General features: G+C 31.4%; 4 protein-coding genes and 1 pseudogene across 5 annotated transcripts; 3 read left to right on the top strand and 2 right to left on the bottom strand.

Moving 5' to 3' along the window:
- LOC114371280 overlaps window positions 1-360 on the bottom strand; it is a 3184-nt pseudogene extending 2824 nt beyond the window's left edge.
- Window positions 361-15350: 14990 nt separating this feature from the next.
- Window positions 15351-31835, top strand: LOC114372059. Its single transcript, XM_028329449.1, has 15 exons — window positions 15351-15758; window positions 16521-16653; window positions 16780-16829; window positions 17006-17096; window positions 17494-18968; window positions 21360-21485; window positions 21878-21950; window positions 22232-22277; window positions 22397-22469; window positions 23233-23298; window positions 29118-29195; window positions 29287-29459; window positions 29719-29765; window positions 30855-31107; window positions 31201-31835. Exons 1-15 carry the CDS (start codon window positions 15436-15438, stop codon window positions 31557-31559), a joined length of 3366 nt encoding a protein of 1121 aa, XP_028185250.1. The 5' UTR covers window positions 15351-15435; the 3' UTR covers window positions 31560-31835.
- Window positions 31836-35085: 3250 nt separating this feature from the next.
- On the top strand, window positions 35086-41888 carry LOC114370506 (subtilisin-like protease SBT4.15). The gene is made up of 10 exons (XM_028327867.1): window positions 35086-35162; window positions 35312-35409; window positions 36050-36193; window positions 36299-36404; window positions 37513-38017; window positions 38859-38959; window positions 39096-39320; window positions 39694-39802; window positions 40294-40507; window positions 41139-41888. Exons 1-10 carry the CDS (start codon window positions 35086-35088, stop codon window positions 41678-41680), a joined length of 2121 nt encoding a protein of 706 aa, XP_028183668.1. The 3' UTR covers window positions 41681-41888.
- Window positions 41889-45769: 3881 nt separating this feature from the next.
- On the bottom strand, window positions 45770-49452 carry LOC114371906 (IQ domain-containing protein IQM3-like). Its single transcript, XM_028329225.1, has 9 exons — window positions 48992-49452; window positions 48719-48827; window positions 48469-48534; window positions 48123-48211; window positions 47538-47625; window positions 47222-47368; window positions 47020-47112; window positions 46687-46788; window positions 45770-46507 (listed from the first exon to the last, which is right to left on the bottom strand). The coding sequence occupies exons 1-9, from the start codon at window positions 49249-49251 to the stop codon at window positions 46010-46012; spliced, it is 1452 nt and encodes a 483-aa protein (XP_028185026.1). The 5' UTR covers window positions 49252-49452; the 3' UTR covers window positions 45770-46009.
- Window positions 49453-68446: 18994 nt separating this feature from the next.
- Window positions 68447-70005, top strand: LOC114369916 (60S acidic ribosomal protein P2-1-like). Of its 2 annotated transcripts, none has more exons than XM_028327195.1 (4): window positions 68447-68585; window positions 68673-68764; window positions 69029-69258; window positions 69784-70005. In XM_028327195.1, the coding sequence occupies exons 2-4, from the start codon at window positions 68677-68679 to the stop codon at window positions 69808-69810; spliced, it is 345 nt and encodes a 114-aa protein (XP_028182996.1). In that variant the 5' UTR covers window positions 68447-68585; window positions 68673-68676; the 3' UTR covers window positions 69811-70005. The 2 variants fall into 2 exon arrangements, with proteins under 2 accessions (XP_028182996.1, XP_028182997.1); XM_028327196.1 differs by having other exon boundaries at window positions 68481-68585; window positions 68660-68764.
- Window positions 70006-72089: the final 2084 nt, after the last annotated feature.

The following is a 72089-nucleotide window of genomic DNA, read 5'->3' as shown; positions in this document are numbered from 1 at the left end:
AGTCCAATCTCAACTCTCAAATTCAAACACAGTAATAAATAATAATAAATTAAATTCAAGGTGCATTACAAATCACAGTAAAATTAAATAATTAGTACTGGTAACATTTTTAATGGTTAGCATTTTGCTATAAAAATGCAGAGATTAAATTCCAAATAGATCCATAAATAGTACTAGTGAAAATGAAATGAGTGTCATGAGTGTGTGGAAGCAAGTAAAACCTTGGAACCAGCGGAGGTGTTTGATGATTTTGGAAGCGCAACCGTCGTAGTGCATTTCAACCTTCAAGACGACGGTGATGGTGGTGTCTTTGTTCTCCTTGTTGTTGTCATTTCTGCCACTATTCTTCTTCTGCAACATCGTCAACACAACACACACTTCAACAAATTAAGTACTAACATGTGAAGAACAAAATCAAAGCATTGAGTGAGTGAGAGAGAGAGAGTTATCGTGCCCATTGTTATTGTGTTGTGCGAGTGAGAGAGAGAGAGTTATCGGCATGGGCATGGCAACCCTCCTACTTGTTGACGGAGGACAACCACGAAAGTTCGAGAGATCGAGCTCAAAAGTTTGAGAGATCGCAGAAGTTTTGTTGGCTGCGCGTGGACTCATATATTGGGTTTTTAAATTCAATTGAGATAACAATGAGTTTTTAATAAAATCCATCATAATTTTTATGACCAACACACATTCTAAGGCGGTTTTCAATAACCGTCTTAGAATGTGTGTCGTAAAAGGCTTTTTTTAGTAAGATAATTACAAAAATGTCTCCGCCTTGTTTTCTAAGGCAGTTCCAAAAGAACCGTTGTAGAATGACTGTCGTAAAAACACACATTCCTAATAGTGACATATATGATAATATTATTTTTAATATTTTTTGACAATCCAAAACTATCTAAATCCTATTTTGTTCCTCCAAATCAATCTCAAATTTGGCTAAAATCTCTCAGCATAGTTAGATTTTCGATCAAACCATCAATTTTATCTTCCAAATATTACTTTTATCTCTTAAATAAATTTTAAAGTAATATTTTTTTAAGCTGATCATTTTATCTCTTAAAAAAATTGATTTGTTTTACTAAGGATTATTTTTTTTAATATTTATAAATTACTTAGCATGAGTCACTCACTAATTGGGGATTACTAAATAAGTCTTGTGTATTCAATGGATTTTTAAATCATATTAATAAGTCTTGTGATATTCAATTAAGACTTTTAGAATTTTTTAAGGAGTGCAACACAAATGAGATCTATTGAATTGAAAGTGATACCAAACAATTGCCAAAAAATAATATTCTTATATGTATCATATATGTTTCCCCTATTCTTTTAGAATAAAAAAATTTCAAATATACTCTTCTCCTTTGCATTTTTATGTTTGTTATTTAAATTTAATTAATATTTATCTTATGTGTCAAGACTAACCTTGCTTTCCTTAGATTGACTATGTTCATCATCACTCAACTTAATGTTTTCGCTACTGGTAACCTTAATTTTGTCTTTCCTATAACTCATTAATCCTCCTACAAATTGTTCACCCTAATCACTTATTTTTAGTAAATGCTTATTATTGCACCTCATTTAAACATGTCTTTGGATTTATCATGAAATAATTATAGTAATTGAAAATAGAAAGAAAAAATCAATCTATAATTTTAAATCTATTATTTAAATCCAAAAGTGAGAATCAGAAAATGTTATTGTAAGATGGGTTGGTATAAGAGGGCCTAAAACTAGAATTAATTTAGCTATTATGAAATTTAAAAAATTATATTGGTTTTACTTTTTTTTATTCCAAACCTCATCATTTCTTACTACTTTTCTCATTAACTCTTGTAATTTTGAATGTTCTTTAAATATTTAAAGAGTTTTTTTAAATCTTATAAATTTATAAAGTATTTTCAAATCTTTTAGGGGTGTATTGGATTAGGATTTTAAAAGACTATTTTAACATATAAAAATCTTGTGAATTTTAAAGATTATGTAAAAATATTATGACTTATCATATTTCTTTACACGAATTTTATGATAGTCTGGATTTTAATTAATTTATATCATTAGAATTTAAAGGATTTGAAAATACTTTATAGATTTATAAGATTTGAAAAGATTTTGTGAAATTTTAAAAATACATTCAAAATTACAGGAGTTAGTGAAAAAAATAATAAGAAATAACGAGGTTTGGATAAAAAAAAGAAGTAAAACCAATATAATTTTTTCAATCTTTTAATAACTATATTGATTCTAGTTTTATGTCCTCCAACACTAACTTTTTTTTTTGCAATATTATTCTCTCATTCTCACTTTTGGATATGAACAATAGATTTAAAATTATTCGTTGGTTTTCTGATTTTTTTAATTAATAAATTATTTCATGATAAATATAATGACATGTTTAAATGAGATGTAATAATAAGCATATACTAAAGGGGAGGTGAAAAATTGGTTAATAGGGTTACTGAGTTATGTGAATGATGAAATTAAGGGTAACATCACGAAAACATTGCGTCGAGCAGGTGATGTGCATTGTTAGCATAAGGAAAACATGGTTAGTCTTAATACATAAGACAAATATTAATTAATTTAGAAAACAAAGAAAAGAGTGTAGAGAAAAGTAATATATTTGACGTTTTTTTATTCAAAAAAAATAAGACAAATATATATGGTACGCGCATCTCAAATGAAGAGTATTAAAGAGAAAAGAAGATATTTGTGATGACAAAAAAAATAGTATGATAACCAGTAGACAAAAATCTAACAAAATCTCAAGGATTTTGGTGATATTGTTTTATACTAAAAAGTATGATGAAATTCATTGAAATCCTTCTTAAAAAACAATCCATCAAAATTTGTATATTTTTAAATACCAAAAGACTTTTTATAAATTATAAAAAATCCTAATTGAATACTATCAAATTTTGTTGTTTTTCTTAAAAAATCTTAAAAGTCTTAATTGAATACTACAAACTTATTTATACTATTTAAAAATTCTGATTGAATACAAAACTTTTTTATAAAAAAAAAACTTTAAAATCTTAATCCAATACACCTTAATTTCTTATGATAAAAGTCTAAACTATTGTAAAAGTCTTACAAATAAATCTAATAAATCATAATATTTTTATTTAATATTTAAAATTTATAAGACTTTTTATATTAAAATAATCTTTTAAAATCTTAATCCCATACATCATTATACTTTATTATAGACTACAAGTGTTTTTGAATAATTGGGGATTACTTATGAGTTATAATTATTGCATGACTGAAATTGAGGGTTTATTATTGTTTAGTTTTGATTTTTCAAATTTTTACGCGCTCTAATCTAATCTCCCGTGGAGCTTCCGTAGCGGGCTTGTTGTTGTCGAGCTCGAGCATTTTCTTTGAAGAATCCACACTGTTTGGTTTATTCCATTGCCTCTGCTTATCAAATTCCAGTTCAGTTTCTAACCGCTTCCAAAAAAACTACTAACCGAACCGAACCAGATTAAAAAAATGCACGAGACACAACACGTGACTTCTTTGTTCCCAAAAAATCCCCAAATCTCCAATCGACGCCACGCTGCTCACTCACTCCATCGTCCATCGATTCTTTCAAATCAGGTGAGTGTTCAACACTGTTTTTTTTTTAATTCTTCAGAGTGTTCTTTGCGCATGATTAGTTTCCAATTTTCCATTATCTTTGAAGTAGTATCATCTCTTTTCCGATGTTAATTAGGGTAATAGAAAAACTTTTTTTTTTGTGTCGCTGGTGATGTGGTAGTATCACCTATTGAATGAGAACAAGAATTACAAAGGGGGAAGAAGTTAATCTCCAGGGTGTTTTGGTAGAAGAAATTATCAAGGAGAGTGTATTAGGAATATGAGGGACTGCAAATAGCAACTCTCTTCATATTTTTTAGCACAATAGTTGGGTTGAGGTTTTTTTACCATAATGCACCTTCTCTCTCCAATATTTGCTTGAAATACACCAATTTGGGAATTAATTCCCAAACTACACCACTTTCACGCTTTCACGGAAGTCGGGTTCTGGCACCCCGACTTCCCTTCTTCCTTTTTTTTATAAAAAAGTTTATATATTATTAAAATTAAATATTATATTATATAAAATTATTTTTAATTGATTTGAAAATTATTTATTTATTAAATTAATTTGTGTAATATTATTTTATAATTTAATTTTGTTATTAAGAAAATGATATTATTAAATTTAAGTATTTTTGTTATATTATTTAAATTATTTAAGATATTTTTTGGGTGAATATATGTTTTAAAATCTGAATTTTGTATAATAATATATTTATTTTAGTAAATATTTATTTTGTATAATAATCTGAATTTTAAAATTTTTAATTTAACTATTTTACTAAATATAATTAGTTTGTTTATGTTATTAAATTTAATTAAAAATGATAAAACTAAAGCTTTTAACAATTTATTTATATAAGAACATTATACTACGTCATCAATAAAATATTTAAACAATGACATTTGTCCAAGGAAAAACTAAGATGAGGATACATTAGGATAATTATTTCTGTTATGACCATGTTGTCGGCAAAGTCCACATTTTTTTCTACTTGCTCGTTCATTTTCGTCTTCGTCCATCTCAGTAGGAATGCGAGTTGAAACGGGACAATCCTTTGCAGTTCTCTTTCTCCTTGGATCAGGACCCCACTGATCTCCTTCATATTCTTGCCACGTTGATTCGTGTGGCAATAAACCAAAAGAGTTGTCGTAGATGTGCAAAATGTGTTGTAAAGTGAATATCATCGACACATAGGTCATGGGATCAACGTTGACAGATTTACAGGCAGTCATGACGTGAGAACACGTTAAATGTTTAGCCTGAAATTCACCACAATCACACTTTTGGGATTGTAACATTACTCTAAACCTTCCAGGTGGTCTGGGTGTTTCAAGTGGGGATTGAGTCTCTGTTATAATAAAAGTGTGATTGTGTCTGTCGAATTCATTTACAATGTGTGTATTAGATTCTTGTTGACCACTATTGATTGCATCGAAGACGACTTCAGAATACTGTGAGTCGGAGTTGATCATTGCCTGAGTTTGTGGACCTCTATTAGCAAAGAGTTGTGCGGTCTTGAAATAGGTCTCCTCAACCAACGATGACGCCGGCAAATGTCTTGTGTTTTTGAACATGAAATTAACAGACTCCGACAAATTGGTAGTCATATGTCCCCAACATTTCCCCTCATCAAAGCATTGTACCCATTTTTGTTTGGGTAATTGATCAAGTCATTCAGCTGCACTTGGCTTATTCGCACGAATATCCTCAAGATGTCGCCAGTGCATCTTCTCCGTGCATGCGTACCCTATAAATATTTAATCAATGTATTATGTTATAAAATTTGATTGAAAGAAAATTATAACGAATAAATAAAATAGATTCTCACCAGCCAACATAAGTGGTTTCTTTAAATGTTTGCAGTTTGAGTTACCACGAAGAAAGTTTTGTGCAGTGTGGCACAGGCAAAAGAAATGGGATGTGTCCTGGACCCATAAGTTACTTGGGTTGTTGTAGGCACTTATAATTGAGGGGTGTCGGTCTGAAATAAGAGAATTGTTAATTTGTGGAGTAACATGTCTTCTCAAATTCTTTAGAAAAAACCCCCAAGCTGAAGTTGTCTCCCCTTCTACAATGGCATAGGCAATCGAGAAGATATGGTTAGCTCCATCTTGTGCGGTAGCTATCAACAGTGTGCCAGTATACTTTCCGTAAAGCCATGTACCATCTACTTGTACAATGAGTTTGCAATATGCAAAACCATTAATGCATGGACCAAATGACCAAAAGACACATTTAAACAATCTTTTGCCCGGTACTATTTCTCCCCCTTCATACAAGGATTCTGTTTGAGCAGCGACCACAGTCCCGGGAACACAAGATTCTAAAGCTCCGAAAAGTTTTGGCAGTTTGGCATATGATTCTTCCCAGTTTCCATGAATCATCTCCAATGCTTTTTGCTTTGCTAACCATGTCTTCTTGTAGGATGGGGTATAATTCATGAATGTTTTGATCTCTGCAATCAACGTCTTGATGGAGACAGTTGGGTTTGTTTTGACAATTGGTTGGATGATCTATGCTATGACGTGTTTGTCGAGTTGGCGATGATCTTGTTTGAGCATCGGCACGAGACAAGTGTGATGACCTCTGATACTCTTGATAATCCATTTGTTATGCCTCTTTGAATTGCATGCGCCCAAGCTCCATGTACAACCATTTTCATGTAACTTGCAGACGAAGTTTAGCCTTCTTTGGTCAGAGTAAATTGTTCTGCAATCAAAATGATTTCTGATGTTGTATTCTTTGATTGCTCGAATACATTGTGCTTTGTCATCGAAGGTCATGCCAACCTCGAGTACACCGATTGGTGGTTGTACATTGTGTTGTTGATGAACAAAATAGTGTCGATCAATATAGTGTGGTAGGTGGTCAAAGTTCAAGTCTACTGGACACCTAGGTTGCTGATATTGCAACGGAGGTGATGGAGGTGTCGTTGGTCTGCCAACACCCTCGTCATCGGTTTGGTCATCACTTTGGTCATCGCTTTGCTGATTGATGTGATCAAAGAACTGTTGATCCTCATCCTCAGTAAAATCATCCATGTTTTCATGATGAAATCGTATAATGGGATCTTCGTTAGCAATGGGATGTTCATCTCGATTTGATGTTTGCGTTTGTAGTAGTTGTGAAGGTGGCGTAAAGGGGGATGAAGGATGGTTTTGTTGGTCAAAGGAGGTTTGTTGGCCATGAAAAAAAGAATCATTCTCGGATAATATTTGTGTGTATGAAGTATAAATGTCAAAGGGGTCTTGTGATTCAAGGTTGTTGTATGAAGATACTGGATTATTGAGGTCTATGTTGTTGTACGGTAACTATTGTGCATGCGATAGTTGTAGTTGTGGACATGAGGATTGTGGAGACGATGGTTGTGGTTGAGGAATAAGCTCAGTAATAGCATAGAATTCGGTAGAATTCAATTGTGGATTCTGGATAATTGTTTCCATCACGCCTCTAAGATCATCATTGTCGAATAGTTGAGCTGAAATAAAACGTGTCTGACCGAGATGAATTGAAATAGGGACACGAAATAACAATTGAGCAACTTGTTCAGTTGCTCGAGTAGGAAGACGATTGTTAATTTTTTGAATGAATTGTGTAAACGTAATAGAACGAATGGCGTAAAAAAACATTGGGGTCGTACATTGGTACGTCGATCCTTGAACTGGATCGTCTACAATGTGACCACTGTGGTAAATGAGGGTCGGAATTTCTTTAGGTGGAGCCATGGTGGTGCTTATGGGATATGAGTGGAAATGGTGTGAGAGTTACAAATCGAGTTTTGTTTTGTGAGAAAATTGTTGTGTGTGATATGTTGTTGTCAAATGGTGATATTATATATAGGCTGAGAAAGTTTAGTACCAGAGTTAGATTGGAATGTTAGGTGAGAGAGTTAGATTGGAAGGTTAGGTTGGGAGAGTTAGTTACGAGGGTTAGGTGGGAGTGTTATATTGGAAGGTTAGATGGGAGAGTTAGATTGAAAGGTTAGGTGGGAGAGTTAGTTACGAGGGTTAGATGGGAGGGTTAGGTGAGAGTGTTAGATTGGAAGGTTAGATGGGAGAGTTAGATTGGAAGGTTAGGTGGGAAAGTTAGTTACGAGGGTTAGATGGGAGGGTTAGATTGGAAGGTTAGGTAAGATAGTTAGATCGGAAGGTTAGGTGGGAGAGTTAGGTAGGACATTAAGTGCATGTGAGTAAATTAGTGTACACATGTGAGTGAACAGTATGCAACCTCACATATTAATATACATGACAGACTGTTCGTTTAATCATGATTGTTGACCCCAGTGTTCCGTATCGCATGCCAAGGTCACATGGATTGTTCAGAAACATGTTAATGGGATAAACATACGCATGTGAGTGAACAGTGTGCAACACCACACTTTAATGGGGTGTCAGTGCATGTGAGGGTTAGGTCTGACATTGCTCCACATATCTGAAATGATGCATATGTAGACTATTATTACTGAAGTAAATTAAAAATAACAACTTCAAAGCATGCAACAACTACAACTAGATAATAAAGACGAAGAAAAACTTCAATGCAATACAACAACAAAATATGTTAAATTATTCATTCTAATTTCATGGTATTCTCCAGCTTCTGCTCCATGTCGGCCCAACTTAGGTCATTAACTTGAGTAGGTGATAATGAATTATGAACATCAACTTTAAGTTCCATACATATTACACTTCTCATATTGAGAAATGTATGAAACATGCATGAGACACCTTCTTTGTCAATAATTTGAATTGCCCTATATTGAACTTCACCATTTAATTGATATACAGGACAACGATACCAAAGGGTATTAATTATAGGCGTAACACCATTATCTGTAATTGATGACTGTATTGCAGTGATTATATTTGACAGCGTCATTGTTGGATTCAAGAGTAATGACTTTGTGTTGTCACCTCTGAAAATTGCATTTGCACTTGAACTTTGAATGATTTCACCATTGATATAAACGTACACACAAATAGGCTCTGACCTCATTGTTAGCCCTCTCTGTTTTCTCTCACAATTTGATTAGACGCAACAGTGCAAAGTATTAGGTGACATGGTAGGTTTATATATGCAATCAATCACGGGTCCATGGTTCACATGAATTAGAATCTCGATGCATCACAGTACCACAGTCGTGTTAATGTTCTTTGGAATCTCGAGGCCTTACAACAAGACAAAATATAAATGTGGTTTGGAATCTCGAGGCATTACAATTACATTAAGTGTAATGTTGAGGCCATGCGAAATGTTGAGAACAAAGCTAATGCGGTTATCATACGCATGTGGGTGAATAGTGTGCACGAAAATGTCATTGGTTCACGTGCATTAGAATCTCGATGCGTCACAGTACCACAATTGATGTTAACGTGCTTTGGAATCTCGAGGCCTTGCAACAAGACAATTTATAAATGTGCTTTGGATTCTCGAGACATTACAATTACCTTAAGTGTAATGTTAAAGACATGCGAATTATTGAGAACCAAGTTAATGTGGTTAACGTACGCATGCGGGTGAACAGTGTGCACGAAATTTTAGTGATTCACGTGAATTAGAATCTCGATACACCACAGTACCATAGTCATGTTAACGTGCTTTGGAATCTCGAGACCTTAGAACGAGACAAATTATAAATGTGCTTTGGAATCTCGAGGCATTACAGTTATCTTAAGTGTATTTGTGCTTGCAAAACCGAACATAGTGTAAATGATAAATAGATGAGAGGTGCATGTCAATACCACATTTGCATCACCCAACTTCAAATTTTATATCATTTGTATTCGGTTTACCATTTGACATCATTCTCATGGATGATAAACCTCTATTGCGTCATCAACATGTTCATCATTCACGTACTACGATTAATGAGTTAATCACTTCCTATTACCATACAATACCTGAATCAAATAGTGTAAAATTGATCCTGCATTGATCACCGCATTGGTCGAACGATGGAGGCCTGAAACACATACCTTTCACCTGCCATGGAGAGAGTGCACCATCACACTCGAAGATGTTGCACTTCATCTAGGCATTAGAGTCGATGGTCGTGTTGTGGCTGGACCTAGCTTCTTACATTGGGATGAGTTATGCCTCGAGTTACTAGGGGAAGTCCCTCCCGAAAATGCACGTAAAGGAGCCGCACTGAAGCTGACATGGTTGCTAAACATGTTGCGCGCACCATTGCCTGAAGAACCAATAACGCACCAACTACAATGCAGGTGTAGAGCTTACATAATGTACATGATTGGTGGTGCTTTAATTCCTGATAAATCTGGAAATAGAGTTCATTTAATGTATTTGAACCTATTACGTGATTTGAACAACACAAAAAAATATAGTTGGGGTTCGGCTTGCTTAGCAAACCTGTATAGAGAACTATGTCGAGCATCATCGGAGGTTGGTAAATCTATGGGTGGTTGTGTCATACTATTGCAGTCATGAGCTTGGTACCGCATGTCTTTTATTGCACCAAGAGTCCCACGACCCGAAACAACTTTTCCACTGGCTAAAAGGTTATTTACATATAGCGAAATGTAAATTTTTTTATTTCAATGACGTGTATTATAACATTACAATGAATACTGATTTTGTATGTTTTACATTTTAGATGGAGTGGTGGTAGATTAGAATATAGGGCCACACCGCATGGTGACTTAGTCGGATATAGGTATCGTATAGATCATATGGAGAGCCATGAGGTATAATACTATCATGATTTGCACCTTAAATATAAACATAGATACTAACATGTTGCCTTGTTAGCATATATTTCAGTTTTCTTGGGTCTCATATAGAGGATTTGAAGAACACCTACCCAGACGTGCATATAGAGACATGGAGATTTGGTCTGCATGTATTGCAATTATTTGTTTCTCGATTGTCGAATGACATCAAACAAATCAGGTGAAGCTACAGTTTGGACTACAACAAGATATCCCTGTTGATCCCATGAATCTTGATCTATTTCACCAAATTGACATGCGAGACAATCATTACACTGATTGGATGGAATATCATGCGGAGTGGATTAATATCTGGAAAAACAAACACAACAATATTTTAGTTGGGCAATGGGTTGAAGGAATAGTGACACATAGACCAGCGTACATGGAATGGTATAGAAAAAACACTACTTTGTTCTTGTCTGTTGAACAACAACTACATGATCCACGCACAACAATTACACAAAATGTTGTAGGGTCAGGTGTTGAACAAACACATTTTGAAATTCCACATCCTCAGTCAATGTATTTTACTCCTTCACCTGTTCATCAAACTTTTAGCCACACTGGCGAGTCAGTCACCGCAACCACCCATGAATGGATGACCAATTTATTTGGCGTCGATTTCAATACACCAAATTCAGCGGCATCATATTTAGCTACTTTACAATAGTTCGATGCACCGCATTCGTTTGGAGAACAAGGTCAAAGTTCTTCAGCTGCAACAACCAACATTGAAAATACTAACATAGAACAACAACATGATTATGACGTGGAAGAACCAGTCATACTGGAAAGAAGAAATCCGCGACGTAATCAGCGTCCACCACCTTGTGGGACTGGTCATCGTCTTGGTCATTGAAGTATAAAATGTTGTGATAATGGGATCAAATATGTTTAAGTACCCCTATAACGGCATCATCAAATATGATTTGGACCCTTGCAACTATGGTTAAGTACCCATGTTCTGCATTTCTTTAAAATTATGTCGAACACATTAATGATGTTTGTGACTCATTTTTTCTATAGTTTGAACGTTAAAGAATCCAAAAAAAATTTATTTCGTGCACCAGTTCCATGGACTTACACCTCAAAATACAAGTACAAAATAAAAATAAAAACTATGATTTGGACCCTTGCAACTATGCTTAAGTACCCATGTTCTGCATTTCTTTAAAATTATGTCGAACACATTAATGATGTTTGTGACTCATTTTTTCTATAGTTTGAACGTCAAAGAATCCAAAAAAAATTATTTCGTGCACCAGTTCCATAGAATAACACCTCAAAATACAAGTACAAAATCAAAAAAATTATGATTTGGACACTTTTTCCATGGTAATAACGTCAAAAACTTCAAAAAAAAAAAATATTCGTGACACACTGCAATTTTCAAAAATCATTTTTTTTTTACTCTGAAATTATAATGGACTTCTGCTGCATCAATTATCAGGGATAAATCACAGTCAAAATTGACAACACTCGGCAATTTCCATAGGTCTCTAAAAAAATAAATGTCTCACCAGTAAAACTGACATGACATGCACTACTCAATTTTTTTTTCACTCTGATAATTATAATGGACTTATACTCCATCAATTTCCAGAGATAAATCACAGTTAAAATTGACAACACTCAACAATTTACACATATCTCTAAAAAAATAAATGTCGCACTAGTAAAACAGACATGACATGGATAACTCAATTTTTTTCACTTTGATAATTATAACGGACTTCTGCTCCATCAATTATCAGGGATAAATCATAGTTGAAATTGACAACACTCGGAAATTTCCACACATCTCTAAAAAAATTAATGTCGCACCAGTAAAACTGACATGACGTGGACAACTCAATTTTTTTTCATTCAGTTGTTTTTTTCACTCAGCAATTTGCACATTATGGACCCTTGTAAATATGCTTAAGTGTTCATTTACCCGTTCATCTAAATGCACAGTTAACTAGTGACTCACTCAATTATAATCAAATTCTATAAATACCACTATAACTAAAGACATTCGTAACAATTTCAAATTTTCATCTCAATCCCTACCACAATGTGTCACTTAACTGCATATGTTTGTGTTTACTACGACGGCCAAATTTGCAATACTAATGAGGGCACCACCTTCGTTAGTAACAACACAAAAACTTTCATGGTCGACAAGATCATAACCTTTACATAATTGCTTGAACTTGTTCACCAAAAACTAAACATTGACCCAGAACAACATATCCAACATCTCCATTTTCGGTGCCCTATATTGGAGTCAGGACAACGTTATATGTACGCATCTTTTATTCTACGAGATGATGCTGATGTTCAACAAATGTTCAACATTTTTTACAACAACCCATCATTACCATTTGTGGAGTTATTTGCCATAATCTGTCACAATAATAACCCACCAGGCAATCAACATGGCTCAACCTCTCTTGAGGACTTATCAGGTGAATACGAGACTTGTTGGCTCAAAAACCATGATAGTGATACAGACTCCTCTTCCGGGCCCGAAGGAAGTAACATGTCTCCATCCCACGAACCTATATTCAAACGGGATTGGTAATCTACGGATCATTCATGTCTAAGTTATTTCTTCTTTGAGATTTTCATGTAAAGTCTTATGTCTGTCTTCAGTTATCACTTTACGTATTGAAATAATTTTTCCTTTAAATTTAAATTAGCAATTTTCAGTTTACCCACTTTTACTGCATTAGTTGACATGATAACATAACTGTCAAAATTCACAATACTTTGTCATTTACACTACACTGTTTTTAAAAATTAAATGTCTCATCGACAAAACTGACATGAAATGGACAACTCATAATCTCTTTATTCACTCTGAAAATAATTATGGACGTTTGCAGCTTTAATTACAAGGGAAAAATCACAATCCAAATTGACAATACTCTGCAATTTGCACACGTCTCTAAAAATTAAATGTCTCACCTGCAAAACTGCCATGAAATGGACAGCTCATCATCTCTTTATTCACTCTGAAAATCATCATGAACGTCTGTTGCTTTAATTACATGGGAAAAATCACAGTCCAAATTAACAACACTTTGCATTATGAGCTGTCCATTTCATGTCAGTTTTACAGGTGATACATTTAATTTTTAGAGACGTGTGCAAAACTGACATAAGATGAACAACTCATAATCTCTTTGTTCACTTTGAAATGATAATGGACGTCTGCTACATCACTTACTAGGGAAAAAGAAACATTGGATTCCAATACACATCAATGTGGCAGAATACTCATACAACTATAAATAACACAACACAGACACAATACAAACACACAATCTCACACAACATAATTTCACAAACCAAATTCAATCTTATTACTATGTCATTTTTGGGAGAAACAAGTAGTCAGACCATTACTAACTCCAGATTAGCTTTCATTTTTTCAAATGGATCGATCAGTTACAACCAAATTGGTGTTTATTTTCAAAGTCTCATTCCAACACCAATGCGAGTTCCTAACAACTGTTCTTTTGATACACTCAAGCGTAGAATGCACAACACCCTTCAACTAACCAACGATCAATTACTAGATGAAATCTACTACCGACAACCATTCATAGATGCAGGTCAACAATATTTTTTTCAATCTTTACAATTGAAAAATGATGATGATGTTTACACAATGTTAATGTGCAATGAGCAATACTCGTGTGTTGGCCCTATAGAATTATTGTGTACCATTATTAGAACACCGGATGTTATACTCAACCTGCTTCAATCATCCATCACTTCTACTCACTCATGATGCAATTATGTATTACAACGGGAAGTGGAACATACCACATCAAGGTGAATTTTTGGGTTACTCCTTTACTGAAACTAATCCAATAAGATTTGACATTCCTTCGAGATGTGGCATGGAGAAACTCAAGGATTTAATCAAGCAAGTTGCACCTACAGGGGTTCCCCCTAATGGAATTCACGGATCACAATTGGTTAGACGATTATTCTTTCGACAACCAGGTCATTCTAAGTATTCCGAAAATTTGATTGGATATGACATAACAGAATTAAAAAATGATGAAGACGTACTAAAGTTGTTAGCACAATCCAACTATTGGAAACGATTCTGCACAATTGAAATTAGAAAACATGTATTCTGCACAACATATTTCAGATCCTCGTTAGTTTTGTTATGTTTGCATTGTAATTGTAATTTTTAATATGTTTCATTATTGGCGAGTATCATTTCAGTTACTGTAATTTGAGTATTTTGTCTATGACAGATTTGTCATATATTTTTTTGCAGTGTTTTTTGTACTGTATTTTAATACTACTAACTAATTTTATTATTTTTTAATTACAAGAACATACAAAAATTAACAAAACATAAATTTAACTACACAATTACATATAACATAAATAAAAAATTATACTATAATTTTATCCAATTTTTATATTTTTCTTTATATGTATATTTCTCTTTACAAAAAATTATAAAATAGTATTACATAAATTAATTTAATAAATAAATAATTTTCAAATCAATTAAAAATAATTTTATATAATATATTATTTAATTTTAATAATATATAAACTTTTTTATAAAAAAAAGGAAGAAGGGAAGTCGGGGTGCAGAACCCGACTTCCGTGAAAATGTGAAAGTGGTGTAGTTTGAAAATTAATTCCTCGGGTGTATTTCAAGCAAATTTTGGAGAGAGAATGTGCATTATGATAAAAAAAAACCTTGGGTTGATATGTTTCTTTTAAGAAAACATGCCTAATGTTAGCATTAATAGATAATTTTTAATTGTGAATGTAATTGCGTCAACTATATGGATTTTTTTGGATTGATTTGTTTGATTCCTTATGAATATTATTTTTCTAATTAATATATAATAGATTATTTGCAAATTATCATTTAAAATATATTTTTTAAAAATCTAAGTATCAAATGTATCTATTTTAATAATTTAATAATTTGTTTATTTTATATATATTAAATTAATTTTATATAACAATGAAATATATAAAAGCACAATGGCTCGATTCTAATTATTAAGCGTTATCGTGTACCTGGTTTAGGGTTCGAACCTCAGAAACCTCGCATCTCCAAAAATTTTAAATTCATAGAAGAAAATGGGAGACGCAGAAGAGGAGAACGCTTGCATAGCTGAAGTATTTGATTTCAAGGAGAAGAAGAAAAAGAACAAGAAGAAGACGGCGAAGAAGAGAGTAACATTTGCTGAGAACGAAGCAAATTCTCCAACGGTAGTAAACAATGATGGCAATGAAGATAGTGCTGCTGCTGCCAGCGGCGTTAGGATTTCTCTGTTCGATTTCTCGGTCGAGAATTTCTTCCGAGACATGGACACCATTGCCAGACTCTGCGGGAAAGAAAACGGTGCTGCTTTGGACCAGAGCGAGGTTCAGAGATTGTCTTCCTCAGTCACTTTCTTAAGGTACAAACAAACCAAATAGTTTGATGCGTTATGCATAGAATTTTTAATTAATAGGTGCCATATATGTGTGTGTGTGTGTGTGTGTCAGAGAAGTCTATAGTGTTATTCGGTTTTCAGCTATGCTTATTTTCCTGCCTTAGTTTTGCTCTGTTGGATTATTGACTTATTAGTTATGCTTTAGGTCAGTGTTATCAATGGCGGAATGCTGAAATTCCACCTTATAAACACTCCATTGCACCCCATGGCTCATGGCGTGCCTTCCTTCACAATTTTGCCTATGGTGGTTGGCAACAAATCCACCACGCCATTCTACCATTGCGGGGCCATAACCGCTATTTAACAACACCGCTTTAGATTTATTTTATATTATTTGCATGTGCAATGCAAATTATTTATACATATATCCATTATCTTCTGCATAATAAAACCAACTTTGAAATGGTTTTTCTGAGAACTATATCTATTAAGAGTTTAATAGATAAAAGTTTTTTACATGGTCAACCAATCAGAAATCATTCTTAGTATGACTTTTTAAAGTAGTTATTATAAAATTCAACAAATTTATCATATATGATGTTTTGTGATTGGATGATAGTGTAAAAAAACCTTTGCACTGTCAGTGTAAGAACCATTTCAAAGAACAACATTAGTAGTTACCAAAATCCAAAACCCTTGGATTTAAAAACTGCCCAATATGCTAGTTTTTAGAAGTTTCCAAATAAACACTTAATTCTCTTATTTTTCTTGACGTTAAATGTGCAGAGAATGGAGAGATTTTAAATATCCCTCAAGAAGCATTAAGTTTGCTTATGGACTTGAGAGCTCTGATTGTTCTGAGGGGAGAAATATCAGTGCCATAAATTTGCCTCCATTTTCATCTGCCTCTGTTCCTGAGGTACAAGTTGTTCAATATTGTATACTTCTTTTTTTGTTTCCTGGCAACATAAATTTCCTCATAACAGTTACCTTTTCAGTATTACTGACTAGACTCACACATTATCATTGTATATGTTTATCCTAGCATGATAAGCAGAAGGAGCAACATGGGGAGGTTATATCTCAGGAATGCAGGTATGGCTAAGATATAGCTTTTTGTGTTGTTTTATTCATTGACCAATGCTATGGAGTTATAGTGCATGTTTGTATTAATCATATAACAATTATCTTTGAACTTGCTGATAAATTAAAGCATTTTATCACTACTAATTGTTTAACTTGGCTAAACACTTCAAGTTTTGTTGGAGCAGAGACTTTGTGATGAATGTTGGAGGCTCTGTATGGGCATTAGATTGGTGTCCTCAGATACATGAAAAGCCTGATTGTTCAGTTAAATGTGAGGTACTTGGTTAACTGCCTTCCTTTAACACATGTATCAAGCCTTTTTTTTTTTTTGCACAGCACATGTATCAAGCCTTATTGTAGATTTTATTTTTGCTGCTGTGATGGGGAAGTCTTTAATGCTTGAATGCAATCCAAATGGTTAATTTTGTTTGTCTGATGATTCCTATGCTTCACATGTTAAGGGCGATTGCCTATTTGAAGTAGTGTGCTGACAAAATAGCAAGTTTAGAGGGTGCTATTTATTGGCAGTGGATAATGATGTTGGAAGATTATTGATTCTGTGCAATTCTATTTTTCCATATGATTGATCCTCTAGCAATTTCTATCACATTCATAAGAGGTGGAGGTTTTTAATTTTGTACATTTAATGACCTTCTATATGATATTTGTTTAGTTTATTGCTGTCGCTGCTCATCCACCTGGCTCTTCTTATCACAAGATGGGTGCCCCACTTACTGGTAGAGGTGTCGTACAAATATGGTGTCTTCTAAATGTCAAGGAACACAATGACAAATTGTCAAAAATTAAGAGACCTAAAGGAAGACCTAGAAAAAATCCAACAGTGGTAGATGAAATGAACTGTGATAAGAAAGATGGAGACATAAATGACAAATCAACACAAATAAAGAAGCCTAGAGGAAGACCTAGAAAAAATCCAACGGTGTTAGCAGTGGATGATATGAATTGTGATAAAAAAGATGCAGGCACAAATGACATATCAACACAAATAAAGAAGCCTAGAGGAAGACCTAGAAAGAATCCAACAGTGTCAGCAGTGGATGATATGAATTGTGAGATCCAGTACATGCCAGCTCTTGCTGTTCAATTTCCAGAAAATTCTACTGAGTTTCCTACTCCAGATGGGAATCATGATAACAATGAAGAAATACTTCCTAAAAAAGATGGAGGCACAAATGACAAATCAACACAAATAAAGAATCCTAGAGGAAGAACAAGAAAAAATTCCACAACAATAACAGTGGATGATGTGAATTGTGAGACCCAGAACAAGTCAGCTTGTTATGTTCAAGTTGCACAAAATTCTACTGAGTTTCTTGCTTCAGATGGGAATCTTGAAAACAATGAAGAAATACTTATTACATACAAAAGAAAAAGAAAAGCTAAAGAAAATAAAGAGAGAAATGAAGAATCAGCACTAATAAAGAGGCCTAGAAGAAGACCCAAATCAAATTCAAAAGAAGTAACAGCAGATGATCCAAATTGTGAGGATCATTCTATGCCTCTTGATGTTCAAGTCCCTGAAGATTCAGCTGAATTTCTTTCTCCAGACGTGAATCATGACAATTGCAATGAAAAATCAGCCCTAATGAAGACGCTTAGAGGAAGACCATCAAATTCAAAAGGAGTATCAACAGGTGATCCAAATTGTGAGAATGAAATCATGCCTCTTGATGTTCAAGTCCCAGAAGATTCAGCTGAATTTCTTTCTTCAAATGTGGCTCGTGTCAATTGCAATGAATATGCTTTGCCACAATGTTCTGTTACAAAGCAAAGGCATACCAAGGAAGCTGTTTCTGCCTGCAATACTATTTCAACAACTCTTAAAAGCAGTGGATTGAAAATTAATCATACGGAGATGGAGGGGAGATATAGCCAAGATAGAAGTCAGCCACTACAGTATGAGAATGAGGCAAATCATCAACCACATTGGAGCTTTGAATTGGAAGCTCCACCAGCTACTTGTTCTATTCCAGAAGATGTAACATTGCCAAGAGTAGTTTCATGCCTAGCTCATAATGGAAAAGTGGCATGGGATGTGAAATGGCGACCTACTAACATTTCTGATTCTTTTTGCAAACACCGAATGGGCCATCTTGCTGTCTTGTTGGGCAATGGATCTTTGGAAGTGTAAGATGTCTTGAGCCTCATTCTCCTTTTGCTGTTGTTGTTCTTCACGATTTATGATTTCTTTTCCTTTTTGTTGACCGTGTTTATATGTTGTTACTGCTATCACCTTTATTAGATTTAAAGTATTTGAAATTTGGATATTTTAAACAAATACATTTCTAATTATTATAAGTATAATAATGTGTGAGAGAATACCATTTCCCCTTTAGTCTAGTTGTTTAGGATATCTTTTTCTTCGGATTGTGCTATCTGTTGTAAGACAGTTATAACTCACAACTTGCACGCTTTAAGCTAGTGTACTATACATGTATGTAAACAGAAGCTAGTTGGTTGGGTATTTTCAATCTTTAGAAATACAAAATATTCTGTTAAATTCTCAAAACTCAACATGGTATTATAGCGACTTCATGAAAACTTGAAGGAGACATAATGGACAAAGGATAACTACTGAAACAGAGAATTAGGATTGAAAGTAGCTATAGTTTGAATGAAATGTGGTGCAAACTATGGTGTTTAAGAAGAAAGTATTTCCAAGGCAAATATTTATCATACAGTCAGCCTTAAAGTTTATATTATAGTTAGTGTGGCTGGTTATTTATCACGTGGTGTATTTTGTTTGTTATTCCGGTATCTATATTGTATGTTAAGTCACATAGTTTGTTCTAAAAGCTGAAGTAAAATTGTGTCAGAAAATAAATGGTTGTAATGTTAGTACTCTTTTTTATTTGTCTCATTCAGTTTATTTTTTATTATTATTTATGCAAGTGCTAGCATTTAACAACAAATCTCTAAAGGAAAAAGGGTGAAAAACATTTCTGGTTGTTAGTTATAACAGTGTTTTACTGTGTAATGTTGTGTATGACCACACAACCTTTATTTATAATGGATAAATAGGATCAACATTGATTACATAAGATCAATCTAATCTAAGTGATAATGAACAAATCCCTAATTGCTCTGTAATCATAATTAATAGAATAATATGTAATCCTAACACTCCCCCTCAAGCTCGAGCATATATATCATATGAATCGAGCTTGTTACAAACGTGTTCAACCCGATAGAAACTAAAGGCAGTTTAAGTTGTGTGGTTGCGCTGGATAACATGGCTCAGTGGCAGCCAATGAAAGCCCGTAGTGACGATGGAGATCGGTATGATGCTTGCCGGACATGCATCACACGTCTTGTGCGTGAACTTCACACACTGGGGCCCTGTGCGAGGTCGTGTTCAACGATGTTTTGAGTTTTCTGCGCATGTGGACGGCATTGCGGTCTTCGGTGATGGGAGACAGTGGTTGAAGGTGAGCTCTGGTGAAAAGGTGTTGGGAAGTCTGTCACACAAGGGTAGAGCAACTGCTTGATAATATTCATCATGAAGAGGGGTTGCACGAAAAAGGAAAACAAAGGGTAACTGCCAAATCAACACTGGATGGCCCCAAACTTTAGGGATAGCGTTGGAATGCAGGAGCGACAACACCGGTGGAAGCGCAGTCGAAATGGCGGCCGAACGTGCCGGAACAGTGGAGCACAAAAATGGTGTTTGGCACGCAATAGATGTGCATGTGAGAGTGTTGGAGCTCTTATTAGGTCACAATCACCGCCATTGTGTAGATCGGTAGAGGGTGATGTTGGTGGTTGGTTCACCGGCTGGGAAGGTGCCAGAAAATGCTTCCAAAAAGGGGAAAGGTTTGTCGGAGAGCAGAAGCAGGTCATCGGAATAAGTATGACGACTGTAAAGGTCCACCGGGGACAGTAGGTCCCTGGTGGGGGATGCTTTTCGTTATTCCTCTGTCAAGAATAACCTAAGCTCTGATACCATATAACAATGTTTTACTGTGTAATGTTGTGTGTTGTGTATGATCACACAACCTTTATTTATAATGAGTAAATAGGATCAATTTTGATTGCATAGAATCAATCTAATATGAGTGATAATGAACAAATCCCTTATTGCTCTCTAATCATAATTAACAGAATAATATGTAATCTTAACATTAGTCATAATTTGCTGTGGCACGAAAATCTGTTTGAAAAAAGGGTGTTGTAGTCTAATTTTTCCTATGGGGAAGAAAATGAGGAGAAATTTAGGTTACTTCATAATTTATGATACTGAAAATTTATGTTTATCACTATTTAACTTCATTATTTCCTGTGTTTCTTCTAATTTTATCATAAATTTCAATAGTGGCTATGCAAGTTTGAAGATAATCCATGGAATTGTCATTCAATGTTTCTATGAAATTATTTATAGTAAAGATGCGGCTAATAAATTGATAATCTTGTTCCTTCAGAATGACAACTTGATTGCTTATTCACTGAAAATTGCAGGTGGTTTTGAGGAACATTGTGACTTGGATGACTTTTGTTTTTGTTTGCACTTGTAAATTGCAGGTGGGAGGTTCCTCTTCCTCATGTATTGAGAGCAATTTATATGCATAAAGAGGGCACTGATCCACGTTTTATAAAGTTGGAGCCTGTATTTAAATGCTCAATGTTGAAGCGTGGTGGCTTACAAAGGTACGCTTCCTCCTTCATTCTCTCTAGGGTGAATGCTAAACCCATTTACTTATTTAAATAAATAATGAAGAAATTCAATTACTGGAGAGAAATTCATGAACAGATTTAATTTAACCTCATTGCTGTTTGTTTGATAATTAGATTAGATAAAAACAAATTTGAAGTAAGCATTATATAAAAAGTAAATATATACTCATTATTCATTGTGGAGAATGCTTAAAGCTGGAATCACTAGAAAAAAAGGTTTCCTTGTTAGAATCGTGCTATCCACTGGTTAAATTCATGCAACTGCAGTCTGCAGAATGTTATTGAATTTACATGATGCTTTTTAATTTATGCTTTTGAGTATCCTGGCTATGTGGTTTAATTTACTCTCTCATTTTATCTCTCAGCATTCCACTGACAGTGGAGTGGTCGGTTACACCCCCTCATGACTATTTACTAGCTGGCTGCCATGATGGAACGGTATAATTCCCTAAATGTTTAATTTTCTGTAGTTTGTCTTCTCTAAATTGAGGTTTACCTTGCTTTAATAATTAGGAAATATATTTGTTTCTTTAAGTTTCATTATGGAAAAGAGAAAACATTCAATTTTTTCCATAATATTTTTCTCTAATAATTGTATATTTATAACTTATAATGTTTATAAGTAACATTTTCTATTAAAATATCAGCATATAGTCATCTGAAACCTTTTTTTCACAATATATATCACTTCTAATGCAATTTGCTTTATATTTATTTAGGTTGCTTTGTGGAAATTTTGTACAAGTTCTTCATCCAAATGTGATGGTAATATTTTTGTTACTTGATGTGCATCTCATGTTTACTATTTCATTGTTAGGGAGGGTAGCTATATTGAAAAAAGAAAAATTATACTGCTGTTTATTGACTAAATTTGTAATATGCAGATACAAAACCTGTGCTTATTTTTGGTGGGGATACAGTTCCTATTAGAACCGTTGCCTGGGCTCCATTTGAAGGGTTAGTAAAATTGAACCTTCTCAGCCATGGCATATCTGTTGTTTGCATTGAATATATTGCTGTTACAATATATCTTTAAGAAACACAAAATTCTGTGCAGATTATAAAGAAATCTTCTAAATGTTTAGGATTTTTGCTTCTCTGTATTCCCTCATTGTTAAATAATGGATTCTCCAGCTACAACCATATATAATTATGTCAGACACTACAATGAGAATGAGGCAAATCATCAGCCACTACCTTTGAGAAACACAAAATTCCACGCAGATTGTAAAGAAATATTCTATAAATGTTGAGGATTCTATAGTCCTGCATTGTTAAGTAATGGATACTCCAGCTACAACCATATCTAATTAATTAACTCGGATAATTTTTTAAACTAATTTTTTTATTGTGTGTACTTGTGTGGTTGCTTTTGAAATCATTGTGGAGATTGATTTATTCCTTTTTTCTTTTTTATTATGCCCCAAGGATATCAATTCCCATTCATGTAATGTAGCCGGTTTCTTCCTTCTTAATCAAACTCTTTCCTATTATAAAGTTAAATAAATAGCATCATTTGTGTCTGGACATGGTTTGCAAGTCAATTGTTTTTTGTTTATGGTGTACACATGCACCCTTGTTTTTTCCATGAAGATTGCTTCAATATCAAGGCATTAGCTTATTACACATGCAAATATCATGCATCTCTATTTACATCATTTGCCCATCCTTTCACCCTCATATGTTGAATGCAATGTGAGATTTTGCTATAATATTCCAGGGATCCAGAGAGTTCTAATATAATAGTAACCGCTGGACATGAAGGCCTTAAGTTTTGGGACCTACGGTGAGTCTTTTATTTCCCCCTAATTTTTTTTTGTTACTTTGTTATCTTATTTCTTTTTAGTTTATTTTAAACATCAATCTTTAATTATTATTTTTCATTCTATCTTATTCTTAAACTAATGTACCCCAGTTCTAGTTTCTATCTTATTCTCAATTAGAATAAATTTTGTATACTACTTAAATGGATTTGTTTTGAATGACGTTGCAATTGTATTATAACTATTATGCAATGCTACAAAACTTGGCTCAGACATGCAAAATGGTGACCCAATCTTTTGAATGGCTTGAGCAGCATGTAGATTTGTCACGTAACCAAACCAATACAAATTGTGAGTTGGCTGGTTTTGAACTAACTCTCATGTGGCCCTGATAATGGAATCTGGAAGTATCTCAATCTGAACTAAAATTCTTGTTTGTTTCTGCTTCTCACTGACAATCTCTTGGTAAACTCCAGCCATATTTGGCACTTAGAGCTCCAGCAAATAACCAATTTGGGGGGTGGATCTGGAATATCGATATGCTATACGAATATCACTGGATCTAGGTCTGAATTATAATTCTTGATGGTTTCTGCTTCTCACTGACAATCTCTTGGTAAATTCCAGCCAATTTTGGCATCCCCTTAGAGCTCCAGCTCATAACCAATTTGGTGGGTGGATCTGGAATATTGATATGCTATGCTAATATCTCTGGATCTAGGTCTGGCTTTTCAATCATATGGAGACAGCCAAAACACCAGAACACCCAACCCAACAACATTTATTAAAAAATCAGAGTTATATAGGATGTACTTCAGTCATATTGAGTTTATTTTTATTATCGAGTCATGGTTTACATAAAATCTAAGTTTATGCATTTTTAGTGGGGAAAATTTATACAATTTGAAATTAATAAAGAATTAATTATTAACTATTTTCAAACTATCACATCATTTAATTAATTATTAATATTTTCAAACTTTATAATAAACTGTCAATATATTACATGATAATATAGAAGTGACACTTGAGACTTGAGAGGCAAAACATCTGTCTCAGACTCACATCTTAAGCAAAGGATAATGATACTTGGTTTAGCACTTTACTGAACTAGTTATTGCCTTTCCATTCACTATAAAGCTAAAGCAATTACAACCTAGAAGCTAATAACCAGCATTATTACAATTTTTGCTCTAGTTTTACAAGCCTAGCTCAATTCAACTAATAACATAAGAACCTTATTATTCTGGTAATGAGACTGGCAAGATCTAGTGTGTGAATGGGCAAAACAAGTCTGGGCTTGACCAGAATGAGTGAGGCAGTGAGCAACTTGATCTGGAGAAATTTTGGCTGGAAAAGTAGTGGGAAAGCACTGCATAATATGTGATGAATCTCCCGAAACTATATGACAACAAAACAGAGAAACACCAAAGAACTTCTATATATTGGAAACTCCAGCGGAATATGTTAGGAAGTCCCACATCGCCTGCCTCGGTTCTTGGGGTGCAACTTATATATTTGTTAAGCAACTTTACTTAGTGCCAATTGGTTTTAAGTTGAAATCTAACAGAATAGTGATTGGATCAGGTCACAGAAGATTACTGCACTAATACCATGTGAAAATTGTACGGTTTTGTTGGAAGTGAAGGTAAAGATACAAAGGAGGCTCTCAATAATATTCTTAGTGTATGCTATTAGTTTTTTTGCTGTCCGAAATCACAAACCATGATCAACCACAAATCCACGAATTTGAATGATCACGGACAATATGTGTGTTACCACTGTCTTTAAGAACTTGTTTGTGTGATGGGCAAGTTCCTGGGATATAAGTATAACAGGCTCTTCCCAACAATGGTTGGGGCAATAGAACTAGTAAGTTTTATAGTGAGAATAATTCAGGAATTCACATAGGAAAAAGGAGAAAGAAAAAATGTGGGAGAGGATACATAGAAAACCATTTGAATATTTATGATGAAGAAGATAGAGTTTCTACAACTAATCGAGACGAAGTCAAATAAAATATCTAGTTTTTATGATAAACACTAAATTAATTTAAAAGGTTTTTCTATATTTAATTAAATAGAAATGTTAACCTTTTTTAGAGCTACTAGTGAGCATGGTAGTCAAAATCACGATGTTACCTCTTAAGGTTGTTTGATGTTATGATTTCTCTGGCCTGAATGATCCTGATCTGCTGCTGATGTGTTTTTGTGTGATTGGTAAGATCAAATGATCTTCCTCATGAAATTGTTTAATTGAGTGATCTTTCCGAGCATGCAGAAATCTTTTTTTTTTCTAAAGAGGAAAATCAACCCATTTTTGTGACCCGTTTGATCAAAACACAGATCATTTCATATTTGTTCATTTTTGGCTGGCCTCTTCGTCGATTTTCTGCTCTTCTGCACCTGACAGGCCGTCTAGTTTTGACTCCTTTGGGTTTGTTTGCTTCTAGGTTTGTGAGGGTTGGACCCAACTGATCTCTGTTCTTCTTTCTCTGTATGGGCTTGTTAGCTTCTGGTCATTTTTTGGCTTCTGTTTGGGACATTGGTTCAAGTCTGTTTTATTTATTTATTTATTTTTTTGGGGTGGGATCAAGGATCACTGTTTCTTGACTCTTTTGATCTCTGTTTTGGGTTCAACTTCACTGATATTTATTTTGAGTTTTATGTGGTGTGTAAAACTTGTGTCTTTTTTATATTTGAAATTAAGTTGGGGCTTGTTTTATGCATTCTCTGTAAGTTTACTTAATTTAGTAGGGATTTTAAGATTATGTCTTAATTATGTTATTTTTTATGCACATACACACAATTTACTTTTGTCACCCCATTCTTGATCTTAGGTTGGATCTCAATTTTGATAACCTTGTAATGAGAAAAGGCTTTTGATCGATGTTGGTTGTATGTTTTAGAGCAGTACTACTATTAAATAGGACTAGTAAAAGTATCCTTACATGTGGTTATGATGCATGTTTAGTATAACATTACTATTGCTTTCCTTTAATTCATAATAGCTTCATTATGAATTAATATGATAGTGATTATATTGTTTTCCTTTGTTGTTGAACACGATGGAAAAACCTTTTTCCTACATAAAACACCTTTTTTGGGGGGTTTAACCAGTGAGTGACCAAAATTGCTTTTATTTGAAAACAATTTATTTTAATATGCTGCAGAAGAGGTCCTAGAGGAGTAATAGGTATTTGGAGTTCTCATCAGTCTTATTCGCAGAAAGCCATTAATTCGCTATATCATATAGCAGAAGTCACATATCGGTTGAAATATATGATATACATCAATTATTTATGTATAAAAAATTAAGTTGTATGCAAATAAAAATAAAATACTTAAAAATTGGCATAATAATATAAAGTTCAATTGGCTCGAGACTCGCTAGACATGACAAGAGGATGCAGGACGCATGCCAAAACCACAACGATGATAGTGATTGCAATAGCGGACAGAGTTGCAATCATGGATCCAAGAAGTGATCATTAGCCTATTACAATATGCGGATGATACAATATTTTTTGGGGAGGCGACAATGGAAAACACTAAGGCAATCAAATCAATCTTGAGGACCTTTGAACTTGCATCAGGCCTTAAAATTAACTTTGCAAAAAGTAGTTTTGGATCAATTGGTATGCCGGAACCGTGGAAGCGAAGTGCAGCTGATTTCTTGAATTGTAGCCTGCTGTCCATCCCTTTTGTTTACTTGGGGATCCCCATTGGGGACAATCCGAGAAGATGTCAGTTGTGGGATCCTATCCTTCAAAAGTGTGAGAGAAAACTAGCGAAGTGGAAGCTGAGGCACATATCGTTTGGGGGGAGAGTTACACTCATACAGTCAGTTCTAACTTCTATTCCCATATATTTTCTTTCTTTTTTCAGGATTTCTAGAAGGGTGGTGGAAAGACTGGAGGGTATTCAGCGCAGATTCCTATGGGGCGGTGGACCTGAACAAAACAAAATTGCTTGGGTCAAATGGGAGACTATATGTCTTCCAAAAGAGAAAGGGGGGTTGGGAATCAAGGACATCAACAGTTTCAACCTTGCATTGCTTGGTAAATGGAAGTGGAGCTTGTTTCAAAATCATAGTGATCTTTGGGCTAGAGTGCTGGAGTCGAAGTATGGAGGATGGAGGAGTTTAAATAGAGCATCACCGGATTCCAACGACTCTATATGATGGAGGGATTTGAGATTGGCTCTCCACCATCCACAACAAGAGATGGCTTTTCACAGCGGAGTGGTGTGGAAGGTGGGGTGCGGTGATCGAATTAAGTTTTGGGAGGATAGGTGGATCGATGGTGAGTCAACATTATTAGCCAAGTACCCGAGGCTATATCTCAACTCATGCCAGCAGAATCAACTCATTCAGCAAATGGGAGATCATAAAGACACAGGATGGGAATGGGATCTCAAATGGAGGAGACGCTTGTTTGACAGCGAGGTATCTATGGCTGACACTTTCCTAAATGAGGTGGGATGCATCCGAATCCAACCTCATAGTAGGGATGATTGGGTCTGGAAACTAGACCCAAGTGGTCAATACTCGGCAAAAAGCGCTTATTATGCATTGAGGGGAAACATCATAGAGGGGGATGAGGCTGCAGATTTTGAAGAATTATGGAAGCTAAGGATCCCATCTAAAGCTGCAGTTTTTGTTTGGAGATTAATTTGGGATAGATTGTCGACTAAGGTAAATCTGCGGAGGAGGCATGTGGAAATTAATGACTTACAATGTCCATTCTGCAGGAGATTGGAAGAGGATGCAGCACATTTATTCTTCCACTGCAGCAAGATTACACCTCTTTGGTGGGAAGCTTTGTCTTGGGTGAACATCCTCACTGTGTTCCCGCAGCACCCAAGGCAGCACTTCTCCCAACATATGGCTGATAGGGTGGAAGGAATTCGGGGCAATAGATGGAGGTCTTGGTGGGTGGCTTTTACTTGGACTGTGTGGCAGCTGAGGAATAAAATCATATTTTCAAATGGCACTTACAATGGCAACAAACTGATGGAGGATGCTATATTCTTACTTTGGTCTTGGCTCAGAAATTTTGAGAAAGATTTCGTAGTCCCCTACAATCATTGGTCATCTAACCTTAGAGATGCTTTTGTTATTAGTTGAGGATAGAAATCATAGTTAGTGGTAGCTATACTATCTGATTTCCAGTTTGGTTCCCATCGAGACTGCTGTGTAGTCTGGTCTTTGGAACCATTCCACTGAATTTTATTGTAATCATGGTACCCCTGGTACTTGGATTCATTTCACACATATATATATATATATATACTTATCTTTGCTGACCAAAAAAAAATGGATCCAAGAAATTTCCGCTATGCAATAGCCTTATAGAGGCTATTTAGCAACACTGGTTTTCATTGACTGTAGAACCTAGCTAAATTACTTGGGACACTTCCCTACTTTCTGCCCTGTAGTAAAGTTGCTTTTTACACTTTATAGTAAGCAAATATTGTTCTCTCCAAGAACCTTGAACAGATGAAATTGTGACTTGTGAATACAAAGATAGATGATACATCTGTCGTATGAGCATCCTCAAGAATTTGATCTCAATTCATTTGCATTCATAGTGTGAGCAATGGGGCACTGCATCATTAGTCAACCATAGAGGCAACACTTTTTTTTTGTATTGTCTGTATGTTCGTGTGTAATTAGCTTTGCTGTTTCCATCATTATAGAGGACAAATATTTGTTTCTTATCAATTATCATGTCAAGGTGTATGATTACTTGTTTATAGGCAACAGAGGAATTAGGTTTAGCCTTTGAGTCTGTTAAACTTGTTTACAATGGTTTGCTTTATGCATGGCAATTTGTTTGTAGTAATCCATTTCGTCCTTTGAGGAGCCTCAATCCTATGCCAAGAATCATATATAGTCTGGATTGGCTGTCAAACCCAAGGTAATACATTAATTTAATTTTTAGCTGGATCAAATGCTGTCTAAATTTTCAATGTGATTAACTCAGAATTATTTTGTTTATACTTTTCTAGCTGCATCATTATGTCCTTTGAGGATGGAACAATGAGAACCATTAGCTTGGTGAAGGCTGCAAATGACCTTCCTGTCACTGGAGAAATATACAGTGGGAAAAAGCAACCTGGGTTGCACGGTTCTGCATATTCATCTTTTGCCATTTGGAGCGTTCAAGTTTCACGTTTAACAGGTGCGTTTTTTCGGTATGCATTACTTTAGATATTATGATTATATAATCTTATTGCTAGAAACATTTTACCTTAGGCATTGAAAAACTTATGTACTATTAATGTTACCCTATAAAGTAATTGTTGGGTTTTCTAGGCAAAACAACCATCTTTTCATGACAAATTTGTTACTGTTTGTTTTCTCAATATCATAATGTGACACCTAAACAATTGATTATTATTACTATTTACTAAATGACGGGTTTACTTTTATTATGTTAGGCATGGTTGCTTATTGTGGTGTAGATGGTGCTGTCATTCGTTTTCAGGTAATTCTAATATTTTGTTGCAGATATCACTTGCAACTACCTGCACTGCTTTTTTTGAGCCAATAGACAAGAGCGTGCAATCCCCACTCTTCATGATGAAGTTGATTTTTAATTTTCAACACAAGGACATATGGGGTGACACACAGTTAATTTCTTAGTACAAGGAAAAATGGCTTTGGCATATGTGCCTCCACCTAGTAACTTCAGCATTTAAGAGAATTGATCTTTCACACACTCAGCCCATTATTCACATAAAATTAGTAACTAATCTTACCTCAATGGCTAAGCACTTGTTTTGCAAAAGCTTTGCCGCATGGGTACCCTTATTTATGAAACTAATGACCCAATTTTATTGGCATGTATATTGGATATATTGGACTAGAGGCTGTCTTAAATCAATTCACCAAAAAATAGAGGCCTAGTTATATATCTTTTGTTTGAGATTAGTAGTACAAGACCTATTATACAGTTTTAGATGATATGAACCCATGATGATGTTTTCTAATCCAGAAAACCTAAATGTGTGATGTAGGTGAAAGGTTCAATATAAATTTTAGAGTAATTTATACTTTTCCCATGCAGTTTTCTCAAAGTTCCCTCCTATAGTTATTTTCATTTTGTGTGTCAAACTGTTACTAAATAGAAAGTGCTGCGGGTATAGCACAAGAGGGTTTGGTGATATAGAAATAAAGATATAAGGGGTTGGCACTTGGCATGAACAGTAAGGGGGGACACGGTGATGGATGAAACAAAATAAGTGATCATGTGGGGCAATATCAGACACGGTGATGGAGCCTTTTAAAGAAATAACCTGCTTGTCTTGTGACAGTTATTGATGACTGATGTACAACCTTCATCTTAAAACTAAGACCTAGGTTTTTGCCTTAGTTAAGGAACAAGGATCTGAGAGAGGACTTCAGTTTATTATCTATTATGGAAAAAGTACAGTGTTGACATTATATCTCAAATTTGTAAATAAACTTTTTCGAAATTGTAACTTCAACCTTAATTAATGCCTTTTACATATGAATTTTCTCCGACCCCCTCGCCCAAATAAAAGCAATTCTGATCTTTGTTTGATATCCTCAGCTCACTACTAAATCAGTGGAGACTGATCATTCACGCAATCGATCCCGACGCTTCCTCTGTGGGTCAGTAACTGAGGAGGATTCAACTCTCATTATCAACACTCCTTTGTCAGATGCTCCTTTCCAGTGGAAGAAGCCACCTGAAAAGGGTCGGTGTGCTGAGTCTTTCCGAGACCTATTAGCCAAGTCAAATCCATTCAGAAGTGCTAGTAATCAAATGGCAGAAACTTCAAATCCTGATTCTCAGACTTTAGGTCAGCCTTGCAAACCATCATATGATACCGATATGACTGATTAGTTGCCATATTTTCTGTGAGAATTCTTATTAACTCTTCAATTTTTTGCAGCCATTGGTGCTGGTGAGGATGTTGGTTTGGAATCTGGGTCCGAGGAAGCTTTATGTTCTGTGAAGCAGCCCAAAAGACCAAAACTAAATAGTGGCAGAAAGAAAAAACCAGAAGGCCTAGCTCTGGTTTGTGGAGATGATGATGCGCCACCAATTACTCCCGAGGCTGATAATGAAAAGTCAGATTTTGGGAATATACCTGAAACCTTCCCTCCCAAAGTAGCCGCATTGCACAGAGTGAGATGGAACATGAACAAAGGTAGTGAAAGATGGTTGTGCTTTGGAGGAGCTTGTGGACTTGTACGTTGTCAGGAGATTGTTTACTCTAATATTGATAAGAGATGGGCCTTGAAGAAATGACAGCATCTTATCCACTTAAATTAGGTGTCGTAAAGTGCTTCCTTAATGTGAATATCATCTTTAGATTTAGATTAAATGCCACTAGAAGAAATCATAGTAAAGAGTGACGAGTTAATATGTATCATCTTTTGTTCATTATTAAGTGCGGGAAAAGGACTTGGCTTTTTGTAGCAAGTTCACCCATTTGTGCAAAGCTCCTGATGTAAATTGTACTGTTTAATATTTAGGTTTTATTATTTAATTTAAGGTTTTAATTAGTTTTATTATTTGAGGTTATTTATTACTATTTGTTTCTTAGGTGTTTTTATTTTAAATTATTTTCCATCTTCAAATAGGCCTTAGTACAAGTTTGACATGTTAATTGTTTTTTAGTATATTTTTCTATATTCAAAGAGAACTTAACTGTTGAGTTAAGGGAACTTTACCTTCGAATAGTTCTTTAAGTTTATTCAATACTTTGTAGGATGACAGTTGAACTTAATGGATGATTGTAAAACTTATTTGTAATGCACAATGCTTTTTTTTAATTCGTAAAATGAGTTCGAGTTTAGGAGAATTACTTGGAAAAAAAGTGGGTAGTATAGTATACGTAATGCTTGTACAATGTGTTATGTCAAATAAGGAGTGTTTGTTTTAGGGTTTACTTTATATTAGGAATAATAAGGTGATTATTAATTGTTCTATCTATCAAATTTTTAATTTTTTTTAAAGAGTATTCTTATCAAACTGTCTTAAAAAAGTATTAAAATAAAGTATTTTTAAAAAAAAGTTAATTACATAAATTTTATAAACAAATTTATTAATAAATTCATGTTTAATAAACAAAATTTGTAAATAGTTGTTTATTCAAGTCTGGTCTTAAACCATCTCTAGGTAAAAAATTCCTAAGTTTAATTATTTGGGATTCTGATGTTATCTTTCATTTTTCAGTGCTTCATGCAAAGATCTTGGATCTATGTATATATAGGACCCTATTGATGATTAAGGGAGGCATTCAAGAGAGGAATGAAGAGTTAGAGAGGAATGAAGAGTTAAGAGAAAGAGCCATTCAATTGGGCTAAGAGGACTTAGGAATAGCTAAAAGGGAAACATACCTACCATAATTATTAAATATATTTTGTTTTTTATTTTTTATTATTAAATTTACTTAAATATTCCCACCCCTTAGCTCTCCTCCTCTTTTCCCTTTTACTTCCCAGTGACAAATCCATTTGGATTTGATGATGTAACTTGGAGTATGCCATCATCTATCACCACTTGCATATGCCAAGAAGTTAGGACAATTACATGAAACTAAAACATAACTGATAGTGTCACTGCCATTATCCATCACCAGCTGCACATGCCAAGAATCTAAAACAATTACGTTCCATGTAATAAAATATAACAAGTATTTTCAAGGTTTTGTAATTGAAGCATAACAGAAGAACATTACAGGAATAAGGGGAAAAAAAGTACATGGTAATCTTGGACGTGCAACCGTACCCTGGGCCGGATATGGAAAAAATGTACATGGTATTCTACGTAAGAATTGCAGCAAAGTTTAAAAGAAATAGAATTGTGTAATGAAACAAAACCAATCGTGTCAATTTCAATCACTTCACGTTTATTGTTCAAATGGTAAAACTGTACCAATAAGGATTCTTAAGTTTAAGTACATCATAGGCATCTCGTATATATTGAAGATGCTCTGATCATAGAAATAAAAGAAATTGACAACTTGTAGTTGTAAAATAATTAATTAACCAACGAAATTATAAAACAGCATAAGAAAATTCAATAAAAAAGAAAAATAGAACTTAATAATTATAAAAATGTTTATTTTTTAATTTTAGATTTTTCTTTTGAAGAAAATGGTGAAAAGTATAGTTATGGCTCCAAGGCAGGAGTGTGTGACAGGCTTAGGTAATTGTGTAATTGATACTTAGGTAATTGGTAATAGATACTTACTTGAAATTAGTAGATGAAAAATGCTTGGAACAAATTTTCTCATACACTCTTTTAACATATGTTTTTTTTTTTTAATTTAGTTGGTCCTAGATCATATTTAATTATTCTTTTTCTTGATTTTATAATTTTAATGAATTTTAATCCGTTAGAGAGAATATTTTTAAAAGAGTGTATTAAAGAGTGTTTTCCTACAACTTCTCATAGTAAATTAAAATACTTCATTTAAATTTATTCTTCTTTTAGAAGGTAAAGCGTGCTTTTATTTTGGTGGAAGGTAAAACGTGTGTTTATGCTGCTCAGGGACAGATGCATTTGAATTTTTTTAGATTAGAATAGTTATTGACCACCGAGAAAACCTATATTAATTGGTGAATATTATTTGAAAAACGCTATTTCCTCATTTTTTAAGATAACTTTTACAATTTTTTTTATAGAAATAACATTATTCATATACATTATTTTTAATTATGTAGTAATAATCTTAAATTCTTCAATTAATTTAAAAGGAACCAACTTTGCTTCTAGAATCACAATCCTCTGCTGTTTGATTTTGAAGTGAAGTAAATCTCAACATTTAAATGATTTTTTTTTCAATGATAAAATTATTTAAAAATTAAGTACAGGCTTAAAAAAAATTCAGCCATTAGATCATAGCTGCATTTGGTGCAGTTAAATTCCTAACGGTAGAGGATCCATTAATTTCACTGCACAGGACCTGTTCAAGTTCACATTAACATAATTTAATTTGTCTCTTTTAGTCTTGTTCAATTCATGCTAATTAAAGAAATGTTAACAAGATCCAAAATCCAAGCCACCAAATACTGAAAATTGAATCATATTTAAATGTTATTTTGCTCCTCAATAAAAAAAATCACATGCTCTTTACACATCCTCCTAATTCTCCTCAGTGTTGTAACACTAAAAGAAAAGAGAAAAAGTTACCTGTCAATCTTGTTCTCTAAACATTTATACCATCAATCATATATTATTTTTCTTCTACAGAAAGATATTGGTTGTAAGAATGATCAGTGCAATGAAGATGTTACAGAATTTGCCACTATTATTCCTCTTCTGTCTCTATTGTTCACCCACACAAGGATCAATTCAACATGAGAGAAAGGTAACACTTGTCCTTGGGCTATAATATATAATAACTTGTTACTATTCTCAGTGAAGAGGCTTCTTGCTACATATGTTTCAACTTGTATTGAATCTCTCATTTTGAATGATACAATATAAGTGTTTTGTCTTTAAAAAAAAAAAAAAAACTTCTTGCTACATGATTTACTATATAGTATTGTTAGTATATATATGTTTGAGTTGTCATTGATAGTTCTCAGAACGACTTTCCAAAAGAATTAGGAGAGTGTCTTTTGTGAAAACGTGTGTCATCAGACACAAGGAAGGACAACTCAAACATGTCAACGTATGCTTATTTTTATTCTTTGTTGTGTTATATATTCTGGAGAGCTTATATATGTAAAATGTAATATTGTTGAAAATTGATGAACAACATTATTGACACGAAATTTGTGATTGAAAAAACAAAAACAAAAAACAGCCTTACATTGTGTACATGGGAGAGCTACCAGTGGATAGAGCCTATGCTCCAGAAGACCATCACAACAACTTGCTTGCTACTGCAATTGGAGAGTAATAATCTAAAATCTCAACTAGAAATGTATTTCATTATCATTATAATCTTCTAAAAGTGAACTATATATTTGGTTTATTACAATTAATCAGCATAATTAATCTCTTAACGATCAATGGTTTTTCTTTTTGTTTTTTCCTCTCTACAGCTGGCAATTAGCTAGAGAATCCAAAATACATAGCTATGGAAAGAGCTTCAACGGATTCGTTGCACGACTTTTGCCATATGAAGCAGAGAAATTACTAGGTACACATAATACACATTGAATTATATAATTAAATTGTAATTCGTGTGTATATGTTAATTTGTAATTTAATTATAATTAAATATTTTTATATTATGACTGCATTATATAATTAAATTACATTGAATTATCATTAAATTACAATTTAATTATAATTAACACATGAAGCATAGAATTTACTAGGTATTTTAATTATAATTTAATTATAATAAAGAAAAATAATTTCTTTTAATTATCATATCTTAACGCATAAATACGAATTATAATTTAATTATAATGTAGTCACAATATAAAAATACTTTTATAATTAAATATTCTTATATTGTGACTGCATTATAATTAAATTATAATTCGTGTGTATGTGTTAAATTACTATTATGTTGCACTAAAAAAATTAAATGCAGTTTCTTAATGTATCTTTTGCAATGATTTTTAAGTTAGAATTGGAATTTCATTCAATCACTTAGGTAGTAAAAAATTGCTTTAAATTTCAATTCTAATAAGAAAACAATACCAAAAGTACTTGTATTTAAGTTTTTATTATTTTTGAAAATCAAATTAATTACTTTAAGACATAACTTTTCTTTGATACTTATCTATATATTCAGTATTCTGCATTAATGTTTAATTCTATATATGCAGAGGAGGACAATGTGTTATCTGTTTTTCCAAATACACAGAACAAATTACACACGACAAGGTCTTGGGATTTTCTAGGATTGCCCCTAAAACTTAACAGACACTCTAATGTGGAGAGTGATATCATCGTGGGTGTGTTAGACACAGGTATATAAAAAAGAAAATATTAATATTTTTTTAAGGAAAATTGGACATGTTTGTTTCATCTATTTAATTGAATGTTAATATCTATATTTTTTAACATCTAAACAGGAATTTCGCTTGATTGCCCCAGTTTCAACGATAAGGGGTTTGGGCCTCCCCCACCCTCTTGGAAGGGCAAATGTGTCACAGGAGCCAATTTCACAGGATGCAACAAGTATTCCTATCCATTCCACACACACACACACACACATATATATATATATATTCTTATTACCTTCACGGAAACAAAATGTGAACTTTCTGAGTTTTTTGACACATTAAAGATTGCATTTCCTCACGTACAAATTAGATGACAGAATCAAAAATAGATATAAATGTACATATATAAATGAATAAATTAGCTAGTAAATGAAATTTTGTACTCGAATTATAAAAAATACGTATGTAAAGTGTAATGTGTTGTAGTTAACACTATTACTACATTATTTTCTAAGTGTGTGGTCACAAACCATATTCATGGTATTTTTAAGCATCACTTTAACCTATATCTTGAGCTAGCCAAGATAGCTTCAACTATATATTCATGATAAAATTATTGATTTTTACTATAAAGATTTTTTTCGAACTGTTAGTATAAAAAAGATTATATTCTTAATCATTCAAAAATCATTGATATGATATTTTTATATGACATTTAAGATAATTAATATTAAGTTCAACAAAATTTTAATATATGACAAAATATAATTGAATAACAGTAAAAAAATCTTGTATATTGCCAATGTACATACTATTTTCTTTTAATAATAATTATTTTAGTAATTTATGGTGATGTCTAACTTTTTGGCCTTGTGAAACTTTGAGAGAGAAAAATTATTTGTTAATATTTTCATCCAATCGTAAAATGAAACCTTATGTTGTACACTAACTATCTTACAAGTCATATATCAATTTTTAATTACTATTTGATAGTGTAAACTCAAACTCAAACTTTTAGTTGATATATATTTACAATTTATGAGTAATTGATAGTTTTTAGATACATAGTCAATAAGCTCAAACTTCTATACCAAATAATGCTTGAAAATAAATTCAAATTTTAGCTTGTATTTAATTAGTAGTGTTAAAATGGAGTGAAAAGGAAAGAAAATTTTCAAAAATTAATATGAATCTCACACATCTAAACATTACTTTAATTTAAACAATTCATATTATTTTTATTTTATTTCATTTTGTTCCACTCTATTATTAATGTGAAAAATAAAATCATTATTTGTCGATGTTTGACCTAATTGCATGGCACCATGCACATACACATGAAGCAAGGTGATCGGAGCAAAATACTTCAACCTCCAAAACGCGCCGGAACAGAACCTCAGCCCGGCCGACGATGACGGCCACGGCACCCACACGTCCTCCACGGCGGCGGGCGTGGTGGTGAGGGGGGCGAGCCTGGACGGAATAGGCGTGGGCACGGCGCGAGGCGGGGTGTCGCGCGCTCGCATAGCGATGTACAAGGTTTGCTGGAGTGACGGGTGCAGCGACATGGATCTGCTGGCGGCGTTCGACGAGGCCATAGACGACGGCGTGAACGTGATCACGGTGTCGCTGGGAGGGACACCGAGGAAGTTCTTCAGCGACCCCACGGCCATTGGATCGTTCCATGCCATGAAGAGAGGGATTCTCACTTCTTGTTCCGCTGGTAACAATGGCCCTTCCACCATGACTGTGGAGAATGTCGCTCCTTGGATTTTGACTGTTGCTGCTTCCAACACTGATCGGCAATTCACCACCGCCGTTCACCTCGCCGACGGCAAGAAAGCTCGGGTATTCATCTTTAGCTCTCGAGATATATGATGGGTCAGATGATTAATAATAAATAAAAAAGATGAAATATCGTGTTCTTTTTTACTAACAAAAATTAACATTTTTCCAAAAAAATATACTTCTCTATTTTTTTTTTCTTTTTTTTCTCTCTTTAAAGTGTCCCTGAGTATAATTTTATTTTAATCTTTTAAAAGAATTAGATTAAATATATTTTTTAGTGCAAGTAAATAAGAATATAAGATATTATTTATTTTTAGTCAGATAAATTATTAAATAGTTTAGGCCATTACATATTTATGATATCAAATATACTCAGTTTTGTATATGAGAAAGAATTAATAATACTTAATTATATATAATTAGTCATAACCATGATGGTTTCCAAGCATCTAATTATATTTTATTTCTCCTGAAAAAAGTATGTATTTTTTCCTCTCATTTGTAGAAAGAATCAAAAAACGAGAGACAAAAAGGAAAAAAAATAATTAGAGACTAAAAATAAATATTTAATATATAAAGATTAAAAACATATTTAATTTATTTTTAAAAAAATAATCTTTACCATCATTTACTAATCATATGGCATACATTTAAATACGCCACATCAGTAACAATTCTTATATGACATGTGACGTAACATATTAACATGTTTAGATATGTATATAATGCCAAGAATAAAGGGTGATACAAACCATTTTTGAAGCTAAATATATGCTGCAAAAAAAAAAAAAAAACAACATTTTCATAGAAGAAAAATATGTTAAACCCTGGAAAATTAATAATTTGCGTGTATCTTACAAAATTAGAAATGACTTATTTTGTTGTATAATTTGGTTGGCAGGGAATGTCCATTAATACCTTTACCCCTGAGAAAAAAATGTACCCATTGATTAGTGGAGCCCTTGCTTCCAAAGTTAGCAGAGACGGCTATGGCAATGCCAGGTATAATAATAATTACTAACATTGTTATTCATACTGAACCCTCAAATTAAAATTAACAAAAAAAACAAAGTGCATTTCTCTAAGAATTGTGGTATCAACTTTTTGATACTAAAACTATATACTTATGATGATGCAGTGCATGTGATCATGGGAGTCTAAGCCAGGAGAAGGTAATGGGGAAGATAGTGTATTGCCTTGGCACGGGCAACATGGACTATATAATCAAAGAACTAAAAGGAGCAGGCACCATCGTTGGTGTTTCAGACCCAAATGACTACTCCACCATTCCTGTTATTCCTGGGGTCTATATTGATGCCAACACTGACGGCAAAGCAATCGATCTCTACATCAATTCCACCAAGTAAGCCATCTCTACATTAATTCCACCAAGTTTAACTATTTGAATCCTAAACCACTTGATTAAAGAACACATGTTGCTACCACTTGTGTTTGTTGGTGGTTAGACTATATACATAATCTCAAATAATTTAATAATTTCTCCGTACATGTCCAAATTGGATATGTCTGAATTCTTTCAAACCTATTAATCTCAAATTTTTTTATCGGCAAATGTTAGTTTAATAGTTTTGTTAGAAATGTCAATGGGATGGATTGAATCAGCAACCTCTCCCCCTCCCTTTTTCCTTCACTCTTTTCCGGCCACTAGACCAATCTTATATCTCCTCAATTAATCTCAAGTGACAAAACCTCTGCATGAATTTAATTGAATTCAGGAATGCTCAAGCTGTTATACAGAAGACCACAAGTACAAGAGGCCCTGCTCCATATGTTGCTTCCTTCTCATCTAGAGGTCCTCAATCCATCACAGTCAACATCCTAAAGGTGATAATCATTATTCAATATCAATCTTTATCTTGCTCCATTTTCCTTGTGAGCAATTAATACAGTGACTATAGGCACAACTAATTGAAAGCTCAAGATGCATTAAAATCTGAATAAAATGTATTTTAATCCCGCAAGATTCAGTCAAAATTGATTTAGTCCTTATATTTAAAAAAAAAAAAAAAAGTGATTTTGGCTTTTAATCCTGAAAATGTAGTGGACTTCATCTCTTATCAAATGCAAATAAATTAAAGTTAGGAACAAAATCTACCACATTTCAGAAATATGAGGACTAAAATTACCGTTTTTAAATAGTAGCATGTGCTAAAACCAATTTTGATCAGATATTGAGAGAACTAAAACATATTTTAACCTTATCCAATGTGATCATAAGCTTTTAACTAGTGGTGCCTATACAGATCTGATACTCATGGTAGAATTGGCATTGGTTTTGTGATTTCTGAATTTCAGGGTGTTTGTTCTATGTGCAGCCAGATTTGAGTGCTCCTGGAGTGGACATTCTAGCTGGATATTCCAAATTAGCAACACTAACAGGGGACCCTGCAGACAACCGTCGAAACGTTTTTAATATATTGTCAGGAACATCTATGGCATGCCCCCATGCTGCTTCTGCTGCTGCATATGTCAAATCCTTCCATCCTGATTGGAGTCCTGCTGCAATCAAATCTGCTCTCATGACCACTGGTGAGAAACCCTTAATAGATTAGAATGCTTATGTTCAATTTCAATCACTTGCAATACCAAAAGATTTTATATATTTTTGCCATGTTCTTGTTAGCAAGATTTCTGAAGATACCAGTTAAGACTTAAGCAGCATTTGACATAATTTATTAAGTATTTTAATTATCTATAATAAATATTAAATAGTTTTGTATTTTTTATATAACAAATGTTTTCTCCTTTAACCAAATATGAGACAAGGGTATTAGTAAACTTTCTCCATATAAACAATTAGCACCCACATGAACTGTTGTTGCATTTTATAAAATGGTCTCTGATTGTGATTTCTGTTGCAACATCAAGGTTTTTTTATCAAGTTACTGCAACCAAAATTGCAGTCATATTAGCTGTATTTGTTCGCAATTTCTCACAATAATCAAAGATCGCAACAAAACTGTTACTGCGATTGCAATTTAAAACTTGTTGCATGCCTGAGTAGTTCTGACCTTAATATGTGGTACCCTCAAGGCCTAAACCTAAACTTAAGATGTTAAAAAGAAAACAAGGGTTAGCATTATATAATTGAGCAATGAAGTTCTTGGTGAACAAGGCAATTCTTAACAGTTTCTAATCTATTATGGTCTCTATGATTCAGCCATTCCCATGAGAATCAAAGATGCCACAGCAGAACTAGGATCAGGGTCAGGACAGATCAACCCGGTGAGTGCATTGGATCCTGGCTTACTTTACAACAGTAGCATGGACTCCTACATTGCATTCCTATGCAAAGAAGGCTACAACAGCAGCAGCATTGGAATACTAATTGGCACCAAGGGACTCAACTGCTCCACCATTTCCCCTCCACAAGGCACTGATGGAATCAACTACCCTTCCATGCATACACAGATTATCCCTTCCAATGCCAGCATTTCCGCGATCTTTTATCGGAGTGTGACCAACGTAGGATCCGGAAACTCGACTTACAAGGCCAAAGTCAGAGCACCTAAGGGCCTTTCCATTGAGGTCATCCCAGACACATTGAATTTTGGTGGGGTGAACCAAGAGTTGTCCTTCAAGGTGGTGCTGAAGGGGCCTCCAATGCCTAAGGAGACAAAGATATTTTCAGCATCTCTTGAATGGAATGACTCTAAACACAATGTAAGAAGCCCCATTGTTGTCTATAAACCGACCTTTTGAACACATTACTAATGTGTTTGGATACCTCCAATAATCAATTTTGACCCCCGAAATCATATGATAGAAAATTGAGAATGTTGAAGCAACTATTTGTTTCTTTGTAGCTTAGTAATTGAGTCCATGAGTTTCAATGTTTCATTTTAGTTTTATGTATGTGCAAGTTGGTGAATGGTGATTTCCGTTATTTTTATGAAAAGATTTTTAGCTTCATTGAATAATGAATATCCATTCATTCAATGGGAATGGCCAGCATTAACTCGTGCATTAGTTAAAAAAAAAAATTTACCAATGACTCTGCCATATAAGTTGTAGGACCACCAAGAACTGCTTCAAGTCACTCAACGATTCATGTGGGGCTAAAACATATGTTGATATATAAATACTTGAGGCTAAACAAGACCAAGTAATGTAAGACTAAAATCTTTTAATATACTCTAAAAACAATCCCATCATCTCTATATTTGATCTTTTATGCTTACTTACTCCCTATTAGGGATTTTTTCCATTTGGCAATTTGGTAATAACCAAAGTTTTTGTTACTTCCCAAAGCATCCAACTCAGAATTCATGGTCTGCTATCAACAGTCAACACTAGTGTTTAATGGCTTGTGAATAGGTTTAGGCAGATAATTAATGAGAGAATAAAATGTCTGTGAGTAGGTTTAGGATGATCACGTGAAATGGGGTAAAAATCATTGGCTTTTGCTGAGGTAGAGAGACTGAAATTATGAAAAGGTTAGGATGATCAAATCAAATCAGCATGTGTAATGTGCTGTGCTAAAGGAGAAAGAAGATCAGTTGGTGGAGTGGAAGCTTGAGAATCTGTTGAAGAGAATGAAAATGAAAATTGAAACATTACATTCCTAGATAGGATTTATTCCCCAAAAGAGAATTTTTCTTGGAGTATGTATCGTATGATACCTTATTGGAAGCCAAGGAAAATGCATTTCCTATACCTAGGGATCTTGTTCTCAAGCCTAGAGGTTGGAAGTTTATCAAAAAAATAAAAGCCTAGAGGTTAATAATTTTTATAAGGGCTAAAATCATTTATTTTGGCTTTTTGGCCCCATATTGCAGGGAATTTTATTGATGAGACATAGTAAAAGACCAAAAGGTTTTGGGGGGAGTTTGGCCTGGAATAATAATAAAGTCGTTGCTACATGAGACTGCTGATTTTAATTTCTTCCTGCTATGGTGTCTCAACACAGCTAGTTTAGTTTGATATGTCTTTAGTGGAATAAAAATTGGGCATAGTGAATTAAAGGCCTATTGTCAGTCTTGAGTATTAGGCCATTTTTTGAAGCCGGGTTTCATTGAGATTTGAGAATGATTGAAAGTATTTTGGGTGGGGGTGTTTGCAATGCAATTTGATTAAAAAATTTAGGGAAAAAATCATCTGAAATATGCATAAAGATAATGAGATGTTGTTTCAATGTGATATTATTAAATTCGAATCAAACTAATTTAATATTTTTAATTTAATTTGAATCGGTTTACAATTTTTTATATTAATTTTAAATTTATTTTTAATTTGATAACTAAAAAAATAAATCAGCACAATATAGAATCTAATAATTAATGAAATTATAATTAACCCTTAAAAATATGGTTTACATAATTATGAGTCTATTTGTTTAAACTTATTTGTTAAAGATTTTTTTTAATCAAATAAGCAGTTCTCTATGTTGTGTTTTTGTTGTATTTATTTGAACTGTTTTTTCTTTTAAAAAAATTTGCTTAACTTAAGAAATTATAATCTTAAAAAATCACTTTTAAAAAAACTTTTTTAAGAAGTAATTTCTTAAATTTTTTTAAAAAAAGGGCCATATAAGTAGTAGAGAATAAAGAATAAAATAATCCTCCATCCCTATTTATCTCTCTTGTGCATTAATTTTTTTTTACTAAAATACCCTTATTTATTCTAATCTACAATTAAATGTTACATCAAATTGTCATTTTCTCTCTTATAAAGATTGGAGAAGATGATTAGACTCTCATTAAGGATAAATTTTGAAAAACATTGTTGTTTAAGATAAATTTAATATTGATACTTAAATTAACTAATTTTCTTAATAACTATAATTTAATCAATTATGTCTTATAAATGAAAACGAAAAAAGTATGATAATAATTTAATCAATTATGTCTTATAAATGAAAACGAAAAAAGTATGTTAATAATTACATTATAAAAAAAAGTGAGTATATTATATATTATTCATAGTGTGTTTGAAAATGTGGTGAACCTCGTTAAAAAAAATATGGTAGAATGGTAGTCTTAAAATTGCTCTATGGAATGGTGGAAAATCATGATGGGAGACCGTGGTTTTTTGTGTCATCACCATGAATACAAACATATTGATGGTTAAATAATCATGCAATGTGAATGTCATAATCTCATGATTTAACACAACTTAAAAATATCCAACGCATAGAATTACATATTAGCATTCTTAAAATTGAACCATGACTTAAGATAATGAGATTTCATATGGAATAAAGAAAAAATAATAAAATATAATGTGCAGATTGCTTTAGTTTGGTTCAATTTTCAAAAATTAACCAAGGGGTCTAGCTTTTTTAATTTTTATTTGATGATATTGATTTTAATCGGTTTGGCAATTCGAACACCTTTAATTTTTTGGACTTGATATCATCAGGTATAATTAGGTACATCAAGAAATCACCCACAACGGTTAAAAAAATAAAAATGATTTGAGAACACAGAAAACGCGTATTTGATACTTAGAAAGAAAAGGGGAAAGACGTGTAGGTGTAATAGATTATATGACATTATAGGAAGAGAAAAAAATGAATATTAATAAAATGGTTAAAGTAGTAAAGTATTCGCCATCTCATTACTCTTAAAAAATACTTGCAAATGAAGGATGCCAAATGGTCCCAAATGTCTAGATGAAGTAGTTCAAAAACTTTGGATTACTAATTGAGAAAAGGTGACTTCTTTCTTCTCTATGGTGGCAGATATCATCTCACAAACTATATTTTATTGAGTGGAATATTTCCATTTTGTGAAATGAAATAAATGGCCTAACCTATTGTATAGTGCCACAGATCAAACACAGGTACAAATGAAGATTTTTTTTTTAATAAGGTACAAATGAAGAATTATTACCTAAGGTAGTGAATTTACGGTGGACATTTAATGGTGGTTGAAGAATTGATGTACAGATTTTATTAAATGATATGTGCCCCCTCTTAATCCAGCTGTACCTATCATTTTCAATGTATTTAATACATTCAACGCAAACATATTTTAACAGCTACAAGGTGTCACAAAAGTAGCCACAAGAAACACTACTCTGTCTCATAGCCCAATCTGTGGGTAGTTTCTTAAATAATAAGTGTTTCTAGCAAAAACAAATTTGAGAAAAATGTATATAACTTTTGAGTTTTAAGTATTACACTAGTAATTCTAGTTCATCATTCAAATAAAATTAGTTTTTCTGAACTCACTTTTAGAATATCATTCCCAAACATGCAAATCAATTTTTTAAAACCATTTCTTTCAAAATGATTTCTATCAAAACCTTAATGATTGTCTTCACAGTCATATTGTTACTCAGAATTCTGAGTGAAGATAAACAAATTTTCTTTTTATGCTAGATTGCGTCCTCATTAGTTCGATAATTTTTGTTATTAAAATAGATTCGAACTTATAACTTCTTTCTTTCTTCAAGCGTTAAGTCAATCTTATTATTATTATTCCTTAGTGGAGGTAAACAAGTAAACATGTTTTCACATCATAACTGGCCAAGAAATACAGACTAATATAATATCATTTCTAGAGCATCTAAATTATTAATTATTATTTGACATACAATATTTATATATATATATTCAATGATAGGTACGCTTCTATCATTCCTAGTGCTGTTTTTAATGATAGGTCATGAAGCACGGACTAATATCACAAGTGCTCCTAAAAATCATAGCTTCTATTAGACAACACATCAAATTGCTTCGTTCGTGGATTCTACTTTTGGAAAACATGTGTAGCACAATTTGAACACAGTAGTAGCTGAATCTAAATTCTAACCCCATCTAGCATAACCTTCCACCACTACAGGGTATCACATTAAACACTTTTTTCATTTATCTTCACCTCAGTGGAAACAAACAACCATGACATGAGAGAATAGAAACGATTGAATTTTATAAAGATAACAGCAAGTCCTCAAAAGTAGAGACAAACACAAAGAACAGGTATTTTACATTTAACTAAAGAACTTAAAAGCTTAGCAGAAAAAACCTTAAAGTGTTACTACACTAGGCAGGAAGCGTCATTCATAATCCTAAGATCAGTTACTAGCTCAATGAACAGAATTCTCATCACTGTCAATTCTAGTGCCATTGGCCATAGGCGACACAAGACCACCCACAAACCTGTATGAGGAAGGAGAAGGAGGAACTTTTGGAGAAAGGTTAAGCATTTCCAAGGCTTGTAGTCTAAGCTCCACAGGGTAGTCAGCAACACAACCAATTCTAGGTCCTGCCCCGGTTGACCATCTATGCGAAAGTTGGTGCCCCAATTGGTAGGATTTTGTAGCCTTCTTGGAATTGATTCTTTGCAATATCGCTTTCTTCGGCACATCAGCTCTTGGACTCTGAAGCCCACCTGAGAGAGTCCTTTTGTAACTGCCAACAGATCCAGGTTGAGGGTCTTCCTTGATTGAGGATGCAGTGTTCTCGGCTTCCTCAGAAACTACAGGCTTGGATATCTTACCATTGCTAGAATCTTCAGGTGCTGTGGCTATTTCACTAACCTTGCTGTCCTCGTAAGTATCGGTATCATCCTTTGGATTGCGTACCTGAAACAATGCATCAAAATCATTCAATAAAAAACGCATGTGATTATCAAAGTGTTTTCCAACGAACTATCAAATGTTGTGGCCATAAACGATCAAAGTTTACTTGAAGAACTATTCATTGGCCTAAACAAACACTGTAGTTAAAGTACACAGGAATGACCTGGTGCTAATCAAATTACCTCAACTTCATCAATGTTGACACCGTTTTCCTTGAGATATGATACGAAGGAGTTGAGTGCGTCATCCGTTGGCCGGTAGTGTCCACTATAAGCAGAGATGGACTGAAAAGTCAAAGCCATTGAGAATCAGACATTTGTCAATGCACATAAATCCGAATTTGTAGATGTGTCCATCAATGTCAATTCCATGTGCACAGCACATTTGCACCAAAAGAAAAAAATGACAGCAACACACTATCTCTTTGAGACTGTTAATGGGACCATCTCATACTCTTCGAAGATATTCCAATAGCATAAAAACTTAATCATGTAAACCTGTGAAGTTAATTATACCTTAAGAACGCCATGCTCGACCTCCAGCCTTCCAGCAGCCAAGGTAGCTCCACCAGCCAAGAAAGATGAATGATGGAATAATCCCTTCTTTTTCTGAGAGGTTATTGCAATGTATCAATATGGCTGAAAAGAAATGGCAAAGTGCCTGTGTAGAAACGAGAAAATGGAAAATTAGAAACAATAACTGAGCCTGAATTGTTACCTTGCCAGCATAGAGTTTCTTAGAGGTGCTCATAACAAATATCCACTTGGCATCCTTAGAATCTTCTTTTGTGTGAAGTAAATCTCCAGATTGCTTGTGGATAATCTTCCCCTCACAGACAATGAATTCATAGTGTTCTCTCTCTTGCTAATGTAGAAAATTATTAAGATGGATCAACCAGTCAGAAAAGCAGCAAAAGGCAACAACTTTTGGAATAATGCAATACTACTGTACTAGTCAAATTCTCAATAAAGTCAATGTCAACTACAATTAAACAAAAGAAAAAGTAATAAATCCAATGAGCATGTGCACATACAGGTCCTAGATACTTTATGCATTGCTTTCGGAGCTTGGATCTGGGGCATTGTTCAAGATCAATATTTTTTCCATTTCCCAAATCCAACCTGTAGAATGAGAAAAAAAAGTCTCAGTAACACTAACAAAACCACTAACAAATTCTTGTATCTTTCATCCAACTTATCACATCTTGTGTAAAGTTGGTTCTTTTTAATAAATTCTTTGGCTTTTTTTTTAAAAAAAACACTAACAAAACCACAACCTGAGATCATTCAATCTAGCATCTTACTTCACAACTTAACCCCATTTATGACAAGCTCCCCTTTGTTAAAACAAGATATAGGAAACAAAATCAAAATTCTTCATTTCATGTAACTGATAAAATGGGGGCACATAAACAATCCCCTTTTGTCATTGAAAGTATGAAAGAGTAGACAATGAAACACTAATGGGATTTAGAAGCTGAAGTGTACAGCAACATACATAATTCCCCTGTATCCACAATGGAATCATGCAATAACAACAGCATATTAGCAATCAGAAACGACCTTAGCCCAATTAACAAATCGTGAAATGCTTTCTATCTAGAAAAAAATGGTCTCACCAGTAAAAGAATGGCTGGCCAGAATCGGTTTTGCACCATTCTTCATAGTAATAATGCAAGTTATGTCCATAGCGGTGGCGTGGATCAATCTACAGTTTAAATCATAACAACACCAATAAAAAAATGCATGTTTGAAAACCCGTTGAAATGTAAGAAATCGCATCTATAATATAGAAGCTATAACTACTAATACTAGCTTCTCAGCAAACGTGAAAAAACACATCTGAAATGTGAAACAAACATGTTATAACACATATATGGATGAGTTGGTCAAACAAAACAAAATATAAATAAATTAAATAATTAAAAAAAAAAAAGTGGGGGGTGTTAGGAAATGCATGCTCACAGCTTCAATCCAATGTTGAAAAGCCAATTTTTGTGCTTTGGCGTCCAAGTACAAACCCTTTCCCACCTGCCAAAAATAGTTGACTTTCAGAATCAAACTCAAAAAATCGTTCTTTTTTTTTTCTCAATCATAAATTCATAATCACAATCATCACACGGAACAAAAAGCACTTCCAACAAAACGTACAAATACCCGTATAACACGTTATTATATACATACAAAAATAAATTAAAAAGAGAGAGAGAGAGACCTTGGAAGCGTTGAGTTTGACCCTACTCCACCGTGACGCAGCACTCTCAGGCAAATTGAAGAACGAAATGGTGCTGTGGTTTAGCCTCGCGAAATCAATCACTTGCCACCTTCAAAATTTTCAACCCCACTTTTCTCAAAAATTAACTCGTCATAATAACAATAATATTACAGTTACAAATTAAAAAAAAAATAAAGTAGTAATAAAATATAAATTAAAGAGAGAGAGAGAGAGAGAGAGAGAGTTTGCATGAAGAGATTAGAGAAGACGCACCAGAGCTCCTCGGCGACGACGGCGGAATCAGCCAGCCTCCGCCGTGTGCGGTAACTCCGGTAGACCTTTTGCACCTTGAGGGCCGCGGTGGTCTGGGGGCACGCGCGTCCCAGCGTGTGAGGCTCTGGCGGCGCGTGAGTGGGTGTTTGGAGTGGCGGGTCATGAGGGGAGAGTGGGAATGTCGGGTTTGGGTATTCGGAGCTCCGAAATTGGGGTTGATGAATGTCGAAGGTGGAGAGAGTGTGAGTTTGAACTTCCATTTAGTCAAAGAAAAGACAAAAAACAGAAACAGAATATGCAGAATCGAATTCTGAGGATGTGGTCTGAATCACACAGAGAAAGAGAGGGTTTTGTTTCTGAACAGTGAGTTTGATCGTTGGACGATGTCGGAATGTGTAGAGTGTAGAGTGAAGAGAGAAGAACTAAGAAGCACGCATTACAACGTTGGAGTCAGCGAGTAATGGTTGTTCTTATATAAACACACAACACAGCGTGTCCATTTCTTTTTCATTTTTATTTTGGCTAAGTGTCAATTTTCTTTATTAATTTATTTTGATAAATAGTTAAATTTGTTGCAAAAGTGTTATGTGGTACTAAATTAATTTTTAATGATGAAAAATATAAATTTAATTTTTTAATATTCAAAAATTAAATTTAAATTTTTTTTAAAGCTACTATCGCTTTTGATATTTATACTTATTTTTCTTTCCTAATTTGGCCTCTCCCACGCGCTTCACTTATGACTACGCCTCACCCGCTGGCGTCGTCTTCCCGACACACGAGAGATAAATTTCTGGTGTTGATATGGCGAGTCAGTCAATGAAAAGAGATTTTGGAACTGGACAAAGAAGTCGATTTTAAAATTAATTAACGTGTTATTAAAAAATAAATAAAATATACGTTACATATGCAACATGATTAGTTGATTATGTCAAAGTTGATAGAGTAAACCTTTTTTTACTGCAGACTTTTGTTAATTCAATTATTGAATCGCATAATTGTCTTCACGATAAATTACACTTCAGAAATTTTGAATATTCATTTTTTACATATTATTTGTATATATAATATAATAATAAGGATGCTTCAAAAAAAATATAATAATAAGGAATTATATATATTTTAAATAGATTTAAATATATTTTTTATCTTAAAGTTAATATTTTTTTCAATTTTAATTCTTATAAATACAAACTTATGAAAATTATAAATAAAAAAATTAAAATCTTATATAAGGATCACAATTGGAAAAACATCAACTCATAGAGACTAAAATTTATAGGAATAATAAATAAATAAATAAATACTAATTTACTATAATTAAAAATATATTTAAGTCTTTTAAATATTATATTATATGTTAAATATCCTATTAAAAAATTAACTATACATAATAATAAATATAGAAAAAAAATTAAGTATGCAATGAAGATTTGATCTTTAGACTTGTGTATATAAAAGAATACATGGTTTGATGAAGACAAAACCAAACAAATGAAGCACTCTCGACATTGGATGAATCAAAGCTAAAAATAAAATAGTTAATGAAGTCAAGGTTCAATCCGGGAGATTGAAGACCAAAAATCAGAGTCCTAGGTACATCTTGTAAACTCCTCAAGCATCAATGATCCATCTATGGCTTTATCAATATATGTCAACAATAAACTAACTAATCAAAGGTTTTTATAAGAAATTGAACTATAAAACTTAAAAGCTTGAATTTGGACCAAAGGACTCGAGTTTGGAATGATAGACTCAAGTTTAAGAAAGTCAAACTCGAGTAATAGACTCAGTCCTATGAGTTCATGAGTTCATGAGTTCAAGATTGAAGGTTTTGTGCATGATCTCAAAAATATATTTTTTAATTAAACCTGATAATTGAATTACAAATTTGGAAAGTATCCTTGCTTAAAATCAAGCTTCTAAAAACATAGAAATAATGAATATTTTTTAATGAAGTCTTTCTTCTATAAAATAAAAAATTGCTTATTTTTATTAAAAGAAACATTTATTTTAACAAATAAATTTAAACAATCTGATCTTATATTTGAATATTTGTATTTTATTTTACTTTCTCAGTTCTTGTTTTCTTTTTAATTTTTATTAGCAATAAAAAAGAATTTGAACAAATTATAAATAAATTAAGTTAAATATAAAACTTGTTATTATTTTGAGAACGACGCATGAAGTTCAAATTATGAACCAATCACATATAAATTAATATTAACTGACTTGTTTTTGTCAAGTTGCACAATAGTAAAGACTAAAGAATATTGAGAAAGAAATACACCGTCAATTTTTTAGTTTTCTTATCATTATTTTATAATTTTTTTAATTATAGTATTGATACGAAGTATTTAATAATTTTTTTAATGATTAATATTTGTTGAAAAAATATGACAAATCGATTAGAGTGAAATTATTTTATTTCAATCACTTTTTTATATTCAAAGACTTTTGCTTAAAAAATCCAATCTATGAGCAACCAACTACTTGTTGATTTTGTAATCATTATTTGAGACTTACTAGCAAAAAAAGAAAAAATATTTTTATTTCATATCCAAAACTTGATTTGAAAGGTAAACTCATAAACATAGACGAAATTTCGTTGAACATATTGATATGAAAATAAAACTCTATTTATACGTACCCACTAAACTAAGGGTTAAGTTAGTGACAAAGGCCTATCTTTTTTTTTTTTTTTTTTTGACAATGGACAAAGGCCTATCTTAATATGTTATAATTCAAGTATTTTTTATATAAAAATATAATAAATTACCCAAATTCTTTTGACATGTATAAGTGAGGTAAAATGTCATAAAAGAAATGGATAAACTTATGCTTCTGCCAATAAAAGCTGGCACACATTTGGCCCTTCTAGGAAAAGTCCACTAATTAAAAACACCGCGGTATGTAAGGATTAAGATTATTCTTCCTTTAAAAAGAAAATTAATAGTATTCTATGTGATCAAATTAATGAGAGAGATACTATCGTGGATAAGGTTATTTTATCATTGGTCAGAAGATGGAGTAATAGTGTATTTCAATTCAGGAAAGAATATAGAGAAGAAAAAAATATGATAATATTTTTTATTTTATAAAAGAAATATATAAGAGAAGAAGAAAATATTTTCCTTTTAATTTCATTTTTTTAAATCTCTTTTCTATCACTTTTCTTCTGTGGCGGATGCATGTATTAGCTTGTGGGGGGCAAATGCCTCCACAAGATTTTTTTTTAATTTGTATATATATAATAAAAAAATATTTTTACTCCCATAACATAATAGGCATTGTTACCATAAACTATTTATTTTAAATGAATGTAATAATAAGCAATTAAAAAATTAATACTAATTTTATTGTTCTTTTAGATAATGAAAAAATCATAGTATATTTTTAAAGTATGAAAATCTGTAAAGAATAATTGTAATTTGTAGAAACTATTTATTGTTATAACATTATGTATTTTATAAAATTAACTTATTTATAAGTATTTTGAAATTCTTTTGTCATAACACTATATATTTTATAAAAGTTTGAGATATTTTTTTTTCATAAAAATATTATAAATTATTTATTGCTTCCACTGAAAAAATTATAGATCCCTCACTTATTTTCTTCATACCAATTAAACACAATCTAAGATCAAGCAATATATTTTTTTACAATTTCTGAAAGTAGTTGTTCTAATTATGATGTTATCAGTTGTAATAGATTACTTGGTGTCTAAAAAAATAGTAGATCTTGTAAAAACATATTGATAATGTTAATTTTATTTAGACACTTGGTGGTCTATGTTTGATAAGGTATTTTAATTAATTTTTAATTTTTTACTAGTTGAAAATTTTATTTGATTGTTTGATAAACAAATTTTTTTACTAGCTTTTTAGTAATTTATAGTATTTTTTAAAACTCTACTTAAAGTAACATGTTTAAAAACACTAGCTTCTAGCATTTTATATTTTCTTCCTTATTTATTATTAATGTATTTATTAATTTTTCTACTTACCTTTTTAAATAAATCAGGATTTTATTATTTTTCTTTTTTTACTCATTCATATATTTGTTGTCTCCTTTTTTTTCTAACATCCAGACCCCCTCATTTTGTTTCACAATGTGCACACTAACATTTTTTCCCAAGTAATGAACTAATGATATTTTTTTTTAAAAAGTTCACTCCTTATATAATGTTTTGATAGGTTCTCTTTACAATATTTTGATTGTGAAATTCACCTGTATGAATGAGTAAAAAAAGAAAAACAATAAAAAAGAAACATAGGGATTGATTACGGTTTTGCTTTGATAGGTTCTCTTTACAATTTATCCTTTATTCTTGATTTTTTTTTTTTGCAACTGTTCAAACTTTCATAGATGAATTACGATTGTACTCTTGTATTGTAAGGTGATAGGGGTTGCTTTTAGTGAGGGTATTGTTTGCTTAGATTTATTTGTTTTTCCGTAAGTTATGAATTTAGTGGTGTAAGGTAATTTATCCTTTTTGTAAGGTATTACTTTTGTAATTTGGTTGACATGTTTTAAGTCTTGTAATGATAATCTCTTTTTCCTGAGATAAAAATTCATTCATTATAAGATTTAGTTTAATGATTAATTATTCATTTTTTATAGGAGAAACCTGAGGTTAAAAGATTTTGTAATAAATCAATGGATCTTTGACTTGATGAATTATGGAGGTTGTTTGAAAGACTATTATGCAACTTGGTGAAAATGTTGTTGCACCCTCTATGGATTCTAATGTTGATGAAATTATGAAATGTGAGAAAGGAGATAAAGAATGGTGAGGAAGGAGATAAAGAAATTGATAGAAAAGACACTCATCAGGAGAGAGATAGAATAATTGTTTATAGGAAATATAATCAATATGTTTCTCAAGTGAAAGATTTGTTAGATGAAGAACATATTTTGTTGTCTAGTTTCATGGTGAGTTTAGTAGTACCCAAGCACATGACCAAGATCATAGTAACACCTAAGTACCTAGTCACATTGATGGTACTAACAAATCTACACAAACTCAAACATCCAAGTGAAATATAATCAGCACAAACGAAAATATGAAAAATATATCTACTCAGATGAAAGAAGTGTGCAACAATATTGCCAATTTAATATGTAATAATAGGTCGTAGGTTTACTATAGTTTATTTTATTTTTTATATTATGTTTTGGATATTTTATATTAATTTTCTTAATTTAATGATTATATTAATTTAATATTATAAATCAAGACATTGATAACCATAGATGATAGGTTTTTTTTTATTATATTTTATATTTTTTATGTTACAATATTTATTTTAACTATTGTACCACTTATAATATTTAATTTATTATTTTAACACTAAAATTTCTATTATTTTTGAATAGTTTTATATAAGATGATTTATTTTAATTATTACACTAATCAACATAATAAAAGTATAATGTTTACTTAAGTGTATTTTCTTATATTATTTTAAACTTGATTAAAAATATTTCATGAAATAGTATAAGATTAAAGTAGAATACTTAACATGAAAAAAATGTAACATAAAATAGTAGAATATAAATATGTTTATTTCTATCATTTTATATTTTCAGTTATTTTATACGTTATTTTAGTTTCACTAGACACTACTAATTTAATAAGTTAGTTTTTCAATTTTCATCTAACTAATTTTTCAATTATATTTCGTAAAATTATATTCAACAAGACATTTCAACTCATTTTTAGTTTTTTTAGTAGTTAAAAAATTCATTTGATTGTTCGATAAACAAAATTTTTTAAATAACTTCTAACCTTTTTTTTTTTGAATCGTTATGATGTTTTAAAACATCATATTCATATAATTTAAAAAGCATGCTCTTATTCATATAATTTAGGAAACATGCAGAACACATGCTGAAGGTAAGTTACTCAAGAAAGGGATTAGTTTTTAAAATTTTGAAAAATAAAGAAAGACAAAACTCTGAAATTTATATAAATGTAAAAAAAAAGTTATGAGAATTTGTTATTATAATTTATAAGTTAATTTTTTTCGTTTTATCAAAACAAAAAATTCTCATTTAAGAAAATGTTTTTTTTTCTTCAGAAAATGCGTATGAGATTGTAAATTTAAATAAATATAAGATGTTTAAGAAAAATATTTTATAAAAATGATATCTATAAAGGGTATCACCAAATATAAAATAATAATATTATGTTGGTCATATAGTGTTATCTCAAACATTATATAAAACAGTATTAAAAGAAGGCATTTTTGTTTATATGTATTATTAGATGTTATGTTATCATACATATATCAAACTTTTCTTCTTTATTAAAAAAAATCCTAAACATTTTTTAAAGGGTAAGAGTCCAAGCACACTTAAAAACAACATCAAAAACAAAATATATAGTAACATATTTAAAATTGTGATCCATTATCTTCTTCAATAGTCCAAGTGTATTTGGTAGCCAATGAGAATTCTCGCTGTCACGTGAGTGACGATAAATTCAGATGTAGGGCTTTAGTTATTGATAGAAAAAATATATGTTAGATTAGGTTAATAAACAGCTAGCTCATGTATTATTATTTTGTAATAATTATTTCATTACATTTTTTCAAGGCTTGTTGGACAGAAAGTGAGGAAAAAAACAAAAGAAAAAAATTTGTATTTTTGTGTTGTTACTTTCGAGAAGAAAGTGATGGAATATTTCTCGTAACACGTTTGACATTTTTACTTTAAAAGTTAATAATAAATAAGTTTTTATCAGTAGATCTAAAATTTAAATTTTTTTTTATCCTTAGATGAGGTAGATACACATCTTTGTAATGAAAAACTAAAAATGTAAAAGAGAAATGCAAAAATTATTATGGAAACATAATAAGCCCAAAAGTAAACGGCCATTGCACTTGTTTGCTACTGCATCACTGACACAGACTGGTCAAGAAAACAACCAACGCCTTCTTCACTCTTCGGCACACCAAAGTTGAATAACTATAATTCTCTGTTTTCCTTTTTTCTTTTTCCCCATTTCAACTTTATAATACGGGATTTGCTAACTATTGGTTTACTACTTTAATTTATTATATAAAATTGTTTATAATATTTTTGAAAATTTTAGGCAATTTAATATAAGATGATAAATGTTGATTAACTAATAATTATATGCCACTGTAATGTTTTAGAATACTAAATATTTATTTTTATATAATTAAAATTAAAATAAATAAACATTTTTAAATTCTAAATTACATTATGATTAAAACTCATAATAAATAAATATTTTTACCTTATAAAGTATATTTTTAATTATTGACTATTTCTTTGCAAAATCTAAAAAAAATGAAAAAAGTATATTTAAACAATTAAAAAAAACAATAGTATAGGTAAAGATAAAATAATAGTAGTTTGGGATAGTTGAGAAATATATTTTTAGGCTTAAAAATATATTTCTTTGTAAAAAGGAAATATATTTTTAAGCTAGTTAGTAAGATAATGTGTAAAATGAATAAATAATATTAAGAATCTCTAATTGAGAGAGTGAGTAGAGTGAGAATCTAACTCTCTAATTTGTTAATTATTATTTATAATATAATAATAAATTAATTTTGATTAAAACTATATTAATCTTAAATTTTAGTTTATCTCTAAACAATAAAAATATCTTCTATTTGATAAAATCTATTAAGATTTGAAATTTATATCAAATTAAATTATGAAATATATTTTAAAGAAAATAAAATACTTAATATATAAGATTGGAATAACATATATGTAGATGTGACTCTTGTCGAATTAGCTTATAAGTTAGTCGAAATAATTTACAAGTTACAAAAGTTACATAATATACCAAACACTCTACGAGAATAAGAATGATTCGTAAAAATACTTTTACTCAATAATAACTCATGAAAATATTCACATCAATAATAGCTCAAAAAAAATAGTCTTATTCAAGAACGAGAGATTTAGATCTATAATATAAGAATAAATACTAAATAATTATTGATTGAATAACATATTTTTTAACGCATTCTATATTATTTTTATATAGATATTCATTCTATTTTATTGATTGATTTTTTAAAACTCCACGTATTAATTATTAAGTATAAAAAAAACTCAACATATTATTCATTGAATTCATTAAATAAGACATTAAGAAGACTCATTCTATTTCATGAGTCCAGGTAGATTTATGTCAATAACAACAGTGTGCTAATATATAAGTTGTCTTTAAGAATATATATATTAGTGATTCTTTTATAAAAAAGAATATATCAGTAATAATATGTTTTTCATATATAAGTAACTTTATTTGATACAGTATATATAATATAATTAATTTTAAGTTTTTTTCTTTTACTTAAGTATGTAATAAATATATTTTATTTAATTTAAGTAATTAAGTTTTATGACTAATAAAATGCAGAACTACTTCATCCTAAATACTAATAATTTGATGTTCTTCTGTGTGTATTTTGATTAGTCCTACGAAATATACATAATCATTAATCACAACTAGACATGGCAAGAAAACCCGTATCCGTGGGTACACGCCCGAATCCGTCCCGACTTTGATGGGTAATATCTGAGTTGACCGGGTATGGGTTCGAGTTCGGGTTTTTCCCGATAACCAAAAGTCGGGTACGGGTACGGATATGAGATTATTAGACCCGTCCCGACCCCGAACCCGAACCCGCCCCGCCATTTAAAATCTTTAGAATTTTTGCATAATTTAATCAAAAGACATATAATTTTTATTACTAGTTAATTTTATTTTAGAATTTTTACATAATTTAATATTATTTTCTTAACTATTTATGTAGAAACACACGTTATAATAAATTTATTGATATATAAATAGTTAAAAATAAATGTTTAACAATCAATTTATTTTTTTCTAAAATCAAATTTTTAATATTTTTTTTACAAAAAAAAATAATTTTCTAAATGGTGTGTGGAACGGGGTTGGGAATACCCGATACCCGACGGGTACGAGAATGAGACAATAAACTCAAACCCATCGGGTCGGGGTAAGGGATTGGGAAGACAATACCCGTACCCGACCCGCCCCATTGCCATGTCTAATCACAACAACAACAAAAATGCAGAGAAAAATATGAGAAAGTATTTAAATAAAAGGCAAACATTTCACCAGTAATACATGATAATACTGTTAGTAAGCATAGCATAATTCTGGTTATACAAGATCATATTGCTTCTGTCTTTTAAAAATTAGTAGATAATTAAACAATTGTTGAAGAAACTCTGTATAAGTGCTTAGTGTTATATAGGGGATGTTTGTCACTCAACTAAACATATGTATCGTGTAATATTCGTGTTTCACACAAAGGTGGATGCAGCTTGATGCGCCAATTTGTAAATATTATTCTTTTCTTGTGGAAAAAATCTCAGTTGTTACATTCAATCTAGCAACATTGACAGTAAACGAGCTAATTAATTAAACAACACTGCAAATAATTCACACTGAGAGTTGAAAACAACGTAGTCACATAGCAAGTTCGTGCCAATAACATGAGGTCCATAGCTTTTAAAATTGGATTGACAAGGACCACGAAAATCTAAAATAAATCCTCTGGCCAATTCCATAAAAGTTCAAAATTAAATTTTAAAAATTATGATGAGAAATGAGCCTGAAATATGCTGAGTCCAACCTCCCAACATAATAACAGCAAATGCATAAATTAACTCACCTGAAATTATTTCAATTTAATCAAAAGTTTTGAATTTAAATTATAAGTATATACTTTGAATTTTTTTTTTTTATTTATAGAAATTCTATCTGCCTCAAACAATTATATGTCTCCCGTGGAGAGGATATATAGTTGTAGTCTTAAAAAACCCTCCGAACATAATGAAAAATAATTATAATTAAAAACATATAAATCACATTAAAATTTTCAGAATATTTTTAATAAATATATTCATTTAAATATAAAATTAAAATTGTATCAAATTGAATTTAATTAAAATACTTTTAGCTAATAATTTTATTCTAAAAGAGTTTATTAATTATCATCGTTGACTATGAGAACATCTTTTTAACGTGTTTGTGTTCTTATTGATAAATATGTTATATGTGAAGTATGAAGATGTTTGTTTAAAATAATACTTAAAGGTTTGAGCTTATAGAAACTTATTATTAAAGAATAATTGAAATAAATCATGACACATTATATTTGTAGACCATTGTATATATAAATTGTATGTTGGGAGACTAATGTTATGTTTGGATGAAATGAAATAAAATAGGAAAAAAAAACAAAAAATGGATAACAATATATTTTTTATTGTTTAATTAGAAGGAAAAAGAGAAGAAAATGAAGAGCGAGACTAATTTGTAGAGACAAATATTTTTTAAAAAAATTCCTCTCATTTTTTCTCATTTTAAAATTTTCTTTTATGATTCTTATTTTCCTTCAATCCAAACGGAGGTTAAATGCAACCTTTTTTGAGATTTTACGGGTGAACTAAGAAGGTAAATGTTGTCTATAAAAAAAAAGATAAATGCCATTTTTTTCTTAGGTTTTCCTTTATATCGTACTCTACCATTTACTTACCTTTATCTATCACAAATCCAACATGAACTTGAGCTTTTGTTTTTTTTTTTTTTTTTATAGAAAAACTTCAAGAAGCATCATCAATATCCCTTATGTTTTTCCTTATGTTTTTCCTTGTGTTATCTATGAGACTAAATAAGGATTAAATATTTAAATAATAACTTTTGAAAAATAAGAATTTCTTAAACAAATCACATTTGGAAAAAATAAAGTCGAACTGAATCTTAACACGACTTTAGGGTGTATTAAATTAGAATTTTAAAATAACATTTTAGTATAAAAAAGTCTTTTGTGAATTTTTAAAATTACGTATAAATATTATGATTTACCAGATTTTTTTCAACATTTTTATAATAATTTGGATTTTCATAAATTTATATCATAAAAATTTAAAGGATTTGAAATGACTTTATAAATTTATAAGATTTGAAAGGATTTTGTGAATTTTTAAAAACACATTTAAAATTATAAGAGTTAGTGAAAGAAATAATAAGAAATTATGAGATTTGGATAAAAAGTAAAACAAATATAATTTTTTTAATCTTTTAATAATTAAATTGATTCTAGTTTTAAGTTCTTCTATACTAATTCTTTTTGTAATAACATTTTCTCATTTTCACTTTTGGATTTAAACAATAGATTTAAAATTATACATTAGTCTTTTGATTTTTTAATTACTATAATTATTTCATGATAAATCCAATGACATGTTTAAATAGGATATGGTGAAGATGGAAATTTTATAGGAGGGTTACTAAATTATATAGATGACAAAATTAATAATGACAGTCCCAAAAAATTACATTGAGCAGGTGATAGACACAATAAATATAAGAAAAACATGATTATCCTTAACACATAAGACAAACATTAATTTAAAAAACAAATGAAAAAGTACATAAAGAAGGAATATATTTGACATTCTTTTATTTCAAAAGAATATGAGAAACATATATGTCACATGTCATGAAAGAAAAGAAAATTTGATAATTAATAGAAAAAAAAAGAAAGAGTCTAGCAAAATCTCTAGAGTTTTTGGTGAAATTATTTTATAGATATTTTATACTAAAAAATTTAATTAAATTCATCGAAATCCTTTTTAAAAAATAATTTATCAAAATTTGTATATTTTTTTAATATCAAAAAACTTTTTATAAGTTATAAAAAATCATAATTGAATATCATTGAATTTTGTTGTCATCATTAAAAAATCTTAAAAGTCTTAATTAAATATCACAAGACTTTTTTATATCATTTAAAAATCTTGTTGAAATACCATAAGACTTTTTTTAAAAAAATATTTTAAATCTAACACACACTTTTACCTTCATTTTTTAAATCAAGAAAAAAATATTTTTAAATTTGATTTTTTAGTTTTAAAAAAAAACACTCTTCTTATATTTCTTCAAATGGTCATAACTAAAACTATCACTATAACTATATAACTATTTTTCTCATTAGTTGACACCAATAATATTACTATTACTATCACCATTACTATCAAGTATGATTGTCATTAGTCCTCCCACATTATCACCACTCCCACCCTTAGCATTGCACTGTTACCACCGTTACCGGACAGTATTATCATTTACACCACTACCTAGCTAGCATTTTGCTAACACCACCAATCGACTATAAACAATTATTGTAAAAAACAACTATGTTTCTGCGTGGAGAAAGGATGTATGACCCGCACAATAAATATTAGCTACTTGGCATGAATCCTTGTCCCAACTTTATTATGCCAACACTCTTGATCTTAAGTCTAATGCTGAGAAGAGTGTATAAACGCAACCCAGCTCCATTAGTCAAATCTCATCAGTCATCACTGTGGCACTGTCCCCCGTTTTTATTATATATCCACCCTACTCATAAATAAAAATAGCCTTTTTGTCTATTTGGTATGTTTAAAGATTCGTAGAAGATATCATTACATTAATATACTATTCTTTTAATGTAAACTTATGCATAAAGTTATCATTTTAATTACCAGACAAACACCTAAAGATCCTAAACTACATCACAATAAACGAAGAAGTTAACATATTAAGATCAATTATTATTATTGAGATTGCACAAAACTCCTATATTTTTTATGCCTACACTGACTAGTTCTCTTAATTATTTAAAAAATATTATACGTTAACATCTTTTATAATTCCCTTTATTGTTTAAACAACTAGCTAGTGTCCGCCGATAAGGAAAGTGGTTATAAATGTTAAAATACAACAAAGAATATCATACAAAATTATTGTGAAGGAAAAAGTTCTCCTTTTAAATATTTAATATAATATTATATATATATATATATATATATATATATATATATATATATATATATAATTTAAATTTGATACATCTGATTAAGTTGGAACAAACGAAATTATTATTTACATTTGTTTTTGTAAAATTAAAAACAATAGAGAAACCTATTAAAAATTAATATATATATATATATATATATATATATATATATATATATATATATATATATATATATATATATATATAATAGATTGTAAACTTAATATTTTTATGGCATAGATTATTAAACTAGTTATAATGTTAAATGAATATGAAAATCAAGATATACAATATACAAAATTAAGAAATATATATGTATCAATATAGATTTCAAATATATAAATAAATAATATTGATGTAAATATAAGATATGAAATATAATAATTAAATTTATAAATTCTTATTATCCTCTATCCTATGTATAAAGATTAAAATAACTAATTTAAATAAAGATACTTTCAGGAACCATTCTTTAACAAAAGCGTTTTAAGGATTGTTTTATTCTCTCAACGAGACCATTTTTAAAAAATTTTCTTAGCCCCTTATTTCTTTCAGTTTATAATTTTCAATTTTTCTTCTTAATTTTAAAATTGGATTTTAGTATTTTTTTAAGAAATTAACAATGATTAAATAAATTTTCTATCATAAATATAAAATATAATTTATATGTTAAAACTATTTTATTATGAATTGTAATTATAATTTATATTTTTAAAATTATTAATTATTGTATAAAATAAATATTTATCATGTCCAATGCATAAATTTTTTTGTAGATAGTACAATGCACAAACTAAAATACTATTAAAATATCAATTTTAAAATATTATGAGACATCAAATTTAATTGAAAGGATATAAAATACTACTATAAGTCAAACTTTTATTAAAACACATCAAATCTGCTTTTCAAAACATGAACGATCAAAATTAATTTTAAACCAAATCGAAATAATGAGATAAGACAGGTTTTAAACACTCCGTGTTTGTAAAATTTGACAAACTCAAGGACATGAAGTGTGGACAATTAATATGCATGACATTTTAAAAATCGAATGTACGACTACAGAGACAAAAGAATATGGATTTAGTAAATTCAGGTCCAAAGGTGCGATTTTATGTGTTTGACACAAGTTTGGTAGCACTCTCAATCACCATTCTTTTATAAATTTAATATTAAATTAATTTAACTATTTAATTATTATATATAACTATTAATAAATAAATTTAATTATTTGACTAATTGATATAACTACTTAGAAAATGAATAGTTTAGGGGTGTTTGGTTTGGTTGTTTTCTGTTTTCAAAATAGAGAACAGTGATGAAAATGTGTTTGGTTGGATTTCTCAAAACATTGAAAATGAAAACAGGAAACAACCAGAAAATGAAAACAATAAATTTTCGTTTTCAGTTGAGAACAGAAACTTCATTTCGGATAAAATGAAATTATGGTGACAATGAATATAATTTTAAGCAAATCTAAAAATACAAAAAGACAAAAAATCAATATATCATAAATTTTCAGTATTTTTATTTCATGAAAACAAAAAACAAAAAATTAAACCAAACATGTTTTCAGAATTTTAATCTTTTAAAAATGAAAATAATTTTCAAAAAATGAAAATGAAAACAAAAAATAAAAATGCAAACCAAACACACCCTCACACTCCTAACAAGCAGGTAAATGTTGGTAATTTTTTTTAATTACGTGAAATTCTATAAACATAGTTTATTTTATAAAAACTTAAAATATAACTTACACACACACTGTATAAATTAAAGCATGTTTCATGTGGCACGATCATGCCGTGGGTTTACTTTACAGTCAAATTTGTGCTGCGTTTCGAGGTTTATTATTGCTTGCACCTTCTTCCTCATGAGGGAAATAACATAACATAAATTGCCACTTGCCATGTGAATTCTTGATTTTTGAGTTTTCACTTTTCAAGTTCAATGCACTGTTTTCTTTATGCGCATCCTCTTCTTTTCGATCAAAGATAATTCATCATCTCATGTTTCCTCATTAGAAAAAAAAAGAGTAGGTTTCGCATCTGAGTAATAGCAGTATAGTTTTTAATTAATATATTGATACCGATGCAAGAAAATGATTGTCATAATAATTAAATGACCGGATTAAATAGTCAGTCATTTTAATTTAATAGAAGTCAAGGACAAAAAGGAAAAAAAAAAGTATACGTAATTGTCAATGTTCTTTGCTTTTGTTTTAAAGTCACTATACCACACTAAAAAAAAAAAGTGTCACTATATGAGTTGTTGGTTATGTGGAATAAGCATTATATTTAGGTTTAATGGTAAAAAATTTCCTCCTATTTTTTTTTTTTATTTCACTAAATTGATATTTTTATTTTTTAATATATTATCGGAATTTTTTATTTTTCAAAATTCACTATCTAAGTTGTTAAAATAAAAATTAAACATTAATTGTTAACTTAAAAAATTGATTATCTTGTATTCGCATATAATTGGTTATTTAAGAAGTATTTGTATATTCAAAAAATATCATTATTGATAACTAAAATGATTAATTATTTACGTTATTTCTAATTTATTCTCATCAGTAATTAGATCACTAACAATTATCTCAAAAATAATCACCCCAACCCTAAAATGTAAACTTCATCCACTCAAAATTCTTAATCTTTATATTAAAAAAATTTCTAATTTTCAAAATCAGCAACACAATATCTAAACTGAGTAATAAGAACAGTGAGACGCGTAAAATAAGTTAACAATTAACATTTAATTTTCCTTTAAAAACTCAGATAGTAAATTTTGAAAAAATATAAAGAGTCCGATAATAAATTAAAAAATAGAGAGACGATCAATGAGAAAAATAAAAAGATTGTTTTTTCCCATTAAGCCTTATATTTAATCCTTGTGTTTCCTCGATGATGTTAGTTTCAGAGCAAACTTGTGCTTTGACATTGTACATTAAAATTTATCCACACTATTGGAATAGTTTTATGAGCTTCTGAAGATTCGGATAAGCACAAGTACAGCACGTCGTTTTAAAAGGAAAGTAACCATCAAAATAAATCAGGAGGTTTAAATAAAATTAATAAAAATATAAAATTGGTTTCAACATATTATATATTTCATTTTTATTTAAATATTTCGTACATACTTTCCTTTATAATTATTAGTGCAAAAAAGACATCGAGACTTGAAAGTTACCTATACATTTAATTGGGTCATATAACTTGTTTTAAAATATGTAAATATTGTTGAAAGTTAAAATAAAATGTTATAAAGATTTATAATAGTTGAGGATAAAAATATCTAGAAAAAGAGAACACTAAATGAGGTTTTTTTTTATAATAATTATAGATATAAATAATGTTACTTCTCATTCCTATTATATTTTTATTGATGTAAGGGGTTTGATTATAATAACTACAAAATTATGAAAATCTAATTACGAATAATGAAAATTAAAGGATCAAAATCTCATATGAATTAAAATGTTAAATTAAATATAGAACTAAGCCCATTATTTTTAAGGCAGCTTAGCTCCGATCCTACAAACACGTTTTAACGTTATATGGAAAAGTTGTTGCATATATAGCCACTAAAAGAAGGGGAAAACAAAATACACTACATAAATTATAAATAATAATTAACAAAGAAATACATTACCTACAGCAATATATAATACTAATAATAGGTGTTTTAAGTATCGAAAAAAAGGTGATTTAAAATCTCCTAATTAAAAATATCTTCTAAAAAATATCTCCTAAAATGGAGACTTTTATTAGAAACTTGAGTAATACATGCATTCAGATTTCTTTAATTATTTTTTTACTGAACATTTTTTTAATTAATATAAAACCGTAGAAAAAATTAGTAGTTTTATAAAGTTTTGGAACCTATGTCATTAACTATATTTGAAAATACGTACAACTATATATAGCGATATTTTATTTTTTAAAATCTGTCGGCCAGGTCCAACTATGGATGCCAATATAAATGAACTTATTTTCTCATGGAACAGACATTACACCTGGTTTTATGTTAAACGTTAATACAAAAGACAAAGGAAGAAAATTATATTCCCTTAAAAAATGAAGACTTTAATTTACTTATTTTTAATACTACAATCCACCATGGACAGCGACCTTAGTGCAAAATCCGAGCTATCAAACTTTACTATGAGCTATCAATTCAACTATAATCATAACATAATCCTTCAGAATATTGTTAGATTAGCATTCATTTAATTCAGATAATGATAAACAAACCCTTTTTTTCTTAGTATTATCATATAAGTACCAGAAAAAATATCTCTAATATCACCATCCCCGGTCCGGTGGGAAAGAAATAGGAGAGTATCAAATTAATTTGTGCTGTTTGGTGTGAGAGAAAGAAAATAACAATATCTTTTAAAAAGGTATGACTATATTATATTATTTCTCACATTTTTTTTGTTGGTATTTGTGTTTTCCAATTTAATTCTCAAAGCGTGAATTTACATAGACTAAAAAAATCTTTAAAATATTAAAATTGAAAAAATATAAACTTATAAAAATTACAATTGATGTAATTTTTTTTTTACAAAAATCAAAATTAAAAAAAATATAAACTTACATAAACTAAATTCATACTGCCTTTTGAAATATTATAAAAAGGGAAGCTTGAACAATCCAAAAAGGGGAGTATGAATAAATAAAGGGGTATCATTTTTTGTTTTTTCAACAAAAGGTGTAGTACTGTAGTGTGTGACTGTGTGAAAAGAAATGCCATAGGAGTTTTTATCTAAGGAAGGCCCATCCAAATCATGTACTACGGCCCATACTCGGTGCAACATGGGCCTCACAACACGGGTGTGGCTTTTACTTCCTGACCCTCTTTTTGCTTCTCACACCCCAATAATAATTAAAGAACAAATTTACCCTTCAGCCAACACCCCCTTCCTTCCCTGCACAACCATAGTCATCAACACTATCGCACCCCACCTCCACCCAACATAACCACCATGCGCAAACAACACCACTAGCGACCATTATAGGTTGCCCTCCATCACTACACAAATCGCCATTGCTGCTTTTTGCCATGCACGTCACCACAATGTATGCCACAACGAAGAATGATGTTGCAACCACAAAGTCCAACCCATAGACCACAAAATCAAAACGAAATTGTTTGAAGAGGTTGTGACCACAACTTCTACGTTTGAAGAGGCTAAATTGATGATTGTGCATGTTGGGGGACTCAACGATAACAACAACAATGGTGTGACAACACGGATGAACCTTTAACTCGATGGTGGCAGAAGATGAAGAGTGGTGCTAGGAAAAGTTTTGTTGGTGATGATGAACAAAATGAACATATTTGAAATGCATTGACACAATGAAACACCACCCCAAAATAAGTATATTCCAGAAAACTTATTCGATAATTCATATTTTCTGAAAAATCAACTATGCAATATTAGTAAATGTACTCTGAAAAAATATTCCAGAATGTAATTATTTTACAAACATGTTTTAGGAATACTTGTTCTAGAAGGTTGCTTATAGTATTCCGGATAGAGTAATCCAGAAATCGGACAACTTTTCTGGAACAACTATTTTGAAATTATGCAACCCATATTCAAACATAATTAATCCAACAAAAATCAAAAACTTTTCCAGATTACTGTATTTGTAAGATTGCTGCCACACTTTTGGAATTGTTATTTCAGATAAAATACCTATAAACCTCTACAAAATACACAATAAAAAAAAGTAATAAAAATTAGAAAAAAATGCAATGACGAGGGAACATGATGAAGGAAGCCTCGAGGAAGGTACATGGGGTGTGAAGAGATTCAAGAGAAATAGGTTTAGGAGAGAGAAAATTATAATGAGAGAAGGGCAGTATGGGAATATTATAAAATTGGAAAAAAGCCCACAGGTGCGGGGACATGCTAGGTGCACCCAACAACATTGCTAGTGCACCCAGCAATTAGGTGAATGGGCAAAATTGCCCTTGCGTTAAAAAAAATAATTTCTTCTTCCGGAAGAAGGTTCTTCCGGAAATCTTCCGGAAACTTTTCGGAAGAACCTTCTTCCGGAAAAACAATTTATGTTCTACCGGAAGAACCTTTTTCCGAAAGCTTTCCGGAAGAACCTTCTTCTGGAAGCTTTCCGGAAGAAGGTTCTTCTGGAAGAACAAATTGTTGTTCTTCCGAAAAGTTTCCAGAAGAAGGTTCTTCCGGTAGAACAATTTATTCTTCCGGAAGAAGGTTCTTCCGGATGAACAATTTGTTCTACCGAAAGAACCTTCTTTCGAAAACTTTCCGGAAGAAGGTTCTTCCGGATGAACAATTTGTTCTACCGAAAGAACCTTCTTCCGGTAGCTTCTCCGGAAGAAGGTTCTTCCGATAGAACAAATTGTTCATCCGGAAGAACCTTCTTCCGGAGAAGTTATCCGGAAGAACTTCTTCCGGTAACTTTCGAAAGAAGGAATTATTTTTTTAATACAAGGGCAATTTTGCCCATTCACCTAATTGCTGGGTGCACCAGCAATGTTGCTGGGTGCAACTAGCATGTCCCACAGGTGCGGGTAACAAAGCCCAAGAACCGGTTAGTTTCTTTCAGCAAAAACAAAACCCTAGCAGTAGCACACGCACTACCTCAAAAACAACACTACAATAACATAACCCTTCGAAGTCGTCGTTTATCTCTCCTCGTTCGCATCTTCACCCTTTCCCTGTCTCTCAGGTTCTCTTCTTCTTCTTCTTCTTCTTCTCTCTTTGTGTATTCTTATCTATTTTTACAAACGTTACTTATTACAGTGTGTAATTTCAGAAAGATGAAGGTGGTCGCTGCGTATCTGCTCGCCGTCCTCGGTGGCAACAACACCCCCTCCGCCGATGACATCAAGGAAATCCTCGGCTCCGGTATATTTAATTCTTCTCTTCCATCCAAATCCCTTTTTTAATTCTTAATTTTTTTTAATCGGTTCAATCGAACAAATGACTCATGCTAATTAATTAGGTTTAGGTTTAGGTTGAAATTTGCTTGCCCCATTTGTTTTTTTTTGTCATTAGTACGCAAATTGGTGAAAACGGTTCGTTTTATTTAGTTTTTGTATTTGATTTAGTTATTTTGGGGAGAGGTTCTTGAAGATAGGATTGAGTTTTGTTTTTGTTTTTAATTTGCAGTTGGAATAGAGGCAGATGAAGATAGGATTGAATCGTTCTTGTCTGAAGTTAAGGGTAAGGATATAGTTGAGCTAATTGCTGCCGGTAAGGAAAAGCTGGCCTCGGTGCCTTCTGGTGGCGGTGGTGCCGTTGCCGTCGCCGCTGCTCCTGGTGGAGGTGGCGGTGGTGCTGCTCCGGCTGCTGAGGTAAAGAAAGAGGAAAAGGTGGAGGAGAAAGAGGAATCTGATGATGTAAGTGTTTCTTTTCCACCCCTGCCTCACAATGGACAGAATCAGAATTGATTTTACTTCCAGTCTAATGTTATTGTAGTAGAAGTTTTATATGTTTGGTTATTGTTAGGAAAAATTGATTTTGCTTCCAATTTTTGGTTTGACTAGAGAGGATAAAATATAGCGTTTGCTTTAAGTTCAAAAATTTACATTTAAGTTTTACATCAAACTTGATTTCAATGTAAAAACATCCAAATATAAATCAATTCACTAAAAAACCAATTTTACAAATGCTGATCCAAACACACTATAAATGGTTTTAAACTTGTGGTTGGTTAATCTATTCTAATTGACTTGCATATTCTGTGATTGAAATGGTTTTGATCAAAGCATAAAATGGTCAATGCAATTTGCATATTGCCTTTCAGTACGAAGTAGCTTTGTGTAATAACTAGCTTTCAGTTGGTGCAAATTTCAAGCTTGTATGTATTTGGTTAATCTGAAGTTTTTCTGATTGTTTATTGGTTAATTTGTTTTGTGATGCAGGATATGGGTTTCAGTCTCTTCGATTAATTGGTGTAGTCTATTCAGCTTTTTTTAGTCCAGAACATATTCTCAATTAACACTAGAGCATTGAGTTTGTCAAAGTTTTGTTCTAAGGAGTAATTTAGTCTGTTTTTATATCAATGACCAAACAAGTTGGATGAATTTGGTTTTATATTTTAGTATCTTTAAAGTTATGGAATTTCATTCTGGTAAAATCTCATACACGCTTATTCCTTGTTTTACTTTTTGAATATAGTTATTATGTTAAGTGACAAAAATTAATGAATTATGCCATTAAAATTACGCCCAATATTTTTAGCTTAAGATACTTGTTAGTATCACGTTGGATCTCAACAAATCTGAGTTGGGGTTTGTGTAGATAAACTTGATATATACTTGTTGGTAAAGAATGAGAAGGTAAAATGTGTCCAACTTCTCTCATAAGTTATAATTAACTTAATTTTTGAATAAGCTAAATGAGGGAGCTCTTTTTTTGAGTTGCATAAGTTGATTTTATCTTATACGAGAGAAATTAGATTTGTTTTAGTTTTTATTTTTTTCCCTCTATAGGTACTTATTGGGAAATTTATTTGAACAGCCCTTGAGCTGAGTAAATTTTAAGGAAAACTAAGTTCTTTGTAATGCTAATCAGTGTTCTAATGTAAAAGTAGATAGATTTTTATTGGGTTGTGTAAAGTTATGTTGCTATTTTTTTACTCGTATGTTTTTTACAATATATATATATATATATATATATATATATATATATATATATATTAATTTACTTAACCAATGTCCTTGGCAAGATCCTTGGATTAAAAGGGGTTGGTATGTTTAATATAAATTTAGCTTATATGCAATCAAATAAAGTGTATTAAAATTTCTTATGATACACTATAGTTTTTTTGCTAGATTCCTTTATTTGCAGTGAGGAAAGAAATAGGGTTGATGGGTGGATAAAAATAAGTCAGATTGATGTAAGGGTGTTTGAGTCTTGTTTTAGAATGCAACAAAAAACAATCAATTGATTATTAGTTTCGAACAATTGATTTTCAAGTTATTCAAAATATGCGCAACCGATTATTAGTTCACCTGTTATCAAGATGCAGCAACTGGATATATACCATTATACCAGGTGTACATCGGAGATTTTTTTTTTAATACTAGCAAATGTTACAATACAACGAGTAGAAATGTTTTAGATAAGTAAAATTAAGGATATAATATAATTTTGTCTTTCTTTATCTTGATTTTTATTTTTAATTTCTCAAAAAAAAATTACTGCTTTTTTTATTCATCATAATTATAAAATAACCTGCGCATGTTTGGATTGAAGTTAGAAATGTTATATGCATATTTTAAAATTTAAAGATGAAAACAAAATAATAAATTAAGACTGGTGATTGATGAGGCAAATTGATACCAGGGGATTAGTTTTACAAACTAATTTCCAAAGTAGGTCTCTTTTGAAAGAAATTCCGGAGGGGTTTGGGGTTTCTTCTTAACGTAACTCGTCATATATGTTGGCAAAACATGCATGGGATGCGCAGAGGCTGTAGGTTAGGTGCGCAGAGGGGCAGGAGCAGTAGGGTGTTGCCAGCAACAATGGCAAAACGGGTCATGCTGGTTTTGCCAACAGTAATGGCGAAACATGCATCCCCGCTATTTAACCTGTGTTGTTGGTGCTCACAATTGCATGTTCCAAAAATTTTCTGCCCAAAAATTTTCTTGCCTTCCCTTCCTCGCTAAAGGTGGTGTTTCGCTAAAGGTGGGAGCGAAATCCTTCAGGTGGTGGCCACTTCAGGTGCAGGTATTGTTTTGTTGTTGTTATTTAATTTTTTTTTATTATAGACATATATTTATTTTGCATTATTATTATGTATGAAAGTTGTGAATACTCTTGATATTAGTTATGGTCAAATAACTAATGAGAAGTGCACTCTAAATATTGAAAATGGTAGTGATGAAATGATGAAAAGGCTTTCATGCAATTGTTTGCATATCTACATGAAATAATGAACTGTGGTCACTCTTGATAATCTATATATATAGAGAGTGTTAGATATTGAGGAAAGAATTGTGCATAATTGTTTCGTGACTAAATTTATTTATTTATTCTGTTGTATGAATTTTTTATAAATATAATTTTGATGTATTTTTTTGTACAAGTTGTTGTTATTTTTGTTAGATAATTTATTTTGTTTGCTTGTTTGCATGTTTTTTTATTTTATTTTATATAATATATTTATGGTGTAATTAATAATTTTTAGATATATTTAATTTAATTTTTATAAGTGTACTTAATT

This window comes from Glycine soja, chromosome 10, assembly GCF_004193775.1.
Source record: "Glycine soja cultivar W05 chromosome 10, ASM419377v2, whole genome shotgun sequence".
Taxonomy (NCBI): domain Eukaryota; kingdom Viridiplantae; phylum Streptophyta; class Magnoliopsida; order Fabales; family Fabaceae; genus Glycine; species Glycine soja.
This window is presented reverse-complemented; position numbering and strand designations above follow the sequence as displayed.

Excerpts from the sequence above, each read along its gene's own strand:
- LOC114372059 (XM_028329449.1), top strand. The coding sequence starts at position 15,436 with ATGGGAGACGCAGAAGAGGAGAACGCTTGCATAGCTGAAGTATTTGAT. Across the intron at positions 16,830-17,005 it reads GTTATATCTCAGGAATGCAG|AGACTTTGTGATGAATGTTG; the intron begins GTATGGCTAAGA and ends TTGTTGGAGCAG. Across the intron at positions 23,299-29,117 it reads CTTAAGTTTTGGGACCTACG|TAATCCATTTCGTCCTTTGA; the intron begins GTGAGTCTTTTA and ends ATTTGTTTGTAG.
- LOC114369916 (XM_028327195.1), top strand. The coding sequence starts at position 68,677 with ATGAAGGTGGTCGCTGCGTATCTGCTCGCCGTCCTCGGTGGCAACAAC. Across the intron at positions 68,765-69,028 it reads CAAGGAAATCCTCGGCTCCG|TTGGAATAGAGGCAGATGAA; the intron begins GTATATTTAATT and ends TTTAATTTGCAG. Across the intron at positions 69,259-69,783 it reads AGAAAGAGGAATCTGATGAT|GATATGGGTTTCAGTCTCTT; the intron begins GTAAGTGTTTCT and ends TTTGTGATGCAG.
- LOC114370506 (XM_028327867.1), top strand. The coding sequence starts at position 35,086 with ATGGGAGAGCTACCAGTGGATAGAGCCTATGCTCCAGAAGACCATCAC. Across the intron at positions 35,163-35,311 it reads CTTGCTACTGCAATTGGAGA|CTGGCAATTAGCTAGAGAAT; the intron begins GTAATAATCTAA and ends TCCTCTCTACAG. Across the intron at positions 36,194-36,298 it reads CGTGGGTGTGTTAGACACAG|GAATTTCGCTTGATTGCCCC; the intron begins GTATATAAAAAA and ends ACATCTAAACAG.
- LOC114371906 (XM_028329225.1), bottom strand. The coding sequence starts at position 49,251 with ATGGAAGTTCAAACTCACACTCTCTCCACCTTCGACATTCATCAACCC. Across the intron at positions 47,369-47,537 it reads GCATAAAGTATCTAGGACCT|CAAGAGAGAGAACACTATGA; the intron begins GTATGTGCACAT and ends TTTCTACATTAG. Across the intron at positions 46,789-47,019 it reads TCGAGCATGGCGTTCTTAAG|TCCATCTCTGCTTATAGTGG; the intron begins GTATAATTAACT and ends TTGACTTTTCAG.